At 30.6% G+C, this 72,089-nt stretch overlaps 4 protein-coding genes and 1 long non-coding RNA gene across 7 annotated transcripts; 2 read left to right on the forward strand and 3 right to left on the reverse strand.

Moving 5' to 3' along the window:
* Window positions 1-2,246: 2,246 nt before the first annotated feature.
* LOC122857582 lies at window positions 2,247-10,986 on the reverse strand. The gene is made up of 3 exons (XM_044159826.1): window positions 10,840-10,986; window positions 10,572-10,732; window positions 2,247-10,489 (listed from the first exon to the last, which is right to left on the reverse strand). The coding sequence occupies exons 2-3, from the start codon at window positions 10,671-10,673 to the stop codon at window positions 8,093-8,095; spliced, it is 2,499 nt and encodes an 832-aa protein (XP_044015761.1). The 5' UTR covers window positions 10,674-10,732; window positions 10,840-10,986; the 3' UTR covers window positions 2,247-8,092.
* Window positions 10,987-20,029: 9,043 nt separating this feature from the next.
* On the reverse strand, window positions 20,030-21,378 carry LOC122857600. 2 transcript variants are annotated; one of them, XM_044159858.1, is made up of 4 exons: window positions 21,091-21,376; window positions 20,691-20,869; window positions 20,455-20,617; window positions 20,030-20,360 (listed from the first exon to the last, which is right to left on the reverse strand). In XM_044159858.1, exons 2-4 carry the CDS (start codon window positions 20,856-20,858, stop codon window positions 20,212-20,214), a joined length of 480 nt encoding a protein of 159 aa, XP_044015793.1. In that variant the 5' UTR covers window positions 20,859-20,869; window positions 21,091-21,376; the 3' UTR covers window positions 20,030-20,211. The 2 variants fall into 2 exon arrangements, with proteins under 2 accessions (XP_044015793.1, XP_044015791.1); XM_044159856.1 differs by having other exon boundaries at window positions 20,691-21,378.
* Window positions 21,379-28,635: 7,257 nt separating this feature from the next.
* LOC122857596 (mitochondrial inner membrane protease ATP23 homolog) lies at window positions 28,636-31,931 on the forward strand. 2 transcript variants are annotated; one of them, XM_044159852.1, is made up of 4 exons: window positions 28,636-29,371; window positions 29,445-29,615; window positions 29,697-29,797; window positions 29,872-31,931. In XM_044159852.1, exons 1-4 carry the CDS (start codon window positions 29,128-29,130, stop codon window positions 30,067-30,069), a joined length of 714 nt encoding a protein of 237 aa, XP_044015787.1. In that variant the 5' UTR covers window positions 28,636-29,127; the 3' UTR covers window positions 30,070-31,931. The 2 variants fall into 2 exon arrangements, with proteins under 2 accessions (XP_044015787.1, XP_044015786.1); XM_044159851.1 differs by having other exon boundaries at window positions 28,637-29,371; window positions 29,445-29,797.
* Window positions 31,932-37,529: 5,598 nt separating this feature from the next.
* LOC122856370 lies at window positions 37,530-38,480 on the forward strand. The gene has a single exon (XM_044158049.1). It carries the CDS (start codon window positions 37,530-37,532, stop codon window positions 38,478-38,480), a length of 951 nt encoding a protein of 316 aa, XP_044013984.1.
* Window positions 38,481-53,940: 15,460 nt separating this feature from the next.
* On the reverse strand, window positions 53,941-54,705 carry LOC122857610. Its single transcript, XR_006374241.1, has 3 exons — window positions 54,422-54,705; window positions 54,260-54,334; window positions 53,941-54,160 (listed from the first exon to the last, which is right to left on the reverse strand). It is a non-coding gene; the product is annotated as an uncharacterized LOC122857610 (long non-coding RNA).
* Between the last annotated feature and the right edge of the window lie 17,384 nt (window positions 54,706-72,089).

Consider the following 72,089-nt stretch of genomic DNA (forward strand, 5'->3'; position numbering starts at 1 on the left):
GCCCCCAAAAATTTTGGCCGGTTATACCTTAAATTTTTTGTAATTAATTATTGAAAATAATATTTAACATTGGCTCTTATGGAGATTTCAACCATTTTTTTCGGATAGAAAAAATGATGAAAAAGTCTTGAAAAAAATCACACATATACTAGAAACCGAGTTTTATTAATTGCGCGAAAAATTTTCATACACGGAACAAAATTTACATTTTTTTTTAATATAATAGCATATAGCAATTTTTGCGTTGTGTTACAGTAAGCTGGTACCATAAGAGCATCATATTAAAAATCGAGATGGAACATAGCAATTTTCATTGAAGAACGCCACCTATACTGGCCATGCGACCTTCCGCGGTGTAGCATAGTAATTTTTTAAATGGTCAAACGCAAAATTTGCTTTGTTTATAAACGCTCTAATTATATAAAAAAATTTTTTTGTTTGTTTTTTTTTTTTTTCTACAATAAATACGTAGACATAAAAAACCGTCCAGGCTCAGAACTTGAACCCCATACCTTTCGGTTACAAACCCTACACGGTATCCGTTGCGCCACGATACCGCATGTGAAAATAAAGTTTTATTTGTTTTACATCAACAATCGGAAAATAAGCAAAGTCACGCATGCGCAGTCGACTAAAAAGTGGGGACTGTTGACATTTCTGAGTCCGTCATCAATTTTGCTATGCCACATTGTAATTTTAAATATGTTGCTTTGTATTTGTTAGTGACACTTACAGGAATTCCAAGAAAGCTTTTAAAATTACTATGCTACATTGTAAATTTTCAGAGGATCATTTTAATTTTGTCCACAACAACAGAGTAAAATTTATAAATATACAAAGCCAAAAAAAAAAAAATATTTTTTGCTATGCTGCAATGTAATTTTTAGGCTGGATTATTTTAGATTTTAAATTTGGGTTCTGTAAAAGATTCTTTATGCGTTGTAATTTTTTCATCGGGAAATAGCAAAAAAAAAAACGTGAGAAAATTGCTATGGTACATTTTAATTTTTCAAGACTACAATTGTTTTTTTTCGTTTAAATGATAGTAAATTTTTTGATAATCAAAAGATAGTTCTATGGTAATGTGGCAGCATAGTAAAATTTGGTGAAAATTTTTTTCCGTGTATGTTGATCGGTCAATTAATGAGAAATTAATTATAAACTTTACAAAAATTGGATGTGGCAACGTATGGCATGTTCAAACACACACACATACCCGCAATCCCATATATTGTATACGGGGCGCAGGCGCTTTTCACTTTATTTTTTTACAGTGTAGTCAGATTTCAGTTTTGTCTGTGACGTCAGAAGCGCCCTGCAACACCTGCAATGAATTTGTGCATGACCTCCTTAATTGAGAAAAATTTGTTTACCCTATATGGCAGCCATTATTGCTAATTATTTATAATATCATAATTATATAGTTTAGATTTTTATGATTAATAACGAATTCCAATGAATTTCTAAGTCATTATAGTAATCTTTAAAAAGTCGCTCCATTTATTTATTATTTACGTAAAACTTGTGTGGTCTGGCCCATTTTTTGGATTGCAGCATTGTCGCCTGGTTTCAATTTATGAAATGTGTGGGCAAAAAATAATGCAAAACCAGAAAATATTGTATTTTTACTAGATATTTCTGGAAAGTTAAGTTTTTTCGGTAATAAATGGTCTTGCATGCAAGAAGACTAGAATTTCTATTTCCAGACTTCTTGCTTGTGTGCAAGGCTTGCACGAAAAGCTGGCATAGTGGACACCTCCCTTAAATCCCAAAACCAAATATTTTTCTACACTGGCAAGAGTTATTAGAAAGTAATAAGATCATTTAGATTATATTATTAGAGCTTTTCATTTAATTTATCATTTAATTTGAATAAATCAATAAGTAAACTACATCCATTCCTTAGCCATTTGTCAATAGCTTTTTATTTGTTTGAAAAAATTAATAAATAATGAAATTCTTTCGCAATAACAATTTTCTTGAACATACTTATTAAGTAATGTAATATAAACAATAACCTTTTATTAATAAGTATATATCCGATAGATAAAATAAAATATTTAAAATCACCCGCGTAAACGGTGATTGGCTCTGGTAAGCCTTTATGGTTGAAAATGATTTTTTACCGGCAAAAAATCCGGTTTAAAATTCTAAAAAAATAAAACACCGGTAAATTAACAATCCTAGAATTGGACTATCTTTAATAGTGCTTAACTAATTTTTTTAATGCTCAGTAAAAGTGGATGAAAAAACCATATATTTGATACTTCTATATTGCGCATTAGGCTTGATTTTGTTGAGGTCTCAAACGGTGCAGACAATATCTCTCTGTCTTACTCTTTACAGTTGAGCTTGCTAATGTTAATTTCGGGGTTAAGACCAACACATATAAACATAAAGGCTCGTTACTTCGTATCAACGTTCCACTTATGGGAAAGCATAGGCGATGCGCAATATAGAAGTATTAAATATATAAAAAAACCAGCCCTTAAGGTTGATTCTGGAAATCTGAAATCGCAACAGATTTTTTTTTTTTTTATCTTATGTTTAAATGAAATAATTATCTACATTGTCAATTTTTTTCAATTTTTTTTTGTTCGGTTTTTTTGAGATATTTACTGTCAAAGTTGACAACTTTAACAAGCAAGGTATAGGCGGTATCTCATATTTTTATTAATAACTTTTTCAAAACGCAACAGAAAACGTTAAATTTCTATCAGTTTGTAGTGCTAGAAAAGACAAATTTTTTAATATAAATTTTTAGAATTTCGTCTTCTGCGTTTAAAAAATAAATAACTTTGAAATTCAAAAATTTCGCGAGAAGCGCAGCACACAGACATGAACACAAGCATGGCTTCAGTGTACGATGTAATCTTTGCTCGCTAGTGTGTAGCCACGACACACATACTACTAAAGAATTTGTTTTTTTCATCAGTGGCGCCACAAAAAATTTTAGGACACGGGAATAAAAAATAGCGTTATTGATATACGGGCCCTTCGTGGCATAAATATTGGTTCGGTGATGCGACTGGGAATCAACCTTAACTTTATGCATTTTAATTTTTTTTAAATATTTTCTATGCAACAAATATTTAAACGATAACAGATATTTTTAGGGAATTTTAATTTCCTATTGTTTTCGCTTTTCTTCTGGACCCCCCCCCCCCAACCATGGTAGACACCCCCCCTAAAAAATTTTCTAAGTCCCTTAATCTTAACCAATACAATATATATCGAAAATATGAGTAAATATGAAGAAAAATATAAAAAAGTCACTGAATATAAAGAAAAAAAAGATAAATATTGGAAAATATCAGTAAATATAAAAGAAAAATCACCGAATATAAAGGAAAATATAGGAAAATATCAAAGAAAAATCGGTAAATATAAAAGAAAATATAAAAAAGTGACTAAATACAAAGAAAAAAACGATAAATATAGGAAAATATCAGTAAATATGAAAGAAAATATAGGAAAAGATCAAATGAAAATCACTGAATATAAAGAAAAATACGATAATTATAGGAAAATATTAGGAAAATATTATGGAAAAATCATATTTTTCTACAAGATTTTTCAACAAAAAGATTTTAAAAAAAATTATTAACATGATAAATTATTAAATATTCAAGTTAAACAAAATATATACGATTACTGGAAGATTAGTGAGAAAAATTAATGAATGGTACCCATCAATAAATAATAAAGAAATAATGATACCAGTAGAAGCTAATATAAAATTTGAAGACGATGAGGAAAATGAAAATTAATCATTAATACTGATCATCTGGTTGTGGATCGACGTGGAAGTCTATGTGTCACTCCGCTACAGCCGTGAATCGTCATATACATATGGCACTCTGTCACAATCGTAGATCGTCACGTGGTCATCAGCAACTGTCTACTACCACATGTTCATCTCATCAATATATATATTCATCTCTTTAAATATATAATAATACATATTATTAAGAAAAACTAAAAACTTGTAATTGTAAAACTTATATAATGTAGCCCATAAGTACGAAATGACAAGGGCGTAATACTTAACAAATAAATAAAATAAATAAATAATTAATACCAAAAATTAATTTCGAGTTTAAAAAAATACAAGAAATCGTACATCTACCAATTAATTCATTTGCAGGTAAAATTATTTTAGCGAAAAAAAAAAAAAAAGAAAATTATTCAATAGTAATATTGACATTATTTAGATATCATCGCAATCATAATAGCAATAAATGAAACGGAATTTATATATGCAATGTCAGGACGGTCATTAAAATAAAGAACAATAACATTAGCAGACGACAGTGATTATGAAGTAAAATAAAATTCAAATGAAAAAAAGTTTGATTAAACTAAATAATGATATTAAATTTACCAAAGAAAATATATTTTAGATTGAACTAACCATATGGAATGAAGAGGCAGAAAATTTTGAGGGAAAAAAGGGTGATGTGATAGCATTAGAGGAATTGAAAATAAATGAATATAAAAAAATTAAAAATATAACGACGACTTCAGCAACTAAAACGTTTAATCCTGATTCAACCGAGGGAAAAAAGTAAATAAAATAAATACAATCGAACTCGACAATTTTGTAATAAATATTTAACATTGACAAGCTAAAATCATGGTACAACAAAATGAATAAAAACAGAGAGTTTAAAAGGTTAGAAGAAAGCGATTCTGGACATGAAGATGACCCATTAGAAGGAACAAGCAAAATGAATGAAAACTTAATAATTTTTAGTTGTAACAATAATCATTGTAACGATGGAGAATGAAACAAATTTGTAGTCACGAATTTCGATATATATTGAAAAAGAAAAAAATCAAAATTCCCCCGCAGGGAAGGCACAGTTGCTTCAGCAACTGTATGATCATTTTTTTATAAGCTATCGTCAAATTAATTGTTTCAAGAATAAACAAGAGTGATTGAAAATAAATTCTCATAAAACAAAAACTATATAAGACATACTGTAGAAATGATGAGGGCCGATTGATTTTCAGTACTTTAACTATATTATAACGCCAACGGTAATCAAATCCATAAGTTAACTAACCATTAGTTAAATTTTTTCAATTTTTAGTAATATATACATATAACTATAATTCTGGACGAGAAAACCGGCCCAATCACTTTATATAGTTCATTTGCTAAAAAGACTATTATCTTTAACAACAATTGGAATATATATTTAGACACGTAGCTTAAGGCGTTACCAGTGCTGGTAGAAAACAATGAACTATTGCTGAAATTTTTGTAGTAAATTCTTGAAATAACAATACGCAATCTTGAATTTTTTGTTAATTTTGTTGTAACTACTTATTTTTTAAATAATTGTTAAAGTCGACTACTTTTTTAAAGGTTAATCATAGGGTCTTACGGAGAGCCAAGTTTAGTTGTCCATTACCTGGTTAGCTATTTTGAGAAAAACAATTACAGATTTACCAAAAACTAGAGATTTATAAAAGAAAAAAAAAGGAAATTTTTGATATAAAAATCAATAGGGCTTTGAGACCTTTTTATTTTACAATAAATAAAAATAAATTTTTGTCTTTGTCTAAATACTTGAGTGGAAGTGAGAAACAAGATTTTCTTCTTCTTTTTTATTTCTTTCGCACTCATAGAAATATTATGTTTCTAAACGCTATCCGAAAGAGGTCTCTAGATATGCGCGGGTAACACCTTAAAGTGTCTTACACACTGATAAAAATATTTAGATAGATTTTACCAAAAAGATATGGAAGCTATTTTCCGGAAGCATGTTGGAAAAATTACAAAACCATATTGTAAATATTTTATTGTAATTTTCCAAACGTAGTAACTTTACAAAGAAAAATTGGAAGTTTACAAAACCGTGTTGTAAAATTGAATATTGTAATTTTACAAAATGGAGTTGAAAATTTACAATACCATATTGTAAAACTGATTGTTGGAATTTCCTAAAGCAGAATTAGAAATTTACAACACAATATTGTATAAGTGAATGTTGGAATTTTACAAAGCGGAATTGGATTGTTACGTGCACGTAACATTGGATTGTAGCGTGCACGCTTAGTCTTGAAGGCCCTTTTCCTCTGTTCAGATAATTTTTCTGGGATTTTTCGACCGACAAACGTGCTGGTGCAGTTGATCTGTGTACCAAATCGTATTGTATAATAAAGGATTATTCCGGAATTACTCCGGATTATTCCGGAATTGACTCACTCCGAAAAAGTACGGAGAATTCCGTAGCAATTTCAAAATACTCGAGTTATTAGGTAAAATGAAGGATAATAAACGAATAAAATATTTTTGTCAAAAATTAAATATTGTTGGATCAAAAAAATGATGAATATCACGAATAAATACACTTTTTGAGCTGTCCGGAATTTGAATCGGCCAATTCCAAAGCAATACGGAGTGATTCCGGAATTGAACGGAGGATTTCCGGAGAAATTATTTCCACCAGGGATTACTGTTGCACAAAAATAGCTCTGGGCTCAAATTAATGAGTCATCAACAATTGTTTATAACAATAAGTACTATGCACTGTCTTATAATGAAAAAATAACCATGAAGGATTGATTTTAACGGTTTGTTTGAAAACAGTATGGCTCTCAGAAATTTAATTAAGAATTTTTTGAGCTTTATAAAATTTTTCAACGTCGATTTGTTCAAAAGTTATTCAATGCCTAAACAATTATTGTCAATTCGGTTTTTCATATTTTTTTAGAACGACTCGCGTTTATGCTGCAAACCTTCTTCACCTTGCTCGTTGTTTAAAAAATAAAAAAAAAACTATAAACTATTTTTTTTTTTCACTATATTTTATTACTTATTTTCTTTTTTTTAAAAAAAACTTTTTATAATTTTGGCGTTTTTAAATTAAAAAAAAAAAAAAAACAAAAAAAAAGTATAAATTGAATGTTTTTACATAAATAAAGTGTTATTACTATATAATTTAATAAATATTTGATCTCAGAGCTATATAGGGACCACAAAGTCTTTCGCCGAAGTTTTGAAAATTTTTAATTTTCAAACGGGAACGAATTTGTTACCAAAATTTTGTTTATTTTTGTAATAATTAATTTGATGGTAGCTCATGAATAATGTCTGTTATCATTCAAATATTTGTTGCACAGAAAAATCTTCAAGATAAAATCCATCAAATTAAGACATTTTGTTAATAACACTTATTGGATTGAGGATTATTTGGTGATTGAAATTATATTTATTAAAACGTATGGATTTGCATTATTTGTTGCTCACACATTCACTTTACCGGAATCGGGAAACATAAATAATCGAATCATTATCGAAAATATTGAAGTACAAATGGTAATAAGTATCTTGAAATCAGTATGAAATTAAGATTATAAAAAAAAAATGATTGTCGGTAACAAAGTGTATCGAATAATACATTTTCACGTAAATGCTAGCTATATACAAATTATCAGTTAGTCTTTCAACTCCAGAAATATAGAAAGAGAAATCATAATGTTTAGAATTATATTAATACAATAAATTATATTGAAAACGAAAAGTACAATTTTTATAACGCACCGAGTAAAAAAAAAAATTAGATGTGTGATTAATAATTGATGAAGTCACAAATTTATTCCTTAATATTTATCGCATCTTTTGTACCCTTGATACAATTACTTTTTATAGTTCTTTTGTATTTATTGCATTTCTAGCAAAAGACAATTATATTTCGGTCAATAAGTTAAATAATACTTTGTTATCATTTTAGTTGTTAAATATGAACCAATTTGTTGAATATACTTTTGAACGCACAAAAAGTTGAATCTTCTGAATAACTTTTGAAATTTATTGTAATAGTCAATATATATAAAAAAAAAAGTGTAATTTAAAAAAAAAATTTCGATGAAAAAACTTTTATTGTTAAATTTATATGTGAAAAGATAATAATTATATAATAAACAGTATTTGAAAAAAATTCAATATACAGAGTAATAATAATGTAAGAAAATTGAATATGTAATTAATAAAAAAAATATGTTAAAACAATACGAAAAAATTGTTGTCACTTTGCTTCTTTATTCACAAATTAATGAAAACAATTAACAAAATAATATATTATGTTGTTTCATTCTTTTCATCTTTTTTTTTAGCAGTGAGATGATAAATCATGTCTCTCATTCGACTGAGATCAACCAGTTCTGATGTCATCCTCTCAACACTATCTTCCTTCTCAGCAATTGTCTGTTCATAATTTCTACATGTTCTGAGAAGCCCTTCATTCTCTTGTTTTAGAGCTGCCATACTCTCTTGACTACTTTCAATTTCTCTATTTTTTTCTTGAATTTCTTGATCTCTTTTGGCAAGCCGATCTTGAAGTTTAGTCATAAGTTTATTCAATTCTTTGATTTTATCAGCATTTTCACGTCCTTCATTCATCAAACTCATTTTTTGCATCTCTAGATCTGTATTTCTTTCTTCAAAGAATTTGATTTTATCGACTGCAGCATTAAGTTCTTTTTCTAATTTTGACAACTGTTCAATTATTTTCGATTTATCTTCAACAATTTTCTTCAACCCTTGAATTTCTTTTTTTTGAATTTGATGAATTTTTTTACTTTCAATTTCAGCTTTTTGAAGTTTTTGTGTTAATCTAATTTTTTCATGTTTCAATCCTTCAAGACTTTGTTGATTGTGGAAAAGTAATTGATGCAGTCTACTTGACTCAGCAACAATCTGAGTTAACCTGTGTTGTAAGCCTATTGCATGATTGTCAGCAGCTTCTAAGTTTGCTTGATTTAGTCGTTCCGTTTGTCTCATTGCAGATAATTTGTATTCATAAAGCTCCATGATAGCAGATGTAGTTATGTCTGTGAATTTATTTTCGTTAAAAGCCTCTTTCAATTTATCTAAAATATCATCTAGTTGTTCTTCCTGTGACAAAGAGTAAAGTCGAACTATACTGGTATTAAAAGACGTCTCTTGTTTCAATGTTAGCCCAGATGTTATTCCAGTTTTAGTTTGAACTAGTACTAAAGGCTCCAATTCAACCATGCATTTTGAAACAGCAGATACACATTCTTGGGGAAATCCAACAGATGACATTAATAGAAGAGCTTTTTGTTTAACTTCAGCATCACCCCAGAATACAGCAAGTGCGATTATCATTTGTATTTGTTTATTTTGAATTAATGATGAGTACAGCCTCAACCAGTCTGAATCTTGAACTGCAAGATCAGCAGTAAATGACAATGCATAAATGTACATCGATACAGAAGAATCTTGAAATAAATTCCCAGGCCATTCTAACTCGGAATTTATGTCATTTTCTAAAATGGGTTTCAATAATTTTTTCATAGATTGCTCCGTAAATATTTGTACCACTTGTGCTCGGAAATTTTGAATTTTTATAAGTTCTTGTAGTAGTTGCAATAATTCTGAAATTTTCAAATTTTTTTCGAGGCTTCTCTTTTCTCGAGTTTCTTCCATTACATCATCTTCTGATCCAAGAGCCAGCATTATTATTGACAGGTCAATTTCACTCAAAAGATCAGGTAAATGTTTAGTTCTTCTGCTGTCAACCAAAATATGTTTGATCAATGAAAGTGCTTTGTTTGAGACTCGATCAACTGGAATCCATTTTATTGCAATTTTTAATGAATATTTATACAATGAAATAAATTCTGTCAATTTTAGTTTCATTAAGGATATAAAGAAATCAATAACAAGAGCAGCACATTCTGAATCAGTCATGATATCTAATTGATTCAAAATATTCTTTACGTAATTTGTATAGTTTGTACAGGAAACTAAGGCATTTTTTGTATGTTCATTTTGCCTGATATCATCGAAAAATTCAACAATATGTTGAATAAGTAGTACATTTTTTTCTGATAATGCTGATACCAAAGATCGAAAAGTTATATCTACAAAATCAAATATGAACTTTTCAGGAATATCTTGACTCTCTTGTTCCATAATCATGAGAATTTTGCAACATTGAACTCGAGTATTTACACTTGAGCTTTGAAGCTTGAGTAACATTCTGTGAAATGCTTTTGCATCGATTGTTCTCATTAACGTGTGGATTACAGAAATATTTTTGTAACAAAGATTTATTAAAATTCCTAATGACAATGTTATTATTTCTTCTTCTTTTGATTGCATAATCCATTGAGTTAAAATATTCATCAATGAGGGTATATGTGCTTCTTGCCAATGAATTTTTATTCCATAAGTCAATTCTTGAAGTAATTTTAGGACCTTTATGCGTTTTTCTGTTATTAAATTTGATTCTAATAAACGTGCTAGAACTTGGTAAAATTTGTAAGTGTGTATCAAAGTTTGACGAGCAGCTAAATTCTTAGAGACATGTTGAAGAACGTCCAGCGTACACCATGTCAATGATGTTTTTGATTCAAGGGTTTTTGTCAAGTTATAAAGACTTAAATAAAATTCGGATAATATTATGGAGCCAGGATCAAAAATTGTAAGATCTGCTGATATTTTGATTGCCTAAGAAGATTAATGAACACATTGAAAAAACTAAAAACTTATAAATATTAGTCATGGTTATTTTCGGGTTAAATACACTTACATTAAGATTTCGTTGTAAAACAGATGCTGTTGTTTCACTTGGATTTCTTGAGTACTCGGTTGCAGTAACAATAAAAGATTTTATATTGTGATATTTCTCCATTTTCAAATTGATATTTTGTCGCCAAATGATTGATATTGTTGTGAATAAATTCTATCCTTCTAAAAATAACAAACAAATAGTGATGTCGACTGATACGGTATTTAGTATTTTACCGGTATTAAATACGGTAAAATACGGTATTTGGTATCAAATTGAAATACCATACCAATATGCCTTTTACCGATTTTTTTATGTAAATACCGTAAGATACGAGTAAAATTTTCGATACGGTATTTTTACAACTATATAGGTGAAAATACGGTATTTTCTGTTTTTGGTACCAGCAAAAAAAAATTTTTTTTTTTTTTTTTCATATAATTTCTAGATTATCAACCGTGGCACTGGTCATTAATAGCGGCCATATTTGATATTGTGTTTTATTGTCAAATGTCAATTGCTCAGCTGTTTTTATTATATTGCACATTCCACATTGACATTGACATTATTATTTTAAAAGCCGATATAATAACAAAGAAACTTTTCAAGTGTAATGAAAATTTATTAATATAAATACTTCTTCCAATAATACTAACTTTTTTTATTTAAAAAAACCTTATTTTTTTAAGGACAAATATTTTTTTTTTTTAATATTTTAATTTTGCTATATAATTTATTTACTGAATTTATTTATTGAATTTATTTATCATCCATAACTTCGTATGTATTTATTTTTATTTATACAATAAAATCAAGTTATGTTCATATATTTTTTATTTTTCAATACCATGAGTAACATCTCTATAGTTGTAAATACGGTATTGGTATCGAAAATTTCACTGATACCGTATTTTTACATACAGATTATTGATACGGTATTGAATAGTAAATTACCGTATCAATACCGTATTTTGTACCGTATTTGGTATCAAAAATAAAATACCGGTATTTGCACATCACTACAAACAAAATTTCAATCAGACGAAACAGTTAACTTTTCATTTTTTAATCTATCTATAGAGATATTGGAGTATTTCATAAAAATTGTAGGAGGCAAACTGTGAATCAAAAACTCTAGTTTTTTCCCAGTACTCTGGTTAAAGTAAGTGAAGAACAATTTTTTTATATAATAATAATATTTAACATCATCACTTTAAAAGCTTGTGGCCACTCTAGCATAGTTTTTACTTTTTCGTCCAAGTTCTATGCCATTGCCATAGTACTATGGACGAAAAAGTTCACATAAAACGGCTATAGGGCGGCGTTTTAATCGTTTCTTGAAACTGTTTCAGCAGTCCAATTCACAGGGCATTACAATTTAGGGCTTTTTTTCACCACTCACAGCGCTTGTGAAGCTTTTGTATGTAAAATCTATATAAAAAAAATTTTTACAAGCGCCATCAGCGGCAAAAAAAAGCCCTAAATTGTAAAAAATTTGCCCCGTGAATTGGACTGCAGCTGTACCAATGTGTACCAACTAGTGATGTAAATGACGGTCATTTTTTTTTTTGTGTCACGTCACAAAAAAAAATACCGTTTGTGATCGTCTGTGACCGTCATTTTTTTTTCGTCACATTTTCTCCGTCACAATTGGTATTTTTTTTAAATCTTCAAAATAGTTGTAAAAAAGACCGTCACAAAATAATTCGTCATTTTTTCGTCACATTTTTTCTGTCACAATTGGTTTTTTTTTTTTAAATCTTCAAAATAGTTGTAAAAAAGACCGTCACAAAATATTTCGTCATTTTTTCGTCACAAAATTTATTATTTAAAAAAGCTAGATAAAAAAATTCCTAAAATAAATGCATATTTTTCGTTAAATGTCCAAAATTTAATATTGTTTTTATTTTTCTATATTAATTGCAAATTTATTAAATTGATATTTAATTGCTGAATGCTGTTCAATTATTAAATGGTTAAATTTAATATTTTATGTTAAATGTCTAGCATTTATTATTGTTTTTTTTTTTTTTTTTATATCAAATATAAATTTATTCAATTGAACAATAAATATTTGTTACCAATATGGTGATTATTGGTTAGACTGCTGTGTGTGATAAATAATTAGATATTGAATTAATAATATTAAATATTTATAAATTTTTATTGATAATTATCAATTACAGATAACTGTTTATCAATAATTTATAAGATTTTCAACTCTGTCTGTGTGTGTGCGTCTGTCTCTTTTTTTGATAAAAAAAAAAAAATACGAAAAAATTTAATAGATGGCATACTCGATGTAAAACTGACGGTCAGCCGATAAGTCGTCATAAATTTGGTCACAAAAGTTGGGTCATAAAAATGGTCACGATTTTTGCCCGCGTCACAGATTGTCACAGACGGCGTCACAAAATTTTTTCACATCCCTAGTACCAACCATATATTTAATACTACTATAGGTGTGTTCGTTCACTATTCACACCGAGCGTATGCACGGAGCGTATGCAAGGAAGCGGTAGCGTTTTGCGGTCATTTGAAGAAACTTTAGTAACTAAAATTTACTAAAACATTCGTTATTTTCAGTCATTGTGTTTTTTTTTTTTTAATTTAATAATTTTTTCTCAGACGCAAGAACAAATTACCAATTAATAATAATGAAAGAGAGCGAAAGAACTGGAAAAAACGAATAGCAATAAATAAATAGTAAATTTTAGTTACTACAGTTTCTTCAAATGACCGCAAATGCCTCCTACGCACTCATTCAATTATTAAATAGGCTGAAACACACCTTATATTGCGCATAGGGTATGATTTTGTTCGGATTCATTACGGTGCAGACAATCTCTCTGTCGCAGTCATACTGCTCGACAAAAATCTTTTGCGCATGCCCGAATTATTATTCGAGTGAGAGCTCGAAAACATTCGGCAACGCACACAAATTCATTGTGTATACGTGTGAACCGAACGGATTATTTGGACATGCGCAAAAAATTTTTGTCGAGGAGTATGACTGCAACAGAGAGGGGACGTTCCAAAAATCACTCGGAAACCCGGACCGGCGCAGTAGATGAAAAAATATAGTGATAAAATGAACTTAAAAGTAACTAGAGGTTACTGTAGATATTATAAGCAACAAAAACAGCCATATTGGATATGCCATTTACTTTTGTTACTTATTACAGTTGTGAAAAGTATTTTTATAATTATTATTAATAATTAAACAATAATAATTTATTGTTTTGCGGCTATGAAAATACATGAATAAAAAATCATGTCTACCACAACAAAATATCAAAAATTTTCTATGATCACAATCTTGACCTTCCGGGTTTCCGAATGATTTTTGGAACGTCCCCAGAGATTGTCGGCACCGTAATAAATCCGAACGGCCCACTTATGGGAAAGCATAGGCGATGCGCAATATAGTAGTATTAAACACATAAAAAATAAATAAAAATATAACCTTTCTTATTTGTTGACAATTTGATATTTTGACAGTCAATCATTATATATATGTACTATACATGTGTAAATATATAAACAAAGAAATTTATTAACAACGCTAACCATTGTTGTTGTATTTTTTTAATGTTGGCTGTATAAAAAAAAACTGGTGTGAAGTTAGCGGTTCTATGCTGAAAATGCTGCATGCAGCAGTCCAATTCACAGGGCATTACAATTTAGTGCTTTTTTCCTCTACTGGCGGTGCTTGTAGAGCTTTTGTATGTGAAATCTATATAAAAAAAATTTTACAAGCGCCATCACCGGCAAAAAAAAGCCCTAAATTGTAAAAAATTTGCCCTGTGAATTGGACTGAAGAGTAGATTTGTGAATCATGTCAACTTGACTTCTCTACCATGTACAATTTGAACTCTTATTTATTATTTTAATACATGTACAAGTCAAGATTTTTTTCAGTTTAAGTTGTTGTTATTGTAATCTTATATTTATCTTCTAGAGTGAAACCGGCAGAAGATCATGAGAAACTTTATCCACATGCGCGAATATTGAAGCACACAAAGGCAAATTGTATATCTGTGTGTACAAGAATTGTAGTGTAATAAAAGTGTTCACACACATATACAACTTGCCTTTGTGTGCTTCAATATTCGCGCATGTGCATAAGGTTTCTCATGATTTTCTTCTGCCTTCAGAAATCACGCGGAAGCCCGGAAGTTCAAGACTGTGATCATAGAAAATTTTTAATATTTTGTTGTGTAGACATGATTTTTTTTCCATGAATTTTAATAGGTGCAAATCAGAAAAATATTATTGTTTAATTATTATAAAAATACGTTTCACAACTGTAATAAATAATAAAAGCAAGTGGCATGTATGCAATATGGCTAATTTTGTGGTTTACCATCAACAGTAACCTCGAGTAACTTTTAAGTTTATTTCATTCCTAAATTTTTCTGTCTCTTGCGCCGTTTCCGGGCTTCCGAGATATTTTTGGAACGTACCCCGGTCCGGCCATTCTAAAATATTATACATGGTGCAAGGAGCGAGGTTAGGGGCAGTAACTTTAAGGCAGATTTCCAAAATAGTATCTCCAATATATTCATGTAAACACAAAATATAAAGTATTGTTATTGTTTATATGTCAGTACAACTAACCTAATATTCTTGATATTATTTTTTAAAATAGATAAAATTTATTTATTAAATTGATCAAAATAAATAAACAAAAATCTAGAGGTCGACAGAATCAAATAGGGCAATAGAAAATAATATTCATTAATCAATGTTTATCATAAATAAATAATGACTTGCTGATATTTTATTTACTTTTTTTTTTTTTTTTTTTTTCCAGAACAATCACGATGAAACCTTGGATATTTTTGCTAATTGATTATTAAAAGAAGAAACTATTGTCAATAATAATAATATCTGATATAATTTATATTTTATTCATGAATTGTTCAATATTTTATAACATTAACCTCCCTGGCGGAAATGGTCAGAGCTAAGCCAGAAGAAAACGATATCGCTTTTGTCGCCAAAGCCAGAGCAAAACCAGAGCAAAGCCAGAGATAATAAAAACAGAATATTAACAATATCAAACGTAAATTTGGGCTTTATATGGACATATTATTTAAATTAAATTATTATTGAACTCATTTTTAGCAATAATATTGATGTAAAGAGATAAATATACGTATAACAAGTAATGTAAAAACTGACAAATTTTGACGTTTTGAGGTTGACTTGAATCGGCTAAACACAAAAATCCCTAGCGTGAAGCAATAGCAAATCCAGACCTTTTCCAGAGTAAAGCCAGACTTGTAAAAAAGACATTTATTTATAACAATAGCACTAACTATTAATAAACAAATTAAATCAATAAATTTTAATGACTTTTAGAGACTTTTTTATTAATATAATTAATTTTTCGCGTGAAAAAAAAAAAAAAAACACATTAATCTCTGACAATACAAAAGCCAGAGAAAAGCCAGAGTAAAGCCAGAGTAAAACCAGACAAAAGCCAGAGCAAAGCCAGAGTGAAGCCAGACTTGATGTGTTTTTAATTAATTAATTTTAATGACTTTTAGAGACTTTTTTATTGTTAAAATTAATTTTTCGCTTAAAAAAAAAAAAAAAGCACATCAATCTCTGGCAATACAAAAGCCAGAGGAAAGCCAGAGTAAAGCCAGAGTAAAACCAGACAAAAGCCAGAGCAAAGCCAGAGTAAAGCCAGACTTGATGTGTTTTTTTTTTTTTTCACGCGAAAAATTAATTATATTAATAAAAAAGTCTCTAAAAGTCATGGAAATTTATCAATTTAATATTGTTTATTAATAGTTAGTGCTATTGTTATAAATAAATGTCTTTTTTACAAGTCTGGCTTTACTCTGGAAAAGGTCTGGATTTGCTATTGCTTCACGCTAGGGATTTTTGTGTTTAGCCGATTCAAGTCAACCTCAAAACGTCAAAATTTGTCAGTTTTTACATTACTTGTTATACTTATATTTATCTCTTTACATCAATATTATTGCTAAAAATAAGTTCAATAATAATTTAATTTAAATAATATATCCATATAAAGCCCAAATTTACGTTTGATATCGTTAATATTCTGTTTTTATTATCTCTGGCTTTGCTCTGCTTTTGCTCTGGCTTTGGCGACAAAAGCGATCACGCCAGTTCTTCTAGGGCGCTCACATAATTATGTAGCCTGGTGAACCAATTTAGTAAAAAAGGTAGTTCAAATACAGATATTTATCATTGTTATTGTTTAAAAATTCCATAAATAGTGTCAAATTAAAATCGGGATTATCATTCAGACATATTGAGTTTGAATAATTTTTTTATTTGACAATATTTGATTGTTAAATATCAATGAAATCTACATGTGTTATTTTTTTTATTAGATTTTATCATTCAAGAGCTGAGACAATGTCAACAACACATTTAAAAATTCCAGTACCATTTGTTCAATCAGTTGAAATTGAAAGACATTGAATGTAATTTAAATTTGGTTGACCAAGCGGATGTACGAGATAAGCACAGTATGTTACTCTCCTAAATTGATATAAAATTGGAGCTGGTAAAATGTTATTGTGACCCCTCCTGCAGCCGTATTCACGGGGCAAAATTGTTCTCACTAGGGCTTTTTTTTTCCGCTGATGGCGCTTGACAAAATTTTTTTTATATAGATTTCATATAGAAAGGCTTCACAAACGCCACCATCGGAAAAAAAACGCCCTAATGAGAACATCCTCTGAATACGGGTGCTGGTGATTAAAGCAATAATAATTATATTAAATGTTGTTTTTTTTATATTTTAAATCGCAGTATTATATACCCGTACTATAAGCAATGACAATCCGAGCAAGTGCAAGTGCTCATCACTGAAATATAATGAAACTGGAAGGTGAACTCCTATGCGTAGCCAATGCACGGAGTGTCGCTAGAGATAGCAATATATTGGATGGCTTTCCCTCTCACTCACGCATGCGCACATTAAATCTCGTACAGTCAACGTCAAAACAAACTAGTACTACACGATATAAAAGTTACCAAAAGTTACATTATATTTCAGTACAGTCTCAACCAACTTTAGTTGACGTGACTGTACCGACAAGGACAAAAGCCCATCCATTGAATCTCTCTCTCGGCGACGCTAAGTTCGGCTTCCAGTTTTATTATATTTCAGTGGTGCTCATGCACTGTGCCACTGTGAGTCAATGATGCAGCAGTTATTGGTGAAAGTTCGGCTTCAACTACAGCAGTCCAATTCACAGTGCAAATTTTTTACAATTGCCGGTATTGGCGCTTGTAAAATTTTTTTTATATAGATTTCACATACAAAATAGAGTGGGTATAAGCAGAGTGAAGCCATCGAGGTCCCATTAGTCCGACATTTTGTGCTCGCCGTAGGGAGCGAGTATAAGAGGTTTTCGTCACTTCCGAGCTCACCGTATGGAGTGGGTATAAGAGGGTTCCGTCACTTCCGAGGTAAAAATGATATATGGCTTCACTCTGCTTATACCCACTCTAATACAAAAGCTCCATAAGCGCGGCCAGTGGAAGAAAAGAGCCTTAAATTGTAATGCCCTGTGAATTGGACTGCAGTTATTATCCATGAACTTATTACCAAAGTAACAAACTGGAAATGCTGAAATTTTAAAATGATTTGTTGCAACGACTAAATTAACTTCTCCAATAGTATAAAACTATGTATCATCAGTCAAATACCAACTCCACAACATACACTGTAATAAAATAAACAAAAATTGTTTTCATAATTAACAGGGTTTTTTTATGAATGTAAAAAAATTCTTCAATTACCATTTGTTCAACTAGAAATAATATATTACCAATTTCTTTTTTTACAATAATCAATTAGCAAAAATATCTAAGGTTTCATCGTGATTGTTCTGCACCCGTATTCACAGGGCAAATTTTATACAATTTAGGGCTTTTTTTTGCCACTGATGGCGCTTATAAAATTTTTTTTATATAGATTTTACATATAAAAGTTCCACAAGCGCCACTGTTAGATGAAAAAAGGCTTGTTTTGTCCAAAAATACATGGGTGCATTGCTTTAATAAAAATTTTTTTTTCGTTTTGCAATTTCGCCCTGCACCCGTATTCAGAGGATGTTCTCATTAGGGCTTTTTTTTCCGATGGCGGCGCTTGTGAACTTTTTATATAGATTTTACATGGAAAAGCTTCTTAAGCGCCACCATCGGAAAAACAAAGCCCTAATGAGAACATCCTCTGAATACGGGTGCTGAAATACTGACTAAAAACTAGAAACAGAAACAACGACAAAAGTGATAAATTTCTCTATGCAATATTCCAGGCTTTACAGTTTACGATAATGTGTGGTACGAGCTATGTGACAATAACAAACAATCACAAGAAGTCAATTTTCTATTTATTTCAGTTTGATATAAACATTGAACAGTTATCCATCTAATAATCGGAAGCCAAAAAAAATAATGTCATGTGCCAGTACTGCCACTACAAGAAACAGCTTTTTCTTATAAAATTATGGCCGGTATTACAGGGCGAAATTGCAAAACGAAAAAAAATTTTTTATTAAAGGAATGCACCCCAGCACCCGTATTCACGGGGCAAAATTGTTCTCATTAGGGCTTTTTTTTCCGCTGATGGCGCTTGACAAAATTTTTTTCATATAGATTTCACATAGAAAAGCTCCACAAACGCCACCGTCGGAAAAAAAACGCCCTAATGAGAACATCCTCTGAATACGGGTGCAGGAGGACGAACTTGCCTCAAAAAACCGTATCGCTATGTGGTCGCCGCATAATTGAGGGGCGCTAGTAGTACCCCGGTAACGTGCACGACTGGTATCGCTTTTTTTTTACAATGCGCACAATACAAACATAGTCTGACAAACACTAAAGGCTTGTGGCCACTAGCATAGTTTTTCGACCAAGTTCTATCCCAAGTAACACTGCGTCGTCTAAAAGTACGACAAAAAGATGACGCAAAAGCGCCATCGACGTCTTTTTGGCGCGTCAAAAAGATGACTTATTGGTGTATAAAAAGCTTGACTAATGTCGCACTTTTTTGGACGTTTTGAAGTACTCTTTTTGTCCACACAAAAAGTACGCCTTTTTGTACATAAAAAAAATCTTTTAAACGTCATCTAAATGACATCTTTTTGTAGTAAAAAAAGACCACTATCAACTAAATTTAAGGTGTATAAAAAGATATCTTTCAGTCATCTTTAAGTACTGCTTTTTTTGGTCCGAAATGGGTCTGCTTTTTGAAATCAATGAAAATAGAAAATAAACTATTAAACAAAAATAGGAATAAATTCAGTATATTTATTGTTTCGACTTCATGATCCATTTTTTTACACATTGTTCACAGTTAATATACTGAATTTATACCTATTTTTGTTTAAATACTTAATTTTATAATTGAACAATTTTATTCGAGAAAACTAGATTTTTATCTTTTAACAAGTCAAATTTTTTTTTTAAAGTTGCTTACATTAAATAATATTCTTAATAATATGGCTTTGCTTTTTTTCCTTATGTATTAACATTTTAATTTAGTAATAAATTTATTTTTTAAGAAGTACTTTTTTTCTCTTATCGCTTATTTTTAATTTTTCACTTTGGATTATTCACAACCAAAAAATTGACTTAGAATCCTTACTCAGTAGTTTGACTTGTTTTAATCACGAACTAAATTGGTGGGATTGTTCTTGTTTTCAAGTCGTTTTTTTGCTGCTGCAACACGTTGACTTGACCGACGTATCCAATCCTTCATATGCTCTTGAACGTTATTTTCGCTTGCTTGTGGTTTATTTAACATAATACCACCTGTTAAAACAAAAATCCGATAAATATTAATTAATTGTCTCATTTATTTATTTATTTATTTATTTATTTATTTATAAAATGTGCTATAGATTACTTATTATAAGCTCTCCAATTTTAAGCTTTGAAATAGCCACTGTATCTTTTTTGAGACCTGCCCATGTTACCTCTGCACCAACATTATCAGTCATAACAGTGATCATAGCATGTGCAACGGATTTCTGAAGACTTTTACCTCCTAAATTAGCAATTTTAGTATCCTGAAACAATAAAAATGGACAGCATTGAAAATTTTTCAAATAGATAACTCAATAGTAAAAAAAAATAGCTTACAAATTGTTTTTGACGATCATTCGAGTCAAGTAAACTTTCGTTTAGTATTTGTAAATCTCGAACTGTTTGACACTGCTGGAACTCAAACTTGGCATGACTTTCTACATCAAGATTATTTCGATTATCTCTCAGTATTAATAATATTTCATTGAGTTTGATCCTAATCATTGGACGACAACCTTTGAACATAAAAATACCCAGTTATTAGTTTTACTAAAATATAAAGAGAAAAACGAGTGCAGCAATTTGGCCCATGATTTTCATTATTACTTGGATTTTGTTCATATTGATTCAACGGTTGTAAATTAATAAATATAAGTGAAAATAATAGTATTAATCATAAACGAGATTTAGGTTAGGTTGTGATCCAAGATTAAAATAAATATTTATATATACTTAACTTGAATTTTTATGTTTGTCCTGAGCTCAGATAGAACTACTGTTGTTTCTTCTTTTAATAGATAATGTTTTTATAATTGATGAACGACAATTCGGATAATAATCTATGATAGAAAAAAAATATTGCACAGACGCACATCTGAATGAATATGATCGGATCCGTAGCTTTGTTTATAAAACAGTCTATTTTTTACAGTACTTTTTGACTTTAAGACATGTCTACATGAACAACATAATGTCGACGTTTTATGGACCAATGAGCGTGGGCCAATAATAGCTGACTTTTGGACATCTTTTCGATCGGTTCAAATAGTTGTGCTTGTGCTTTAAAATATGGTTAAAAGTAGTACTTAAAGTTGACGCATTATAGTCGCCACAAGGGTTGTCCTAAACAGGACATCTTTCTGCCATCTATTTGCAATTGCCATAAAGACATCCGAAAACGGACGTCTTAAAGACGTCATTTTGGCAAGAGTGTTACTTGGGATATGCCATAGCACTATGGAAGAAAAAGTTCACATATAACGGCTATAGGGCGGCGTTTTAATCGTTTCTTGAAATTGTTTCAGCTGTACCAACTTGCTTACAAACACATAAAAAATAAATAAGAATATAACCTTTCTTATTTGTTGACAATTTGATATTTTGACAGTCAATCATTATATATATGTACTATACATGTGTAAATATAAACAAAGAAATTTATTAACAACGCTAACCATTGTTGTTGTATTTTTTTAATGTTGGCTGTATTAAAAAAAACTAGTGTGAAGTTAGCGGTTCTATGCTGAAAATGCTGCATGCAGCATTTTTTCAACATAGTCCTCGGCGGCCATTTTCTAGTAAATTTCTAGTTAGATATAGTGACACAAGTGCTATGGCATAGAACTTGTTCGAAAAACTATGCTCGTGGCCACAAGCCTTAAATAGAGCATTATGTAACCATATGTAACACATGATGTTTGTCAGAGTATGTTTGTATTGTGCGCATTGTAAAAAACGAGCCATACAAGTCGCGCACGTTACCGGGGTACCACTAGCGCCCCTCAATTATGCGGTGACCACATAGCGATACGGTTTTCATATACAGGCGAGATAGGGAGTAAGTCCTCCTGTATTTCTAAGGTGTGTTCGTTCACTTTTTACACCGAGCGTACGCACGGAGCGTTATGCAAGGAAGCGCTAGAGTCGTGCGGTCATTTAATGAATCTTTAGCAACTAAAATTTACCGACGCATTCGTTATTTTCAGTCATTGTGTTTATTTTGTTAATTTAATAATTTTTTCTAAGACGCAAGAACAAATTACCAATTATTGATGAATAAAGAGAACGAAAGAGCTAGAAAAAACAAATAACAATAAATAAATAGTAAATTTTAGTTACTAAAGTTTCTTCAAATGACCGCACGACTCTAGCGCTTCCTTGCATACGCTCCGTCGTGGTGGAAGACCTCCACATCCAGGTTGGAAAAATGGAACATTTAAACAAATTTTTAATAAAGAAGGCAAAACATCTGGTGCATATTGTACAATGTGTGAATTGTACAACTTTGTGTACAATAACGTTAAAATAACGGTATACACTTTGATTGTTTATATTAACTTGAACATTTATTAATTAATAATTGTTATTTATTTATAGAAAAAGATTAATAGCAAATAGCAGTGAACACTATGTAAACAGTCAACACAAAGTGACAGCTTGCTTTTCATTGTCAGTCGGTAAAAAAGAAGCTCCGAAAATGGCGTCCTATGTAAATTACATAAATTACAGTAATTTACACGTAATGTATCTCTGATTTTTTTTTATTTTTACCATCATTAACCGCCGAGCCAGAATCAAAAAACACCTCCTTCACAAAAGTAAACTACGATTTCGCCATTTTTTAAAGATCTGATTTTTTTACTGTAAGTAGTAGAGCACAAGATTAGCTTACTTTCCAAATTACATCATGGGATAACGATGGGTTCATTATAAAAAATTTTTTTTTCCATGACAAAATCACTAAAAACAGACAAGATCATATGCCCAAACAACAGGTTTTTTCTTTGTTTTTTATAGGAAATTTCCTCACGATTACAGGAAAAATACGAAAAAAATTCCCACGCATGCGCAAAGTGGTTAAAAATCAAGTTCAATTATCGAAAAAACGGCTATTTATCGGTTATATATCGTAGAGCTATTAAAATAACGATTGATTCTAAAATTCAATAATAGTGATCGATAAAACTCGTCAAGGAAAAAAAAATGTCCTAATAAAAATTTGACATCTCGAATAAATATTGATTGTTTAGCTATAATTACAGCTATAGTAGAAAATCTAACGGCTAAGTAAATCGTATACATGTTTTGAAAAAATATCGATACTTCGAAAACTATTCGAGATATCGAAATTTTTATCATGCCATTTTTTTTTCCTTGACGAGTTTTATCGATCACTATTATTGAATTTTAGAATCAATCGTTATTTTAAAAGCTGTACGATATATAACCGATAAATATCCGTTTTTTCGATAATTGAACTTATTTTTTAACCACTTTGCGCATGCGTGGGAATTTTTTTCGTATTTTTCCTGTAATCGTGAGGAAATTTCCTATAAGAAACAAAAAAAAAACCTGTTGTTTGGGCATATGATCTTGTCTGATTTTAGTGATTTTGTCATGGAAAAAAAAATTTTTCATAATGAACCCATCGTTAACCCATAATGAAATTTGAAAATTAAGCTAATCTTGTGCTCTACTACTTACAGTAAAAAAAATCAGATTTTTGAAAAATGGCGAAATCGTAGTTTACTCATGTGAAGGAGGTGTTTTTTGATTCTGGCTCGGCGGTTAATAATGGTAAAAATAAAAAAAAAATCAGAGGTACATCTGAGTCGATGACTAACCCAAAAAAAATATTCGTTTTCAAATCTGTGAGGGTGAGGGTGAGGGAAAAAACCCTGTGAGCTGACATGGAATGACCCATATATACTAAACTGATATATTAAACTTGAACAATTACTTTCATTTATAAATAAACCAAAAAATTCCTATAATATTAATATGTTCTTTTACATATAAAACTTAACAAATTTATACGATCGAAATATATTAAAAATCTAATCTAGCCTTATTATTATAATTTTATAAATTAAAATTAAAATTATCAACTTATTACAACATGATTGGGTTTGGAAGAAACATTAAAACCACAATTTTTTAAAATGAAAATTATTGTGTCAAATTGTTTAGTTACATTCTTTCCTTAGCTATTTTTGCGGAAATTAATTTATAAAGAAGCTATTGGCAAGTGTTGCTGAAGAAAAGATGTAACTAAATACAATAATTAACAGTGTAGATTGATTCCTCAGGGGTGCGTTTCGTAGAGGACCGCGGTCTACCAAAAATAGGCGTGGTTTATCATGGTGAATTTAATTTCGTTGTAGTGTCAGCACTGCTATGTATTGGAAAACGTAAACAAACATAAGCAAACGTAAACACCGAAAAATATGATTAACGTATTATAGAGAAAAAAATAATTTGGCATCAAAAAAAAAATTGTCAATTATAATAGTAGGTGTATATTGTTGTTATCTCAATTATTTAGCCTGTAAATTGTATTTCTTTTCAAAGTTAATGCTTCAAAACCTATCATAACTCAAATGTAAGGTTAGGACAGCACTTATATTTTTGTTATTTTTCAAGATCTTAAACTGGCTGATGTTGCTGTTCATTTTCAACAAAAACAACAATTACTACCTACATCAGTCAATAGATAATGTGTTTGAAGTGGAATTTTTCTTTTCATTTTGTTAACTGTTATTAACAAATTTATTGTTTTAATAATTTTATTCAGTACAAAATTCAGTAAGCACCACATCCACAACATTAACAATACATACATAGAAAGGTGTAAAAAAAAGTATACATGAGACTGGTTATTTTTTAGGGATTCCTAGGGAGATTTTTAATTTTTATGAATTCACTCTGATTATGGCCAAAAAGGACCGCGGTCCCCCTACGGAACGCACCCCAGCCATTCGACACAGTAATTTTCTTTCATTATAGAAAATATTGCAGAGAAATTAATCTTGACTATTGAATAATTTATTTAGTTACATCTTTTTCTTACATATATATGCCATGAATAATTTATCAAAAAACTATTGGGAAATGTTGCTGAGAAAAGAATGTAAGCAAATAAATTAATTTGCACTTTAAATCAATTTATCAGCAGTATAATTCCTATATTAAACTTAAATTCTTGTGCCAAATCGTTGTGGAATTAATATAGATTATAAAATATTTCATTTGGTTACATCCTTTTCTTAGCAATTAATGGCCCATAATTAATGAATTAAAAAGCTATTGGCATTAAGTTATTCTTCATTAACTAAAGAATGAATGAGGACTACTTATTAATTTATTTAGTTACCTCCTTCTCTTAAATACATTTGCCAATAGCTTTTCAATTTATTAATTATGGCGAATATAGCTAAGGAAAGGACGTAGCCAAAAAAAAATAAATTGTACTTTCCATTGATATCTTTGCTTAATTTCTTCAAATTAATTAGTAATTTTTTATAAAAATCCAGCACCCGTATTCAGAGGATGTTCTCATAAGGGCGTTTTTTTTCCGATGGTGGCGCTTGTGAAGCTTTTCTATGTAAAATCTATATAAAAAGTTCACAAGCGCCGCCATCGGAAAAAAAAGCCCTAATGAGAACATCCTCTGAATACGGGTGCTGAAAGCTGTATATTGATCTATTTAATGTTTGCCAGAGTATGTTTGTATTATGCTCATTGCAAAAAAAATCGATACAAGTCGCGCACGTTACCGGGGTACTACTAGCGCCCCCAATTATGCGGTGACCACATAGCGATACGGTTTTCATATACAGGCGAGATAGGGAGTAAGTCCTCCTGCACCCGCATTCACAGGGCAAATTTTTTACAATTTAAGGCTTTTTTTTGCCGTTGATGGCGCTAGTAAAATTTTTTTTATATAGATTTTACATATAAAAGCTCCACGAGCGTCACCGGTGGATGAAAAAAGCCCTAAATTGTAATGCCCTGTGAAATGGAGTGCAGTATTTCTAGTCTTCTTGGGTAAAAGAAAGGTTTTCAAAATGGCGTCATATGTAAACTACATAGATTACATAAGTTACAGTAATTTACCTGTAATGTATTAAACTAAAAAATCAACGAAAGACCCATCACATAGAGTGTAGATCAGTGTTGGGTAATTCGACGATTTTCGGGGTATCATACAATCATACGTATGATACGTATCATACGTATGATACTACATGAAGTGTATGATAGTTGAAAATGCCCTCTTTTTTTTATAAAATGAAGTAAATGATTTATTAAAATCACTCACACCACTACACACCACTGTACACAGCTGTCAAACTGTTTTTTTTATTCGACAACGATAAATAATAAATAAATTCATCAACGTGTATAAAAAATTTTATGAGAATTAAAACATTATATGAGAAAATAATTCAACAGTTAATATTATGACTACTTTCAAAAAATCAGCTAATGAGTTCGTCTTGAATATATTAAAGTATGCCAATATAGAAAAAGATGTTAATTTGGCAAATAGGTTTCCCAGATCAATATAATACGTTCCTCATAGAAAACGACAGGAAAATATATTTGTGATATTGAGTAATGTTAAATTATCTGTGTGATTATAATTTCGTAATTACTGTATTTATTTTTTTTTTTTCGCAAGCTAATGGAACTTTTTCCTGGCATTGCCTGCACCCGTATTCAGAGGATGTTCTCATTAGGGCGTTTTTTTTCCGATGGTGGCGTTTGTGAAGCCTTTGTATATGAAATCTATATAAAAAAAATTTTGTCAAGCGCCATCAGCGGAAAAAAAAGCCCTAATGAGAACAATTTTGCCCCGTGAATACGGCAGTCCAATTCACAGGGCATTACAATTTAGGGCTTTTTTCCTCTACTGGCGGCACTTGTAGAGCTTTTGTATGTGAAATCTATATAAAAAAAATTTGACAAGCGCCATCACCGGCAAAAAAAAGCCCTAAATTGTAAAAAATTTTCCCTGTGAATTGGACTGCGGGTGCTGGCATTTCATGATGTTCCTCAGAACCTGTCAAAACCCTCCTGCCCCACATATCATGTGATAGTCTATTATCTCATTTTTTTATAATAATTTTTGAGATTATATAAATAAAATATACACAATCATTAGTCGTTGATTGTGTCCAATAAATATTAATAAATTCATGAAATTACATATTATGTTAACATATTGCTTTTGGGCGCAAAATATGTGTACAATGATGGATTAGGCAAAATGGCGTCAGTAAAATAGTTTAAAGAGTAAAATGTAGAGGCGCTTTTAATGTATGATAAATGGCGTATGATGATGGAGATGTATGATACTGTATGATACAGTGTATGATACTGCTGTATGATACACCGGTATCATACCTACCCAACACTGCAGTCCAATTCACAGGGCATTACAATTTAGGGCTTTTTTCCTCCACTGGCGGCGCTTGTAAAGCTTTTGTATATGAAATCTATATACAAAAAATTTTACTAGCGCCATCAACGGCAAAAAATAGCCCTAAATTGTAAAAAATTATTTTATTTTTATTTATACCGTAAAAATTAATCGCAAATAACTTTTACGTTATAAAGAGCACACCGCTACCTTTTATTAGCAAACATAAAAATTATTTTATTTTTATTTATACCGTAAAAATCTGTAAAAAATTTAGGGCTATTTTTTGCCGTTGATGGCGCTAGTAAAATTTTTTTTATATAAAGTGCATTCTTTCGTCAATTTTTTGTTGACACATCATGACCGCGCATTTGCGCAAAAGCTGAAAAAGCACGTAAGTTTTTAATTGTTTGTAAGTGTGTATTTAGGTGCTTTTTTTTGTGTATTTATTTTTTTACACTTTAATGCGCATGATCATGCATATGCGCCTGTCATGCAAACTTGATGAAAGAACAGTGGCGTCGAACAAATAATTCTTGAAAAATAAAAATTGAAACATGGCTGTTCCAGCCCCTCATGTCCTACGCTGTTGCAAACTGACTTTTTGCTGACTGCGCATTCGATTGCGCATGCGTGTAAATAAACAGGAAAAAAAATAAATACACAAAAGAAAGCACCTTTTATTTTTTTTTCTGTTTATTTTTACGCATGCGCAGTTGAATGCGCAGTCAGCAAAAAGTCATTTTCCAACAGCGTAGGGCATGAGGGGCTGGATTAGCCATGTTTCAATTCTTATTTTTTAAAAATTATTTGTTCGACGCCACTGTTCTCTCTTCAAGTTCGCATGACATACGCATGTGCATGATCATGCGCATTAACGTGAAAAAAAATAAATACACAAATGAAAGCACCTACTTTTACTTAATTCCTCGTCTTCTGCGCAAATGCGTGGTCATGATGCGCCAACAAAAAATTGACGAAAGAACGCACCTATAGATTTCATATACAAAAGCTTTACAAGCGCCGCCAGTGGAAGAAAAAAGCCCTAAATTGTAATGTCCTGTGAATTGGACTGCAGTAGAATCATATATTTAATACTACTATATTGCGCATCGCCTATGCTTTCCCATAAGTGGGCTGTTCGGATTCATTACGGTGCAGACAATCTCTCTGTCGCAGTCATACTCCTCGACAAAAATTTTTTGCGCATGTCCGAATATTCTGTTCGGTTCACACGTATACACAATGAATTTGTGTGCGTCGCCGAATGTTTCCGAGCCCCGACTCGAATAATAATTCGGACATGCGCAAAAGATTTTTGTCGAGCAGTATGACTGCGACAGAGAGATTGTCTGCACCGTAATGAATCCGAACAAAATCATACCCTATGCGCAATATAGTAGTATTAAATATATGAGTAGAATCACATGTATGCTATTAGCCCACATTTCCATGGCTTATTTAGTTGACCGTTTTTTAATCTCCTTATGTAAATTAGTGTAAATTTTTCATAGTTTTATATCTGTTTTAGAAAAATAATAATTTATTAAAGCGATCTGTGTTTTAAAAATGTCAACTTTTACGGGCAAGGAACAAGTCGATAGTGAAAAATTAAAGCAAGCTCAGGCAGAAAAATTATCACCAAAAAAAACATATCCAGATGAACATGGTGAACTTTATGGACATGATTTGTACCCAGAACGTCGAGGAAACAAACAAAAAACTATTAAAAACATTGTTTTGATGAAAGATGGGACTGAACATATAGCTAGACTTCACTGCGAGCAACGAGTATTCAACTGTATCAAAAAACGTAAGTTTTTCTAAACAAATGAATTGAGATGAAATCAATTTAACATTCGATCTATACGATATCTATTTTAAAGATCCTTTGGTCAAAATCATGATGAGCGCACTTAAGTCAGCAGGATGCCCGGTAGATCTAAGGCGACACTTGTCATGCGAAGAGTGTGATTCTTCTGTTACGGGAGGATATGATCCCGAGTTAAATCAAATAGTGATATGCCAAAATACAGCAAGAATTGAAGGAATCGTTGGTAGTGTATTGACTCATGAAATGATACACATGTTCGATTATTGTAAAAATAAATTAGACTTCAAGAATATTGATCATTTAGCATGTACAGAAATTCGAGCTGCCAACTTGACTTACTGTAGTTTTATGAGTGCTATGATTGATGGTGATGCTGCACTTTGGGATATGAAAAAAAAACATCAGGTAAATATTTTTAAAAATTAGTATGCTTGCACATCGTCACAACTCCCAATACCATAGTTTTTTTTTATTTTTAGGAGTGTGTAAAGCGAAGAGCAACACTTAGTGTCTTGGCAGCGAGAGGCGTGAGTACAGAAGAAGCTCGAGCTGCGGTTGAACGAGTTTTCGATAAATGTTACAATGATTTAGAACCGATTGGACGTCGAATCAAACGCAACACAGACGATATGAATAAAGCTTTTTTTGACGCTCCATATTATGGCTATGATACGTAATTGATAATTCTGTAATCGATTAACATATCTCTATCATATTTGGAGTGTAAATCAAATGCATCAATTGAAACGATACTTTGAGTTTTTAATTTCATAATTGATCGAACTGATATGGTGAATAAAAATTAATGATAACACCTATGAATAGTGAAAAACTGTCTGAAGACACGGGAATAGCAATTAATTTGCAACCAATTAAGTTTTTTAGTTACTCAGTTAAAATAAAGACTTATAGTGAATCGTAACAACAGTAAAGTAATTTATTTGACAGGAAAACATTTTGTATTAACGTACAACGCTAGTAAACTTGATGGAATGAAGATGTTATGAAATTTTGAGATTAGATAAATGAAATATTAACGCATCTTAATGGGCCCTTAGAATTATAGGTACTAATATTCGTTGTTTTTATATTAATTATTAAAGTCGGCCTGTTTTAGAAAGGTTATACATGGCTCTTATGGGAGCAAGCGTAACAAAATAATTTCGAACATAAACAAATGTGGTTAAATGGAGTTTTTTTTGATACTAATATTATTGTGGCAAATAATATTAGATTTTCTGTAATTATAAAAACTATCCACAAAAAAATGAAATTTTATCAGGTTTTTCACTGTTTATCACCATCAGTCTGACAACATAATGGATGCCCCTGGTGAAAATAATATGGCGGATTATGTCATAAGATGCCATAATCAGTGTTGGGTAAATGGTCGATTTTTGGGTTTAATACTTTCATACCGGTATGAAAGTATGAAACTCAAGAACGCCCCCTATGGCATCAAAATTGTCTACCATACCAGCATAAAACTCTCGAATGTCAAATTTTTTGTTGATATATTAAGGTATAACTTGCCAAAATTTTTGGGGGCGTGTCCTAAATATACTGCCTATGCTTTTACATGGATAGTTTTTGCGTTGCCAACCCCAAATAACTAAAAAAATAGATTTTTCTCGGTGGTTTGTGGCTTATTAATAATACTTTTTGCTAGAGAATCTTATCATTTCGTCTATTTTATTGCATAATAAATCATATTCTTGTAATTTAAACAATTTTAATTAGTTTTTATTTTCTCGTATTACCCCGGCAATAGTGCTTTTTTTGTCAGTTTGCAACACTGATCTTGAGGCCATCTTAATATCTATTTCATGAATGTATGTGTGTGTATGCTGTGTAAAAGCTAAACATGGATGCTAAATTTTGCTAAATTTGCTGTTTAAATTTTCCCGCTTCAATGCGCTGTTGCCAGAGCCTCAATACTTGTTCTCATAAAATTGCTAAAAATCGTGTTTTTAGCTTATATTTTTATTAATTACGTGGGATTTAGTCTTATAAGCCCATTTCATCCTGATATCAAAAAATTCCTTATTTTTTCTTTTATTATCTATTAGTTTTTGGGATAGGTGAGACTAAAACAAGTATTGTTTTGTTAAGTTCGTAGATATTTTCTAACACCTCCTCCCATAAGAGCCCATGTCTAACCTCTCTAAATTATGTCAACTTTGAATAATTATTAAAAAAAAAAAAGTCTTATAACTTAAAAACTGAATTGACAAAAAGATGCATTATTATTTCATTTATCTAAATTATTAATTTCATGAGCCTCAGACTATTTTTCATTTTGGCAAGTTATACCTTAATAGATGTATTACAGAATAAACAAATAATATGAACAATATTTGTTGATTATAAAAACAACAACAGTAATGTATTTCAATTTATTTGAACAGATAATAAGCTATTGACAAATGGCTAAGAAACGGATGTAGCTTCCCTGTTAATTTCTAAAGAATTAATTCAGCCAAAGTAATTAACATCCTTTCCTTAGCTACCATTTTTCCCATAGCTTTTTATTAATTTAAATAAATAAATGGTCAAAGGAAAAATGGTAGCTAAGGAAAGGAAGTTGTCACATGTTAATTCATACGAAATTAATTTTGCCAAAGAAATAAACATGCAGGCAACATCCTTTCCTTAGCTAATATTTTTCCCATAGCTTTTTATTAATTTAACAAAATAAATGGTCATAGAAAAAGTGGTAGCTAAGGAAAGGAAGTTGCCACATGTTAATTTATACGAAATTAATTTTGCCGAAGAAATTAACATGCAGGCAACATCCTTTCCTCAGCTACTATTTTTCCTATGACCATTTATTTATTTAAATAAATAAAGAGCTATGGGAAAAATATTATCCAAGGAATGGATGTTGCCTGCATGTTAATTTCTCTGGCAAAATTAATTTCGTATAAATTAACATGTGACAACTTCCTTTCCTTAGCTGCCATTTTTCCCATAGCTTTTTATTTATTTGAATAAATAAATAATAATAGGAAAAATGGTAGCTATGGAAAGGATGTTGCCTGCATGTTTATTTCTTTGGCAAAATTAATTTCGTATAAATTAACATGTGACAACTTCCTTTCCTTAGCTACCATTTCCCTTATAGCTTTTTATTTATTCAAATTAATAAAAAGCTATGGGAAAAGTATGAGCTAAGGAAAGGATGTTGCCTACGTATTAATTTCTTTGGCTAAATTAATATTTTATGAATTAACATGTAAACAACATTCTGTCCATAGACATTTTTCCAATAGGTTTTTACATAAATAAATAAATAAAAAAATTAAAATTAGCGTGTTGCGAGTACGCGCGGGGGAAGTGAAACTTCTTTCAGAGTAATGTCACGCTGAATATTAATAATAATAATAATAATAATATTAATACTGACAATAATATTCAAATATAAATATTATTAGTTAATAATAATTATTAGTATTTATATTACGAATATTATTATTATAAATTTTATTATTTATATCGTCACATTAATGGAAAAAGGGCGTAAGTGCCATTTGTAGGAATTTTTTTCAGAAAAGGACGATAAATTTTCGGGCTTTGCATCCAATTTTAAGGCTTAAAGAAAAAAAAAAAGTGCGTATGTTCAGGGACTTACGCCTTTCTTCCATTCTCAAAATCATTTTTAATAAAAGATGAAGATTTGTAATTATTTTTATGTTTTTCTTATTGATAATAAATTATGTATAATTATCAGTAAACAATCAATAATTTAAAAAATCCTGCCATTAAATGAATTTCAAATAAAATTGAAAGTATGCCCTTCATCTTTTATCAAAAATTATTTTGATAACGGGAAAAAAGGCGTAAATCCTTGGACATACGCTCTTTATCCTTTATCAAAGGTTGTTACGCCCATTCTCGCTTTTTTTTAAGTATTAAAATTAGATGAAAAACCCGAAAATTTATAAATTTGCACTTACGCCCTTTTTCCTTTAAAATTGACGTTTTTGGCACTTACGCCCTTCATTCTTTAATGCGACGATATAATTGATACTATCGATATTATTACTAATATTATATTGATATTATTGTTAATCATAATATTATTGGAGTTATTATTATTTATAATAATATTATTCATATATAACCATAGTATAAATAAAATAATAATTTCAAAAATATCATCGATAATAATAATATCAATATAATATTAGTAATAATAACAATAATATTATCGATTTATAATAATATCAGTGATATTAATAATATGAATAATAATATTGACATTTGACAATAACATTCATACATAAATATTGATAATTATTAGTATTGATATTCAAAATATTATTATTATAGATATTATTATTGATATTAATACTATTGTGAATAATTGGTAATATTATCAAAATTATTGTTGTTATAATTATCATTTATATATATTTATAATAATTTTATTGTTATTATAATAATGATTCTTTAAACCCGCGAGATAACTATTGCTTGATACGTTCAAATGAATTTTTTTTAAAAATCAATTATTTAAGTATTAAACTCAGTTGAACTGTTTAATAATATTTAAATAAATAAACAAACAAAAAGTCGCACACGCATACACACATAGAAGCTGACGCTCACTGACGTTCCAAGTTTATACGCTATATATAGTGCATGTATAATGCTTGCCGGTATAGCAGAGAGTATAGTAGAAAGTATACGCCAGAGTAAACGCCAGAATAAACGCCAGAGTATACGCGAGCGCGTAACGCTAGCAGGGCCTCGAATTTTTTTGCTACCCTCCGTAAAGAAGTTTCACTTCAAAAACTATGGAAAAAATAACTAAGGAAGGGTGTTGCCACATGTTGATTTATAAAGAATTAATTGAGCCAAAGAAATTAACAGGTAAGCCACATCCTCTCCTTAGACATTTGTCAATAGCTTTTAATATATTCAATAAATTTATTACTACTGACAAAAGTCTGAGAAAAGGATGAAGATTATTACTATTATGCTATAATTAAAGGAATGATATTCTTAAATTTAAATTATGAGCAATTCAAAATGGTGTGTGACGTAATATACGAAAATGCCTACAGATGGCGTTACTAACGTGGTATGAAAGTATGAAACCTCCGCGGTATAATACCGGTATTATACCGAGGTTTACGACCGGTATGATACCGCGGTATTATACAAACCCAACACTGGCCATAATAGGCCATAAAATGACAGGAAAATTATGGCATAATATGCCATAATCTGACATCTTCTGTCGTTATTACTTTTCAGAATTTGTCGGAAAATGCCGGAATTTCTAAGGTTATTTGGACTTCCGACAAATTCCGACAAATTCTTACAAGATTTTTTTTTGGGGATTATGCCATATTATGACATAATGCGCCATTTTTTAACGTCAATTTATGGCATTTTATGTCATAATATGACATAATTTACCAACTTTTTATGGCATTCTATGGCATATTATGGCATATTATGCCATAATATGACATAATCCGCCAACTTTTTATAGCAATTTATGGCACATTGTGTCATAATATGGCATAATCCGCCGCAACTTTTTATGGCATTTTATGGCATCTGGCGAATTTCTGATATTTATTAAACATAAATATTTACGTATTATTCATTTTTACTTCTTTCAAACAATTACGGGAAACATTGATTATTTAAATTTTTGTATTATTATATCGTCATATTTTTTGGATATGAATATGATGGATCCCTATCGTATATATAAGAACTCGTTGTGAGATGACCACATGCGAGAAACTTCAAAAAGCAATGTACAAGAAGAAATGTAAAAAAAATGGAATCACTCAAAAAATTTATTGCGTAATAATTTAATAACAAAGTCACATAATTAAAACAACGACGTGACCGAAAAGAAAATATTATTTACTAAAAAAACTATTATCAAAATGAATTTGCCATTACAAACTTTTTAGATGTCAGAATATGCCATATTCTGACATATTCTTACATGATTTTTGGATACCAGAATATGCGATTTTCTGACAAATGAATTTTGTCGGAATATGTCAGAATATGCCATATTCTGACATGATTTTTGGATGCCAGAATATGCCATTTTCTGGCAAATGAATTTTTGTCGGAATATGTCAGAATATGGCATTTTCTGACATATTCTTACATATTCTTACATGATTTTTGGATGCCATAATATGTCATTTTCTGGCAAATGAATTTTGTCGGAATATGTCAGAATATGCCATTTATCGTGGTATTTATCGGTTATATATCGTATAGTTATTGAAATAACGATTAATTCTCAAATTTAATAATGGCAATCAATAGAGCTCGTCGAGCAAAAAAAAATGTCTTTAAAAAAATTATGATATCTCAAATAGTTTTCGAGTTATAATGATTTAAATATTTTGATATAGTGATTTTTTTTTTCTTTTCAAATATACTAATGGCAAACGATAAGACTCTAATAAGAAATTTTTATTTGGGCTTTTTTTTTAGCTTGGTGAGTTTTATCGATTGCCTTTATTAAAATAAAAAAAAAAAAAATATATAATATATCGAAATTTTAAACATGTTATAACTCGAAAACTATTCGAGATATCGAAGTTTTTATGTAGACTTTTTTTTCTACTTGACGAGTCTTATCATTTGCCATTAGTATATTTGAAAAAAAAAAAAAAAAAAAATCACTATATCAAAATATTTAAATTATTATAACTCGAAAACTATTTGAGATATCGAAATTTTTTTAAAGACATTTTTTTCTGCTCGACGAGCTCTGTTGATTGCCATTATTAGATTTGAAAATTCATCGTTATTTCAATAACTATACGATATATAACCGATAAATAGCCATTTTTTTCATATTTCAACTCCATTTTTAACCACTTTGCGCATTCGAAGGATTTTTTACGTATTTTTCCCGTAAAACATGTTGTCTCGGATATCGGAATATCCCCAAACATTTAAAACTAATTGCTTAATAAGTTCTACGGCACGATGCTTATGTCTACTCTACTGGTAACGTGCGTGACTTGTTTCGTTTTTGTTTTACAATGCGCACAACAAACATACTATGGAAAACACTAAATGGAGCACTATACAACTGTCAGAATTTCCATAGAAACTACTAATTAATTTAAAGAAATTAATGAAGATTACTGATTAATTTTTTTGTCTACTTTGATTCCCTAGCTATATTTCCTATAATTAATAAAATAAAAATTTATTGGCAAATGTTGCTATAGAGAGGATGTAGCCAAATGAATTGATGAGTAATCTTCCATCAATTTCTTCACTTAATTTCTTTAAAATATCGTTAAATGATTATTCTCAATCTCCGCCGTCCTTCATTTCGGCAATTGAAAAATCGTTTACTACCGCCTCTCACTCGCTGAGACACCATTTGACTTCATTAGACGTGGATGACGACCAATGACGACAAATGAGTATTCTCAATCTCTGCCGTCCTTCATTTCGGCAATTTAAAAATCGTTTACTACCGCCACTCACTCGCTGAGACACCATTTTGAATTCATTAGACGTGAATGACGACCAATGACGACAAATGAGTATTCTCAATCTCCACCGTCCTTCATTTCGGCAATTGAAAAATCGTTTACTACCGCCTCTCACTCGCTGAGACACCATTTTGACTTCATTAGACGTCAATGACGACCAATGACGACAAATGAGTATTCTCAATCTCCGCCGACCTTCATTTTGGCAATTGAAAAATCGTTTACTACCGCCTCTTACTCGCTGAGACACCATTTGACTTCATAAGTCGTGAATGACGACCAATGACGACAAATGAGTATTCTCAATCTCCGCCGACCTTCATTTCGGCACCCGTATTCAGAGGATGTTCTCATTAGGGCGTTTTTTTTCCGATGGTAGCGTTTGTGAAGCTTTTCTATATGAAATCTATATAAAAAAAATTTTGTTTAGCGCCATCAGCGGAAAAAAAAAGCCCTAATGAGAACAATTTTGCCCCGTGAATACGGGTGCGGCAATTGAAAAATCGTTTACTACTGCCTCTCACTCGCTGAGACACTATTAGTCGCAATTAGTAAAATCAAAATAATTATTGGAGTAACAGTGAATAGGTGTCTACTATCAAATAAAAGGTTGGTTACGCCAACATAACCTCACCATGCCGTCACAGGCCGGTGATGGTAAACAAAACACTGAAAATATGGAGTACAATGAGATTGATCCAAATGAAGATACACAGTCTATGTTACGTAATTTGACTAACGAGAGTAAAGGTATTTATTCTAGTAAAAGACAAAGATCACCTGAAATAACTAACAACACTGATAATGGTAAAAAAGTTAAAAATGTACAAAGTGAACCGACAACCTCGTCAAGTAAATCTGAAAATACAAAAGCTGATATATGGAAATACAGTCAACATGACAAAGGTCCATATATTTTTTTTATTAAAAAGAAAGAAAGAACTGAAAAACCAATTTCTATATTAGAAATATGTCGTTTGATGAAAACACTGTGTCTTCAATACAAGGCAATTAGTAACGAGAATAATAAATGGACTTGGAAAGTTACCTTTGATTCTAAATACACAGCAAATTTGTTACTGACTGACCAACGAGTTGCTGAGAAAGGCTATCGAGCATTTATAACCCAAGAATTGTTATTTAGAAAAATTGTCATACGAGACATACCAACTGACATTACTAAAGATGAACTTAAAAAAGATTTAATGATTGATAATGGCAGAATTGAAATTCAAGATATTTATCGTCTACAAAGAAAAAATCAAAAAAAAGAACTAGTACCAACTGAATCAGTATGTGTTACGATAAGAAGTCGTGAACTTCCTCGTGACATTAACATGTGGAGAGCCAAACTGAGCTTTCAACCATACATTCAAAGTATCAGACAATGTTTTAAATGTGGTAAGCTATATTATTCAATTAAATTTTGTACAGCACCAGAAGCAAAATGTTTAAACTGTGGTAAACAAGTACATGGTACATGCCAAAATGTGTCAAATTGTATCAATTGTGGTGGTCCACATAAAACATTAGATAACTCATGTGTAAAGGTTCAAGAATCCAAAGAAATTAATAAAATTCGTTAGAAGCAAAAAAGATGTTAAAAAAATATCAAAATGTTCAAGATACACCAATGAAAACTAACGAAAATTTTCCTTTTCTTAAAGAAAAAACAAATCCAAATATAAGTACTAACTATAAACCAGCTTTTAGCAGTCAAACAGAATCACAATGGAGTAAATCTTTAAATATAAATATGACAAATAACACTCTAAATGAATCAGACAACACAAATAATAAAGACAAAATTTATGTACAAGAACAAATGAAAGAACTTATACAAGCAATGAAAATTGTACCAAATGCTGAAACTTTTATGTCAAGATTATGGAAAACAGTAACTCAACATATTAAATTAGAAGAGCTGCTGCAAACAGAAAATAAAACAAATACTCAAGATAATATAATAAATGAAACACCAATAAATCCACCAACATACCAAAAGACCATTCCATCAAGTGAATTACTTGGCCCAAAGAAGATACAGCAACAAGTTCAACAAATAAACCAAGAATAACGAAAGATAAAATTATCAAGTCATATAACAATAAATCTAAAAACAATGGCAGTAATACACAACAATAAACAAGTGAGGATTCTTCAATGGAATTGCCAAAGCTTGATGAAAAAATTACCCGAAATTCAACGTCGTTCTGATAATTTTGATATTATGTTGTTGTCTGAAACTTGGCTTAAAAATAAAGATAAAATTTATGTTAAAGGATTTGATATTATAAGAAAAGATAGAACACAAGCAAGAGGAGGAGGTGTTGCCATATTAGTGAGAAATGGAATTAAATATCAAAGAGTATATAATTTAAATGATTGTGATGGTGATATTGAGTTGTGTACAATTGAGATATTTATTGATAATGATAAATTAATTATAATGTCTTGTTATAGAGCACCTGATAAAAATATCAATCAAAATAGCTGGAAAAAATTTCTTTCTTAATTTGACAATAAAAAAATCCTCGTTGTTGGTGATTTAAATGCCCATCACCACCTATGGGGAGATGACAATATAGACACACAAGGAACAAGAATATTCAATGCTATTGAAGATACAAATTTGTACATTTTAAATCAAGGAAAAAAAACATTTAAATCTCGTCAATATTATACAGAATCAGCAATTGATATTGCCATGATTGAATGTTCATCAATCACGTCTTTTAATTAGGATGTCAATGATGAGACATGGGGCAGTGACCATTATCCAATTTTTATTAATATAAATGAAAAAATAGAAGGAAAAATCATAAATAGAGCTGCTGAAAGACTACATAATGCAAAGACTGATTGGGAAGTAGTGGAAGAAAAATTTAAAAAGAAAAAAAATGATTTAAATGATCTTATATTTAATACATCAATACCTATGCAAGTTAAATATACTACCTTAACATCTGCTATTGTTGACTGTTTCAACACACCAAGAAGATCAAATAAAAATATCAATAACAATAACACCAATAATTTATATAAAAAAAATAATAATAAACCCAACAATGGTGCACCATGGTGGGATAATAATTGTGAAAAACTGATAAGGTTACGTAGAGCAAGTTTTAAACGTCTGAAAGAATACCCAAATGAAGAAAATTATAAAATATATCGAGAGGTTGAACAAATAACATCATCAGGTCTTAAAAAAATTAAAGTTTTAAAAAAAACTGAATTTTTAGACTCGTTAACTATGCATACCAATCCAAAGTATATTTGGAGCAAAATGAAGGCATTTAAAATCCAATGGAACAAAAAAGATTGTCCAAATGAATACAACGAAAGTATGAGCAATATTGTCAACTCTGCTATTGACTCATTATGTCCTTCAACAACAAGACCTGCTCCAATAGTTATTAATGAACATAATCAAATGGATCCATTTTTAGATCATGAATTTACAATAGATGAACTTGATTATGCAATTTCTAACACAAGAACTGATTCTGCACCTGGTGAGGATAAAATTGATTATAAAATTATTAAAAAAATTAAAAATGATTCCACATGTGATTGTGGTACCTCTGAAGAGAATTTAAACCACATATTTTTTCAATGTAATAATTACGTAAATCAAAGAAAATAAAAAATTTCCGCCTTTTCAAATTGAGGCAATTCTATCCAACATGAATGAGACTGATATTATCAACGTGGCCAGTTTTATCAACAGCATTAAAAAATGTATTTAAAAAAAAAAAAAAAAAAAAAAAAGATAAATCAATCGAAATTAGATTTTAGCTTAATAATAATTGTAAAAAAAAAAAAAAAAAAAAAAAAAAATAAAAGAGATAAATGTATTTAATAAGTTATTTTGTTTAAAAAAAAAAAAAAAAGAGAGAAAAATGTTTCTATATTTTTTGTTGCAATTAATGTAATTATTTAAAAAAAAAAAAAAAAAAAACTGAATAGAATAAGCTGTATATATGTAAAAGTGTATATCTATGTAACTACTGTGGGTGTATAGACGATAGTCTGATCCCTTTTCTTTTTTTTTATTAATAAAAAAAAAAAAAAAAAAAAAAATTCACAGAGGTACGTTCCAAAACCTCGTTCGATTCGGTATATCAAGATAGAAACAGAAAGAACGACAAAAGTGATGAAATTCTCTATGTAATTTCCCAGATTTTCAGATTGTTATTGTAATTGTAATTGATTAATCAAAATTACACGTTCCAAATAGCCAACACTTCATAAGCAACAACTGTATAAATTAATTTATGATTCTATTTGATAGTAAGTTGGGCAAGATTCCGATATCGAAGACAACATGCTTTTTTGTCAGTTTCTTATAGGAAATTTCCTCAGGATTACGGGAAAAATACGGAAAAAATTCCTACGAATGCGCAAAGTGGTTAAAAATGGAGTTGAAATATGAAAAAAACGGCTATTTATCGGTTATATATCGTATAGTTATTGAAATAACGATTAATTCTCAAATTTAATAATGGCAATCAATAGAGCTCGTCGAGCAAAAAAAAATGTCTTTAAAAAAATTATGATATCTCAAATAGTTTTCGAGTTATAATGATTTAAATATTTTGATATAGTGATTTTTTTTTTCTTTTCAAATATACTAATGGCAAACGATAAGACTCTAATAAGAAATTTTTATTTGGGCTTTTTTTTTAGCTTGGTGAGTTTTATCGATTGCCTTTATTAAAATAAAAAAAAAAAAAATATATAATATATCGAAATTTTAAACATGTTATAACTCGAAAACTATTCGAGATATCGAAGTTTTTATGTAGACTTTTTTTTTCTACTTGACGAGTCTTATCATTTGCCATTAGTATATTTGAAAAAAAAAAAAAAAAAAAATCACTATATCAAAATATTTAAATTATTATAACTCGAAAACTATTTGAGATATCGAAATTTTTTTAAAGACATTTTTTTCTGCTCGACGAGCTCTGTTGATTGCCATTATTAGATTTGAAAATTCATCGTTATTTCAATAACTATACGATATATAACCGATAAATAGCCATTTTTTTCATATTTCAACTCCATTTTTAACCACTTTGCGCATTCGAAGGATTTTTTACGTATTTTTCCCGTAAAACATGTTGTCTCGGATATCGGAATATCCCCAAACATTTAAAACTAATTGCTTAATAAGTTCTACGGCACGATGCTTATGTCTACTCTACTGGTAACGTGCGTGACTTGTTTGTTTTGTTTTATTATGCGTTACAACAAACATACTATGGAAAACACTAAATGGAGCACTATACAACTGTCAGAATTTCCATAGAAACTACTAATTAATTTAAAGAAATTAATGAAGATTACTGATTAATTTTTTTGTCTACTTTGATTCCCTAGCTATATTTCCTATAATTAATAAAATAAAAATTTATTGGCAAATGTTGCTATAGAGAGGATGTAGCCAAATGAATTGATGAGTAATCTTCCATCAATTTCTTCACTTAATTTCTTTAAAATATTTAGTAATTTTCATGAAAATTCTGCCAGCTGTATAATAATCCATTTAGTGTTTGCCAGAGTATGTTTGTATTATGCACATTGTAAAACAAAGCGATATAGGTCGTGCACGTTACCAGGGTACTCGTAATACTAGTATGCTTGTTAGAATAAACATTTGTAGCTGTACGAGTCACGCACGTTACCGGTGGAGTGGGTATAAGCGGAGTGGTGCCACACTGCCACCGAGGTTTTAAACTTTTTTACTTAGTCCGGCATTTTCTGTAGAGCTGTAAATTAGCCGGTTATTTGTTTTTTCAACGGTTAATAACCGGTTTACAACCAAACGGTGGTGGGGCATCGACGCGCATGCGCAAAATTTAAAGATTCATGATAGGTAAAAATTCAGAGACTTATTTCAACGTTTAATATAATTCATTATTAATAATAAAAACAATAAATTATTATAAATAGTTAAATTGTTATAATGAAATATATAATACTTGAGTTATCCATGTAAAAGTCAAGTTGGAAAAAAAAAATTTTAATGATACATACTGAAAATAAAAATAAATATAAAATATAATAATGATTGGAAATAATAATATTAGCAAGATCTACAGATTCCATATATTATTTTTATGAGTAACAATGAATGGAAGAAAAATTAAGACTAATAATATTTTCAATATTATACAATAATATTGTAACAAGTAGAATAATATAAATTTAAAAATATACCATATTTTAACTTTTTTTATATTTTTTTATACCATGAACTTGTTGAAAACTAATAAAGCTTTTTATTTTTATTTTGACATCAGTTTGTCAATATATTGCACTAGCAATTTGTCCAAAAAAAAAAAAAAAAAGGATAAAAATAGAAACGAAAAACAAAAAACAAAAAAAGAAGCAATTTTCACATAAGAAAAAAAAAAGGACAAACTGGCTTTTTATGGTTTTTGAAAAAATTTATCAGTCTACCAGCATTTGAAACATATTTTTTTCCACAATATTTACAACTCATTAATTTTATATATTGATTTGATTTTAATATGAATGTGGTTTAATATAGATATGTGAAGAGGCAAAAGACTTCAGCAGTCCAATTCACAGGGCATTACAATTTAGGGCTTTTTTTCACCACTCACGGCACTTGTGAAGCTTTTGTATGTAAAATCTATATAAAAAAAATTTTTACAAGCGCCATCAGCGGCAAAAAAAAGCCCCAAATTGTAAAAAATTTGCCCTGTGAATTGGACTGCAGATAAAGTGTCAAATATTATATTTTTTTTTTATTAATTGTTTTCGATGTCGTCAATTAGAACCGTTATATATAATTCAAAAACAAAAATTTTTGGTAACGGATTCATTCTATTGAAAATTGAAAAATTTCAAAACTCCGGCGAAAGTGTGGCTCCTCTCGATTATTACAAACTCCTTACAGTTGTATTTTCTTTATAATTTCGAATTATGAGATTATTCAATGATATTTTTTTTGATATTGTTTAATATTTAATAATATGCTAAAGTACTTTACGTAAACAGGAATATATATATATGTTGTATAGTAAAATAACATTATCTCAATCAACATACATATAAGCTTAGACAAAGAAAAAAGTTAAAATCGTTGAAACTGTTTGTTAGAAAAAAAAAAACCTATCAAAATTAGTGTATGATATTTATTAAAGGTTATGTTTCTTAGAAAAAAAAAAATATTCTCAATTTTCAAGTTTTTGTATACAAATGTTTTTTTTTTAATGTTTACGAGACCTATTTTAATGATCGGAGATGTGTGATGGCAGAAATGCGGGATTAACTCATGTGCTTTAAACTTTTTCACAAAGAAAAATTCTTAAAAATAAAAATCTGTAATTGTTTATATTTTGGATAACCTTCGAACAAATTAACATAAAAAAGTTTTATTCAGCTCAAGAAATTTGATATTGAATTCTGGAGAGCCACCCTGCCTTGATAAAAACCGCTGAAGTCACTCATTCATAACTATTTTTTAACTGTAACATAAGTGATAATAGTGATTGTTATAAACAATTGCTGATATCTAATTGAGGGTCCGGATACAGTAACACGCTCCGCGCTCGAAGACAAGAAAAAGCGACGTTGTTTGAGTGAAAAATTAAAATTGAAAAATAAAAAAAATAAAAAATACAGTCATCTATAAAATTGAAAAATCAACATATTTTTAATATTATAATTTTTTTTTTTATAATAATTAGTTAATGAGATAAAAAATAAAAAACAAATTTTTTTTTTGACAAAAATACTTTTTTTAAATCATATAACTCAAGACAACTTCTTTAAAAATTGATACATTAATATGAAAATTCAACTGTAGCTATATTATAGGCTAGCGATTGCAACATTATCATCAGAAAACTCATTTATTAATATTGTTTGATTTTTATTATACGATTGTTTAATGTCGTTAAAAAAGTCAATTTGTCTAACTTTGAATGAAAAAAGAGTCGGAGAAATTTAAAAATTGAGTAACTTGTCAGTGGCAATATTGTTCAGTAGTATATCAAGAAATTTTATACAATCTTTTGGAATATTTTTATTAATTATTCACTGAGTTATTAATTTAAGGGCGAACGGCCCCCATTGAAGGAAATTATAAACTTCTTTTTTTATTGTGTTTTTAGATAGTTAAAATTATGATGAATCTATTAAAACAAATTTCTACGTTCCTTACAGACTTAGTTTAAGAGTTATAATGTTTATAAAAAAAAAAATTTAACATGGGCTCTTATGGAGTAATGAAAAAATGACCCTCCAAAACAGTAGTTATTGCAAAAAAAAGTATAGACCGGAATTATTTTGTATAGTGTTTTTTTGTGAATATACGTAAATGAAATTATTTAGAACAGATTCACAGTTTTAGTTTTGTCAGTTACTATCTTATTGTTTATAAAAAATAGCAATGAAAAAAAAAAAACGCTAATTTTATCATTTTTTTTTTCTTGTCAACAAAAATATGGCAACTACGCATTGGATTCGTGTTATAAATTTGATGGTATATTATCGACTGCGTCTCTAAAACGCGTGTCTTCTTTGATCAAGCATTGCCAAATCTCTCTTGTTGTGTAGGTGTGAATTTTTTTTTAATTGTGTGGGTAAAAAAAATCAAAAGTTTTCACGTCACCGACTGGTTTTGGTACAGGCAAAAAATAGAGCTCAGGGACAAAACTTTTGGTTGATATGATACGTACCGTTCTCCCTTAACAACAAATTAAGAGCCACCGTTAACGCTATAGGGATCTGTCCTATGGGCAGGGCTTGGTCGCTCACGCACACATTTATTGTGTAAAAGCTTATCTGTGAGGCAATATGGCGCATTCCAGACCGTTTTACTATAGTATGCTATCGTCAACAAACTATGGGTGCATTCCTTTAATAAAAAACTTTTTTTCGTTTTGCAATTTCGCCCTGTAATACCGGCCAAAATATTATAGGAAAAAGCTGTTTCTTGTAGTGGCAGTACTGGCACATGACATTATTTTTTTTGGCTTCCAGTTATTAGATGGATAACTGTTCAATGTTTATATCAAACTGAAATAAATAGAAAATTGACTTGTTGTGATTGTTTGTTATTGTCACATAGGTCGTACCACACATTATCGTAAACTGTAAAGCCTGGAATATTGCATAGAGAAATTTATCACTTTTGTCGTTGTTTCTGTTTCTAGTTTTTAGTCGGTGTTACAGGGCGAAATTGCAAAACGAAAAAAAAATTTTTATTAAAGGAATGCACCCAATATCATATAAAATTTTTTCATGTAGTTTCAATGGTCTGGAAATAGTTCACTGTGCGCCACCAGATGCCATGGTGAATAGGTCAGATCCCTATACATGCGTGATTGTCCGCCCCCTCTCTCGCGAACGTCTGTTCGGGTGGACCGCACAAGTCCTAAAAATTTCCAGTGGGATAAAGATTGAGTTAAAAAAATATTTTGTCTTTCTGCTGAAAATAAGAATAAATATTTATTAAATCGTATAAAATTATAGAATTAAAATAGTGTGGTTACAATATTTATTTGTCATCAATAATATATAGATTAGTTAAAAAAATGGTTTCCATAAGGCGGGTGAATAAATATTTTCGAATGATTTTTAATTACAAAGTCTTATTTGTTGATAAAATTTTATTTAAAATTAAAAAATAATAGAATATGAACTGGCAAAATTGATTTTTATGTCGATAAATTTATAAATAGTAAATATAAGAGCTTGAATACATTTTATTTTAAAAAACTTTGTTTAAATAAACGAAAATGCAAAAGTGTGAAAAGTATCGGATTTATTTTGTTGGGTATGCATATATGATGGTTTTTTTTGTTATCGGAAAAAAATCGATATTACCGACTGCTAAAATCCGTTCTCTGTCAAGCAATCATATGGCATCCCCACTCTGGGGCTTATTATATGTATTCACGAAAATTACTCAAAATAATAGTTACAAATGTCTGATGAATTAATTTAGATTTTAGCACAATCTATTTCGCTATATTAATTGCTTAGCCATTTGCTAAAATAAATTATAATCGTATGAAAGGTTTAGAATTGGAAATTTAAAATCTAATAAGCCCCAGAGTGGGGATGCCATATGATTGTTTGACAGAGAACGGATTTTAGCAGTCGGTAAATTTGTATGAAACTTCTTGATATACTGCTGAACAATATTGCCACAGACAAAATACTCAATTTTCGAATTTCTCCGACTCTTTTTTCATTCAAAGTTTGACAAATTGAATTTTTCATCGGCACAACACAATAAATAAAAAAAATTAAACAATAATAATAAATAAGTTTTTTAATGTTACTGTTGCCATCGCTAGCCTATAATAAAGCTACAGTCATATTTTTAAGACAATTTATTAATTTTGAAAGAAGTTGTCACGAGTTATACGTTTAAAAAAAAGTATTTTTTCAAAAAAAAAAAAATTTCGTTTTTATTTTTTATCTCATTAACTAATATTTATATAAAAAAAATTATTAAACTGAAAATCTATATTTTCCAACTTTATAGATGGCTGTATTTTTTTTTTACAACTTTAATTCTCAACTCAAACAACGTCGCTTTTGCTTGTCTTCGAGCGCGGAGCGTGATACTGTATCCGGACCCTCAATTGACAAGTGATAAGAGCAAATTTTATCAAGAGAATGTGGCTCTCAGTACTGAATAGACAAACAATTTGAGACTCAAGTCAAGCTTGTAAGTTGAACTTTTAAAGAGTTATGCAAAATATAAAAAAACAGAAATTTGTTTTTTGTTTATCAACAATCTTCTAACAACATTCAAAACAATTTTCGACTTTTTATTGTAAATTCTGTCATTTATAATATCCTGGAAAAAAATCGCGTCCATGATTTGTTTTTAGTTTTCTTAATATTTGACTGCAAAAATTATACGGTGATTAGATTTTGTTCATAATAATTTAGCTACCAATTGAAATTACTTTAAGTTGGTTTTTGATTTGAGACTTTTCATAGACGAATAATTTGGTCCTAATACGATCCTTCTACTTTTATTACTTTGCAAAATATGATCATTTTTTTCAAAAAGTGTATGAATGCAATACGTAATCACAATTCCACTACTTGTCGGATTGAAGTATATTTATTACATTAGTCAATGGGTGCATTACTTTAATAAAAAATTTTTTTTCGTTTTGCAATTTCGCTCTGTAATACCGGCCAAAATTTTATAGGAAAAAGCTGTTTCTTGTAGTGGCAGTACTGGCACATGACATTTTTTTTTTTGGCTTCCAATTATTAGATGTCAATCAAAAATCAATGTTTCTATCAAACTGAAATAAATAGAAAATTGACTTGTTGTGATTGTTTGTTATTGTCACATAGCTCGTACCACACATTATCGTAAACTGTAAAGCCTGGAATATTGCATAGAGAAATTTATCACTTTTGTCGTTGTTTCTGTTTCTAGTTTTTAGTCGGTATTACAGGGCGAAATTGCAAAACGAAAAAAAAATTTTTATTAAAGGAATGCACCCATACACTTACTGTAATCTATCATTTTTTATATTAAAATCACTTGGTTTATATTAATTTCCACCCCTGTTTGTCTTTTCTTTCATGGTGTCACTTTCTTTATGACGCAACACTTATCAACAATAACAAGACGGCATAATGGACGCCATATTCAATGCAGAGGTCTCTGAATGTTTCCGTAAAACATTTGTCACTTCCAAGAGAAAAATAAGGGATATAGCACTACGTGTATTTTGATGAGGGCTTATTTTTTGTAATCAGCAAATTTTTTACAATTTAGGGCTTTTTTTTGCCGGTGATGGCACTTGTAAAATTTTTTTTATATAGATTTCATATACACAAGCTCCGCAAGCGCTGCCTGTGGAGGAAAAAAGCTCTAAATTGTAATGCCCTGTGAATTGGACTGCGGGAACATAGGTGAGATGTTCATTTGGCTTGAAGACGCGCCGAAAGAATCATGTTGGTACGATTGATGTGATAGCACGATATGAAAAGTCCCTGAAAAAACAATGATCAGATTTTGAAAATAACTTAACCTTACCACGCGGAAAGTTTGAACGGTTTCAACATATGTTTTTGGAAAAATTTAGATCTATCGAAGTATTTATGGATAGCAATTAATTTGTCTTAACTGATGAATGTTATAAAATCTTCAACAAAGTATCAAGAGCATTAGAAATTTTCGATAATAAACCGAAGTTATAATTTTTTTATTATACTCATTAATAGATAAACATTTTTAGTAGTGTATCAACCAGAGTTCTAGACCAGAGGGCGGTCGAAAAAAGGTAGATCGGCGAGGGGACAGGGGACTGCAACTCGGTCGGTAAAACACGGATGATAAAGAAATTTGTTATTTGAATTCCCAGTTGTTGATAATGCAGAGATGGTAAAGAAATTTGTCATTTGATGGTGTGAAATCCTCAATTGTCATACGTCGGTAATACAGATTTGGAAAAATTTTGTCATTTTAACGTGCGATTTCTCATGTCTTATGTCTTATGTCCCATATACCATTTGATGGTGTAAATTCCCAATTGTCATGTGTCGGTAATACAGACTTGACCGGAAAAAATTAAATTTTATCATTTTAACATGCGATTTATCATGTCCCATGTCCTGGGGCATAGCTCAAGTCTCAAGTCCCATGTCTTATGTCCCATATACATTGTAACGAGATTTGGCAGATCTCGCGCTCCCGAAAATAATTAGAGGTCTGGTCTGAGTGGTTTTATCGACTAAGACGCTAATTAATACCACCGGTTTGTGAGTGGCCTCGGTAGTGACATCCATTTTCGCCTGAATGTCAGTGTTGACTTGGTAGACATCCACCACGAGTGGATAATCCGGATTCCTACCCTGGCTACGACAGATTCGTATCCCCTACTTCGACACTCCCACCGGAGAGTCGCATCGAGGTGTGCGCACAGATGGTCGTATGGAGTGGGTCAAACGGGAGTGGGGATAGAGAGTCCATAAAACTGGTGATCGCTGGCATCTCACTGCCAGTCGTCGGCCGGCTCTCGGAGCTGGCTGATGGCACCGGGACTGGTGACAGTCCGTGGTTGGCTTCCGATGAAGCTAGCCGACTCCTTGGTGGAGTTGGCTGGTGACTTGGTGATGTCGACATGCTCCTATGGAGGAGCTAGTTAATATCATTGGTGAAGCTGGCATGACTCCTTGGTGGAGGTAGCCGACTTAGACGATGACGTCGACTGGGTCCTAGGTTGGAACTAGTTGATGTCACTGATGAGTCCAACCAAGCTCCCGATGCGTGGTGCATGCTCTCGGGGGTGATTTACGATGTCGCTATGCTGTATAGGTAGGACGTTGTATATCACTCGCTCTCTCGCTCTAGTGTGGTTACTTACTGTCAGGGTAACCTATAATCGAGTAGTCAGATGCATGGAGTGGTCCGGCGTAAGACCAGCGTGGCTGCGGATGGACTTTATGTTCGACTGCTTGATGCACTAGAGTGAGTAGGCAATAGGAGGATATTTGGTAAAGCCGGTGAGGTACGAATATCCTCGTTCTCGTATTGACTTAGGTTGTTCGAGTGAGTTAAACCAAGGTTAATGTTCACGGTAATAACCACCGCCGCGGGGTGAGGTTATTACGCTCCCGGCCAATACTAAAAACAATATACATTTTAGTAATGGTGCCAGAGTGACGTTTTGGAACTAATATGGTGGACCGCGCCCCTCTACCATTTTCTTACTGAACTAGTCGCTACCGAAATGGCCGTCGGCGGCCATTGCTCCCGAAACTACCCCACGGTCCGTTGGTTGCCGTTATACACCAGCTGGCTCCCTCCTGGCGGTAAGAGAGGAGGATGGTGAGAAATCCTCGTTGACTCCATAGTAACTGAGGCTTCTACTTTATCGGTGGAAAAATCAGTTACAAAATGGCTCCCAACGTGGGGCCTGCCATGGCAGGTTTCGAAGCGACACTCACGGCAAAATGGGGAGTCTGGTACGGTAGTCCCGACTTTTGCCGCATCAGGGCTCGGCGTTAGTGCGCTCCATTCTCATTGGTCATGTGAACCCCTCGCGTGATTGGTGGGGAAGACGGAGTTGCGCAGACGATCGATATTTGTTGTAGCAAATTGGAGGGGCGAAATATCTAGCTCCCACGCGTATATAAGGAGCTGCTTCGAGTGAAGAAGCTCATTCCTTGTCCGGTTACGACGAGGGATACTGCTCTTTGAGACCAAGCTTGTGTGATAGCTAATTTCTGAAAGCAAGGCTATGGAGAACATGGGTGATCTTAAGCCACTGGAGTTGGTAGAGACCAACTCGCTCTCGACTGGGGAGTCTGATCCAGCAATGGAATGGACTCCGACAGAGGAACCTGGTGCTGGTGTGCCCGAAGGGAATCCTCTGTCAATCCAGGAACCAAGTCCATCGGTTGGTCAGCCGGGGGAACCTTTGTTGAAAGGATCCACTGAGCCGACCTTCGAGGAGGTGATGAAGGACGTCCAACACTGGACTAACTTCGAGTTGGTGGACCCATTATCACCACCTAAGATGGCAGATCCAGCAATGGATCCAGGAGTGGCAATTCCATTCGCTCCCGTGGAGGCAGCAGTACAGGGGAAGATGGACGAAACACCATCGGCCGCTGAACCGCCGACTCCAATCGGAGAGGTTGCTAAGCCTCTTGCTCCCGAGGTTGAGAAGGGTCAACCTAGCCAAAAGGCTAAATCTACACCTTCCGAGTCTGCTGATGAGACGGTCTTTCTCAAGTCTTTCTCAACTATCGCACATCCCTAGTATACATGGAGGTCTACAAGGAAGGTAATCTCTCGAATTTTACTGCGGAAGCTCACAGCAGTCCAATTCACAGGGCAAATTTTATACAATTTAGGGCTTTTTTTTGCCGGTGATGGCGCTTGTAAAATTTTTTTTTATATAGATTTCAGATACAAAAGCTCTACAAGCGCCGCCAGTGGAGGAAAAAAGCCTTAAATTGTAATCTCCTGTGAATTGGACTGCAGAATGGAGCAAGTCAGTACCTTTTTTTGCCGGTGATGACGCTTGTGCTCCCACGGCCCCATGTCACATGTTATGTTTGTTTACTTTTTTTATGATATGATATGTTTTATGATATGTGGTAATGCGACAAGTCAAAATATAATTATTTAAAAATTAATGTGACGATTTAAATTATGATCATAATATAATGTAGCTAAGGAATTAATGTTGCCAAAAAATATTTATTCCAAGCAAATATCTTTTTTCAAAACATAATTCTTTGGCAACATTAATTCTTTAGCTACATCTTTTCCTTAGCTACTGCTTTTCCTTGGACATTTTTATTTTTTTTAAATAAAATACATGTAAATTTATTTTATAAATAAATCACATGTAAATTTATTTTATAAAAATACGAATGTCCAAGGAAAAGATGTAGCTAAGGAAAAGATGTTTTTTACATGTTTATTTTTTTTAGCTGAATTAATTTTTTATAAAATAATATGTGCCTACATTCTTTTCTTAGACTTTTTTTCTATAGCTTATTATTTATTTAAATTAATCAATTACCTAAATATAGTTATTACAATCATCAAAAGAAAATTCAATTTAGCGGGTAAGAAAGAATCGCGACAGATAACGTAGAAATAAACCGATTTATCATCTCAATAAAATATGGCGGGCTATACTTATACTCACTAGACTCAGTCTAGGGTCCCTTGTGGCAAATAAGCCAACATAAAAATACATGTAGTGCTATACCCAAGAAGACTAGAAACCTAGTCTCTAGTCTTCTTGGCTATACCCCTGGGCTTCTATCGAAAAAAAGGTTAATAAGTATAATATGTTAAGTATGTAAGCAAAGAAGGTATAATAAGGTAAATAGAGTTTACACGGAAAAAAAATTCGATGAAATTTTACTATGCTGCCACATTACCAAAGAACTATCTTTTGACTATTAAAAAATTTACTATCATTTTAACGAAAAAAACAATTGTAGTCTTTGTAGCGAGATAGAAATATTTGATGTCTCCCACCACACTGACAGGTCATGTGACATAGTCAGTGAGGTGTTTTAGTTATGTATATATGTGTGGGTACGAGAGAACGTCTTGTCGCTTGAGACTCCGCTCTCTTCGCTTCTAGTCCGGCCGCCAAGCTAAACGGTGCGTCCGAACTATACTTATAAAATTGTATTGGTGATGGGGCTATGCCACCTCACAACCAGTAAAATAGATATATATTATCTTGTTAAATTACCATATCAAACAGTCTCATTATTAAATAAATTGTCTCATCATTTCTAATATTTAAATATAAATTTCGTGTCTCTCTTTTAAATTATTGTTTGAAATTGAATTAAATGTAAAATAGTAAAGTGAGGAAAATAATACCTTACATCTTGAAAAATTAAAATGTACCATAGCAATTTTCTTACGTTTTTTTTTTGCTATTTCCCGATGAAAAAATTACAACCCATAAAGAAATTTTTTAGTCGAAATTTTTTACGTATTTTTTAGTCGACTGTACGGAAGCCCTGGAGTGCCATCGTGTGTGCTGTGTTACCAACCGTCGTGTGTTAATAACACAGCAGCATTTTATTGATTTTCGTGTGCTGTGTAAATGACACACAGCATTTTTGTTCATTTTTGTGTGCTGTGCAACTGACACAGCACACACGTTTTTTTATGGGTATATAAACGCAGCCAAACATAGGGTTCCATTTACAACAGATGTAAACAAGTATTTATTTGGATTTTAGAGCTGTTTGGCATTGTTTCATGTTTGGAGTATCGATAATGGATGTTTGTTGTTTTTAAATTTTAAATAACAAACGATGCTTTAATCAGCCAGGATCATTATATGATTTAATAACTATAAATTCAATTTTTTCAGCTTAACATGCCCTCGACCATTATTTTTATACAGGTATATTTTTTTTTATCGTAAAATTATTAAATAAAAAATTGCAATATTTTGGAATATATAGTTTTAAAAATAACTATTATAAAAAAAATTACAATATCAAATTAAACCATTCAGTAGAAAAATATTATATAATAATAGTAAAAATTTTCTTTATTATCATTGTACTAAATAAACAAGTGCAATATAATTCAAAGCATTATAAAGTATCACGAGTATCATTCGGTACATTTCTAAGCTCTGACTTAAGATGTTTGTAAAACCAAGATTGAGTACCATCATCATGTAATTTTCATTGTCATCTAAAATATATTAGAGCAGTATAGTTTTAGATTTGATTGTTGGACCTGTATATAAAAAAGCATTGGCGTTAGACAAAAGTGCATTAACCGGTGCAATATCGATATTTCTTTTTTTATTTAAAGGTATTCCAAATGTTTTCTCACCATCTGTCACTTGAGCAACCAATTTTTGATCTTGATTCGCCATGACAATTGAAAAAATAAAAAAATACTGATAATCTAAAATCGAAATCATTTAGATTATTTCTCTATGACAAAATAAATAAATATATTGTAGTAAATCGTAAATATAAACTATTTACTCACAACATAATATTAACAACAATGGATGATGGTTATTTGCAGCAAGTTGAATGAACAAAACCAATTACTAATTATTAAGTAGCAAATAATAGGTAATTTTAATTAAGTAAAAATATTATTCAAATATTGTTTTAATTAATAATATGACAACGTAAAATTCAAGCTTGTCAGCTAATGAAAAGTACTTGTTTACATCTTCTGTATATATAAATACTGATAAATACAGCCCCATGTTTGGCTGCGCTTATATGCCCTAAAAAAACGTAAAAATCGCAATATTTTTAAAAATCAACAAAAATGCTGTGAAAATCAATAAAATGCTGCTGTGTTATTAACACACAACGGTTGGTAACACAGCACACGCGATGGCACTCCAGGGCTTCCGTACGACTGCGCAGGCGTGACTTTTGCTTGTTGATGTGAAACAAATAAATTTTTATTTTCACAGGTGTGTTCTAGTTTTCACACGTTCGCGACTTGCAGCGAGCGAGCGAAAGCGTATTAGAGCGTTTGAAGTCATTTGTCATTTGAAGAAACTTTAGTAACTAAAATTTACTAAAACATTCGTTATTTTCAGTAATTGTGTTTATTTTGTTAATTTAATAATTTTTTCTCAGACGCAAGAACAAATTACCAATTAATAATAATGAAAGAGAGCGAAAGAACTGGAAAAAACGAATAGCAATAAATAAATAGTAAATTTTAGTTACTACAGTTGCTTCAAATGACCACAAAACGCTAGCGCTTCTTTGCATACGCTCGGTGTGAAAAGTGAACGAACACACCTTACATGCGTTATCGTGGCGCATCGGATACTGCGTCGGGTTGGTAACCGAAAGGTATGGGGTTCAAGTCCTGAGCCTGGACAGTTTTTTATGTCTACGTATTTAATGTAGAAAAAAGAAAAAAAAAGAAAAACATTTCTTTATAATATTTTTTTTGAGCGTTTATCAACAAAGCAAATTTTGCGTTTGACCATTTTAAAATACAGTTATATATACATTTATACAATTTTATATACCTTTATACACTTGTATAAAATTTTATAAAAGTAATAGTTATTGATTTTTATATAAAACAATTGTCCCTAGCGGATGGCTCGACTCTCCAATGTAGCACTCAGTCGACAGCGATTTGACAGACATTCGACAGCATATATAAAACGTAATTCACAGGCACCGGATACTAAAAATGAGTTGGAAAAATATGAAATAAATATAAAATTATAATGAGAATAACTTAAACTGACTGAAACCTTGACTAGTACATGTATTTAATATTAAATAAGAGATTAAACTATACACGGTAGAAAGGTTAGATTGGGAGCGTTCCGTGGCTATCCAGTTCGTACGAACTTCAAAATGGCGGAGTTTGGAAATATTTTGATCCTTTGTTGTGGTAGATCTGATTTTTTTCTTTTCAAAATATCTGATCAAATTTGACGTTAGCCAATTTATTCGACAGATTTAAAATAATTAAATAGAAACTCTGTCAACTTAAACCTGAAAAAATACTAATACTTAATATTTTAAGTTAGTATAAATCTCTGGCCTTCTCATTTTTTTTCATTTTTTTCGTCGCCATTTTGGAGTTCGTACGGACTGGATAGCCACGGAACGCACCCCATGACAAGATTCGCATTTCTATTGGAGTCAGAAAGCTGTCGAGCCTCAGCAGTCCAATTCACAGGGCAAATTTTTTACAATTTAGGGCTATTTTTTGCCGCTGATGGCGCTTGTAAAATTTTTTTTATATAGATTTTATATACAAAAGCTTCACAGCGCTGTGAGTGGTGAAAAAAAGCCCTAAATTGTAATGCCCTGTGAATTGGACTGCTGACCATTCATCGGTAATTGACTCGGTCATTATTACCGAGATATTTTGTTACTAAATCGACAGGTTTTTGACACCGAATTGAGAGCTGTCTAATTTATTCATTTTTCATTGTTTTAAATTGTGTAAACAGTATAATAGACTTTATTAATGATAGATTAGTATTTTTCTATAAAAAAATAAATTTTTGTTAGCCAACTCATTTGACTTTGTTGTTTTTTTATTGAATTTATTAAAGCTAGCACAAATTAATTGCAATAATTCATTATCAGCAAAGTACATCCACTGAACAATTTAACTAGAATAGAAGCCATCAGAATATTTCAATTTATCACCAGCTAAATAAAATGTTATTGCATTTGCATTTAATAATTCAACATTATTTCCAGTCAATTTAATTGTACTATCTGTTGTATTTTTGATATCCATTTTTTTAACACCAATTTTGCAGCAATTTGTGCGCGATATTTTTTAATACTTAATTCTGTATAAATGATTGTAAGTAGCAAAATAATGGAATGATTCATTCAAACTAAATAAAAAAAATAAAAAAAATGTAAACATCGAAAATTATAATTTTTTAATAATTATATACTTTGATTTTTGACATTATCTTGTATTCATGAGAGTGCCAAAAATGTAAACAAACATAACATGTGACATGGGGACTACGGAGCACAAACGCCATCCCTTAGCGGAACACTCAACAACAGCTTAATAGCGACTTGTTAATGAAATGGGCGCTTACTCAATACCAGATTAACAGCAAGTCAATAGCAAAAAGAATTATGGATTACAAAGGCTCTGCATTATACTAAACATATTAAATTGATCTACATAAATTAAGAAAAAAATTAACAATGTTTCTATCACATTTTTATAGTGATTCGATGACATTTCTCAATAATCATAGCGAAGAATGATGTTAAATTTTTTTAGGTTATGTCCGAGCTGTCATTCGTTGTTATCTGAGTTTTGGTAATTTATAGAAACTTACCGCGAGAATAAAATGACATGAAACATCCACTCAATAGCTAGTCAATAGCTAGTTAATAGCAAAAAAAAAGTCCAAAATACGTCATTTATCATTGTTATTGTGTATTCTTGTTTAATTGTTTACTATATTGTTTTTTTTAAAGTTTTCAACAACAATACATAAAATTAAAAAAAAAAAAAAAAATTTTTTTCGTATAAATTCGTCCAACATCTAGTCAATAGCAGATCAATAACAAATTCGTAACAATGCAATAGCTAGTCAATAGCTAGTTAATAGCAAAAAAAAAAAGTCAAAAATACGTTATTTATCATTGTTATTGTGTATCGTTGTTGTTTAATTGTTTATTATATTGTTTTTTTTTTAAGTTTTTGACAACAATACATAAAATAGAAAAAAAAAAAAATTTTTTTTTCGTATAAATTCGTCCAGCATCTAGTTAATAGCAAGTCAACAGCAGATCAATAGCAAATTCGTAGCAACTCAATAGCTAGTCAATAGCTATAGTTAATAATAGCAAAAAAAAAAAGTCAAAAATACGTTATTTATCATTGTTATTGTGTATTGTTGTTAATTAATTGTTTATAATATTGTTTTTTCAAAAGTTTTCAACAATAATACAAAATAACAATGATAAATAACGTATTTTTGACTTTTTTTTTTATTTTCGTGTGCATGTTTTATGTCATTTTATTCTCGCGCAGCGTTGCCAACTCTGAAAACAGCAATATGGTATGAAGTAGGGGAAAATATGGTAAAATGGACACCATTATGGTATAGAAGGAAATTTTAAATTTTTTATTGAAATAAATTAAATGAAACCATGCAGTTAATTTTTTTTTATCATTATTTATTTATTTAGTCATATTTACTTATTTTTAATAATATATTTATTTATTATTAATGACATTTTTCATATTAATTTTTTTTAATTTTTATCATATAAATTTTAGTACTCTTTAATGTAAAATATATTTTTAATTAAAAAACAATATATATTGTTTAATTTTTTTTTTTATTAAAATTTTTAGTTTGTATCAAACAAAACTCCCATTAACTCATCATCATCATCATCAATATAATTTTCTTTTTCTTTAATATTTGGTTTATCATACAAAGTACTTGTAGTCATACGTGGAAGCATTTCTTTGGATAGCTTAAATTTAATGCAATTTCCATTGGAAAGAACATGTTGACTAGCTAATAATATTCCACGCATTGTTGGTACAGCTAATTTATTTCTTATTTTTGTTTTAGCCAAGTTAATTTTACTGAAAGTTCTCTCACTATCAGCATTTGAGTGTGGGAGTGCTATAATATTTAACACACACTCAGATAAATTTTTATACAAATATTCATCACCATCATTTTTTCATATATGTAATACTACTATATTGCTAACATCCTATCTTCCCAATAAGTGGAGCTTTTCTGGAGGCAAGAGCGTCGACGATATGTCCTTCTCTTTTCAGAGCAGTAAAAAATGAGAAAGAGTAGGGAGCGTAGGGAGGGTTCGGATTAACTCGACAACTCACCAATACTATTTTTACTTTCTTACGTATATTAAATAAATAAAATAAAATATTTTAAAATAATTGAAATAACTAAATGAAAAAAAAAAAAAATGAATGAAAAAAATTATTTTACTTTATTCAATATTTATTATTCAAATAATATAATTATTCGTACATTTAAATATATTTGTATACATATGTATACAATATACATATACATATGGGGCATTCTGAGTCAATTCAGCTGGTCATCTGCCTGACCCTCACGGATTGAGTTGAAAATTTTTTTATATCTTGTTTTTGGCTTCTTATGCAGCCTGAATTTTTTCGAAAATTTTGTGACGTATTTTAGCCAAAAAGTAGAGTGTTTTAATGTTAATTCTCTTCTTTCATAAAAAAAGCCCCAATTTAAATACATGAAATTTTTTCCATAAAATGAGGTACTCAATCCACGTATATTCAATTAAAAATTAGAGTGGGCAAAGACGTTTTTATGCTTTTTTTTTTTTTTTTTCAATTTTTTTTTTTCAAAATATTTTGAAAAAAAAAAAAAAATTAAATTTTTAAATACAAAAAAATAAAACAAAATTAAAACATATCTTGGTAAAATTTCATTTTCGGCATATTTTTAAACTAAAAAGTGGAAAATTTCACGAACATTTCGTCAAAAATTGAAATTTTTCACTTTTTAGTTCTAAAGTACGCCGAAAATGAAATTTTACCAAGATATGTTTTAATTTTGTTTTATTTTTTTGTATTTAAAAATTTAATTTTTTTTTTTTTTTTTCAAAATATTTTGAAAAAAAAAAAAAAAAGCATAAAAACATCTCGGCCCACTCTAATTTTTAATCGAACACACGTGGATTGAGTACCTTATTTTATGAAAAAAATTTCATGTATTTAAATTGGGGCTTTTTTTATGAAAGAAGAGAATTAACATTAGAACACTCTACTTTACCGGCTAAAATACGTCACAAAATTTTCGAAAAAATTCAGGCTGCATAAGAAGCCAAAAACAACATATAAAAAAATTTTCAACTCAATCCGAGAGGGTCAGGCAGATGACCAGCTGAATTGACTCAGAATGCCCCATATGTATACATTGCGTTGGTGAGTTGTCGAGTTAATCCGAACCCTCCCTACGCTCCCTACTCTTTCTCATTTTTTACTGTTCTGAAAAAAGAAGGAAATATCGTCGACGCTCTTGCCTTTAGAGACACAAAGTGGCGATATTAGCAATATAGTAGTATTACATATATGCATTTTTTATGCTCAATACATATACCCAAAAAGCATCACACATTACAACATTTTTTATTAACTTCCTGTGTAAGTGTGTGCTAGTATTGGGGACCAATCAAGAGATCTCTCTAGTCTTCTTGATTGATAGCAAGGAGGAAGTATGTCTACCAATATGAAAAAAAAACGTTACTGTTTGTAATTAAAAAAAAAAAATTTCGATTTTTTGGTGAAAAAACTAAATTATGGTATATGGTAAAGTCGTTATGGTATATGGTATGGAAGATCAAAATATGGTAAACATACCATAATTATGGTATGGTTGGCAACGCTGTAATACTCGCGGTAAGTTTCTATAAATTACCAAAACTCAGATAACAACAAATGACAGCTCGGACATAACCTAAAAAAATTTAACATCATTCTTCGCTATGATTGTTGAGAAATGACATCGAATCACGCTATAATAATGTGATAGAAACATTGTTAATTTTTTCCTTAATTTATGTAGATCAATTTAATATGTTTAGTATAATGCAGAGCCTTTGTAATCCATAATTTTTTTTGCTATTGACTTGCTGTTAATCTGCTATTGAGTAAGCGCCCATTTCATTAATGACTCTTCCGCTAGGGGCGGCAAAAAAAGGTACTGACTTGCTCCATTCCGTGAGCTTCACCAACAGCCTATGCTTTAACATAGCTGGATAGCTATTCTCGACATAATTATCCCCTGTACCGGGGATAACATGAAAATGCTCGAAAGCGATGTAGTCGTTTGATGGAAATCATTGAAAAAGATACAAATAAAGCCATAAATTAAGGTGAATTTCCACAAAATAGTTATCCCTGTCGCTGGGGATAACTGAGGGGATAATTATGTCGAGAATAGCTATCCTGGTAGTTTTTCGAACTGACTTACTCCGAAATTGAGACTTCAGTGCACTTCAGCACCCGTATTCAGAGGATGTTCTCATTAGGGCTTTTTTTTCCGATGGCGGCGCTTGTGAACTTTTTATATAGATTTTACATAGAAAAGCTTCACAAGCGCCACCATCGGAAAAAAAACGCCCTAATGAGAACATCCTCTGAATACGGGTGCAGTGACAGCCAGTGATGGGCAGTGATGGGTAAATGGTCGATTTTCGAGGTTTCATACACTTACAGTAAGATACTGTAAGAAACTGTAAGATACCTCTGACGCCATTTTGAACATTCTTAGGTGTGTTCGTTCACTTTTCACACCGAGCCATGGAGGTGTATAAGGAGGGTAATCTCTCGAAATTTACTGAAGCTCACAGAATGGAGCAAGTCAGTACGTTTTGCCAGTGATTTCGCTTTTTCAACAGTTCTATGGTCACATGTTATTTTTGTTTATATTTTTTCATGATAATGTGACAAGTCAAAAGATAATTATTTATTAATTGTTATTAATTAATGTGACGATTTAAACTATGATCATAATATAATAAATTGATAAAACTATCAATAAGTCTGCATTTAAAAGTAAGTTAGTTCTTATTTTTTTTATAATAAGATATAAGTATATATATAAGTATATGTCAATCCTTTTGTTTATGTAGCTTTAATGTTAAAAATATTCGAATATTATTAATTACAGTTATAACTAATATTTAAAATTATTTTATTATCACTGGTGTTCTTTTTAGCACGAAAAATGGTACAAAATGTATTGCGAATGTCAAAACATTAAAGGCAAATAAAAATGGTATTTCGGTTTCTGTACCAAAGGTAATATTTTAATGAAATATATATTTATATACCTACATATATATATTATTTTTCATACTAATTTGTATTTTCTTAACAATTTAAGGATCTAAACTTTTGATGTTTAAATCAAATTAAAAGCTAAGGAATTCTGAGTATATCAAGTTTGGTTTGTGAAAACATTTTCATCAAGTGATATAATATCATGTTTACTCAAAAATTATTCAGAAACGTGATATATCGTAGTAAAACGATTGAAACCTAACTATATCTTCAGACGTCTGTTCATCTTCAGATAATACAATATTCAAGGGTGATAACGTGATAATAAAATTTTCATGAAGTACCAAATGAATCTATCGTTGATGCATCAATTAATCCTTATGTTCTTGCAATTAAACCTGGTGTTAATGTACCAGATGAGCATGAATTTTATGACCAATGCAATGTAATGTCTGAACAAAATGACTCTGATGTCATGTAGATGAGCTAAGTACCAATGCAATGTAATGTTCATGTACCAACTAAATCATCATTACATATGATACATGCGTCAACTCGACTGTAGACCATAATGATTCATTCGAACTAAATATCGCTAAACACCGGTATTTTTAATTTTTAATGATCATATACTGATGTGTCACATTGTCATGTATTATGATATTGCCAAAAATGTAAACAAAAATACCATGTGACCATAGAATAATCATCACCGGCAAAGGTACTGACTTGCTCCATTCCGTGAGCTTAACAGCCTATGCTTTAACATGAGATTATTATACATCCATGCACCGATGTATGCACGGAGCATGCAAGTGAAGCGCTAGCGTTTCGCGGTCATTTGAAGAACTTAGCAACTAAAAATTAACTATTTATTTATTGCTATTCGTTCAGTTCTTTCGCTCTTCATTATTATTAATTGGTGATTTGTTCTTGCGTCTGAGAAAAATATTAAATTAACAAAATAAACACAATGACTGAAAATAACGAATGTTTTAGTAAATTTTAGTTACTAAAGTTTCTTAAATGGCAAATAGCTTCCTTTGCAATAGCCTGTGTAGCTGAATAGTGAACGAACACACCTCTTATTGACTGTCGACTCGACAATTAGTTCTTATTGCTCGATATGTATTGGTCCATGTAATTTATTTGTTATATAAATATAAATAATATCAAGGAAAACCATTTTTAAGGAATTAATGTTGCTTGAAACATAATTTTTTGGCAACATTAATTTCTTAGCTCCATCCTTTCCTTAGCTACTGCTTTTCCTCGGACATTTTCTATTTATTAAACAAATAATATACATGTCATTTTATTTTTAAAAGATGGAAATGTCCAAGAAAAAGCAGTAGCTAAGGGAAAGATGTAGTTAAGGAATTAATGTTGCCAAAAAATTATATTTTAAGGAATTAATGATTTTTGGAGTATCATACAATCATACGTATGATACTACATAAAGTGTATGATAGTTGAAACTGCCCTCTTTTTTTATAAAATGAACTAAATGATTTATTGAACTCTCACTCACACCACTGTACACAGCTGTCAAACTGTTTTTTTCTTATTACACGATAAATAATAAATAAATTCATTAACGTGTATAAAAAATATTATTAGAATTAAAACATTATACGAGATAATAATTTAACAGTTAATATTATGACTTTAAAAAATTAGCTAAGGAGTTTGCCTGGAATATATTAAAGTATGCCAATATGATGAAAGAAGTCAACTTGGCAAATAGGTCTCCCGGATTAATATAATACGTTCCTCATAAACAACGATAGGGAAAATATATTTGAGATATTGAGTGCTGTTAAATTATCCGTGTGATTATAATCTCATAATTGCTGCCCAGATAACCACATACCAGTAATCTACTGGTAGCTACCGGTAATTTTCATTGGAAATCTACCAGTAAGACCTACCAGTAATCTACTGGTAGATAACTGGTAGGAACTAACGGTAATTCCTACGAGTAACCTACCAGTAGATTACTGGTAGGACCTACTGGTAGATTACTGGTAAGTCTTTCCGGTATCTCCTACCAGTAATTTACCGGTAGAATACTGGTAAGATTTACCAGTAGGTCCTACCAGCATTCTACTGGTAGGTTACTCGTAGGAATTACCGGTAGTTCCTACCAGTTATCTACCAGTAGATTACTGGTAGTTTCTGCCAGTCAATTAATTCGCAGTTTGAAAACTAAAGATTTAGCTATTGATTGTATCATTAGTTGTAGCCTGATTGTTCGTGCTCAATTTTCACTTTTACGGCCATTATGGCGCTGCGATGCGCTTGTTGTTTGAAGAACTACAAAGGCACAAAATCTCAATACAGGTGCCTATCTATATCATCACTGTAAATAAACAATATTTATTGGGGCATTAATACAGTGATGATATAGATAGGCACCTGTATTGAGATTTTGTGCCTTTGTAGTTCTTCAAACAACCGTACGTCGCTAGCGCCATAAGTGAGCCGTAAGTGAAACGGAACTGAGCCGAGACGACCATCGAACACAGCTAATATATGCTCGGTGACACAAAATAAATTCAGAGCATGATGATTGAACAGGAAATAAATGTAGAAACATATATAGTTTTGTGATGAATATATAATTTTATAAATAAATTTTTTGAATAAAATCTACATGAATAAATATATTGTATATTTTGATGAAAATTTTATAAAATGGATTAAATATAATATAATTAATAGAACAGGAAAATTAATTATTATTTGTAATGTTTTTTTTTTTTTTAAATGTCGATCTATGCTGCTCCGGCTGTTTTAGTTTTTTCAGCCCTACGATTTTTGGTACTTTTGAATGCACATTGCATGAATTTGTTGAACTCTTCATCTGTTGGCTGACGTTGTCTAAAAATACGTGGAACAGCTTCTGAAAAACCAAAGAAGGGTGCTCAAATATTATTTTATTTATTATTAATACATATGTGATATTTTTTTTTAAAACCAACACCCCCCAGGGAAAGCAGTAGCTAAAGAATTAATTTGGCCAGAAAAATTATGTTTTAAGCAACATTAATTGAGGGTCCGGATGCAATAACCAGTCGAGCGCTCGAAGACAAGAAAACGCTATGTTTCGGTGGGTGGAAAATAAGAAAAATTAAAATTGATAAATCAGAAAAATAAAAAATACAGTCGTTAATAGAATTGAAAAATACATATTTTTTGTCAAATAAATTTTTTTGAATAATAATTAGTTAACGTGATAAGAAATAAAAACAAAATTTTTTTTTTTGAAAAAAATACTTTTTTTTAATCATATAACTCGTGACAACTTCTTTAAAAATTAATAAATCGACTTGAATTTTTGACTGTAGCTTCATTATAAGCTGCCGATTACAACAGTATGAGCAAAAAACTCATTTATTTATATTGTTTAATTTTTATTATATGATTGTTTAACGTCGAGGAAAAATTCAATCTGTCTAACTTTGAATGAAAAAAGAGTCGAAGAAATTTAAAAACTGAGTAACTTGTCAGTGGCAATATTGTTGAGCAGTATATCAAGAAGTTTTATACGAATTTTTAGATATTTTTAGTAATTATTTACCAAGTTATTAATTTAACAACAAATTGCGAGTTGCCGTTAGGACTATATATGCGTGGTCTTCGGCCCCTTCTCTCGTGAACGCCTAAGCTCGCGCGTCTGTTTATCCATATAAATACAAGCAGTATGCGCGCTATTTGTTGTTAAATTAATAACTCGGTAAATAATTAATAAAAATATCTAAAAATTCGTATAAAACTTCTTGATATACTGCTCAACAATATTGCCACTGACAAGTTACTCAGTTTTTAAATTTCTTCGACTCTTTTTTCATTCAAAGTTAGACAGATTGAATTTTTCCTCGACGTTAAACAATCATATAATAAAAATTAAACAATATAAATAAATGAGTTTTTTGCTCATACTGTTGTAATCGGCAGCTTATAATGAAGCTACAGTCAAAAATTCAAGTCGATTTATTAATTTTTAAAGAAGTTGTCACGAGTTATATGATTAAAAAAAAGTATTTTTTTCAAAAAAAAAAATTTTGTTTTTATTTTTTATCACGTTAACTAATTATTATTCAAAAAAATTTATTTGACAAAAAATATGTATTTTTCAATTCTATTAACGACTGTATTTTTTATTTTTCTGATTTATCAATTTTAATTTTTCTTATTTTCCACCCACCGAAACATAGCGTTTTCTTGTCTTCGAGCGCTCGACTGGTTATTGCATCCGGACCCTCAATTTCTTAGCTACATCTTCTCCTTAGTAATTCATTTATCGGTGAATAAAACACATGGAGTTTATTATTAATAAATAAAATACATGGGATTTTTTTATTTATTAATTTTATTATTTATCAAATTCCATGTGTTTTATTTACAGATAAATGGATTACTAAGAAGATGTAGCTGAAAAAATTAATGTTGCTTAAAAGATAATTTTTCTGGCCACATTAATTTTTAGTTGTTATATTTTTATTTTATTACTGCTTTTCCTTGGAAATTTGTATTTTTAAAAAAATAAATTTACATGTATTTTATTTATAAAATAAATAAAAAATGTCCAAGGAAAAGCAGTAGCTAAGGAAAAGATGTAGCTAAGGAATTAATGTGACTAAGGGATTATTTCCTTGAAGAATTATGTTTCGAGGAAATAATTCCTTAGTCATATTAATTCCTTATAAATAAAATACATGGCTGCCAAAGAATTATGTTTCAAGGAAATAATTCCTTACTCACATTAATTCCTTAGCTACTGCTTTTCCTTGGACATTTTTTATTTATTTTATAAATAAAATACATGTAAATTTATTTTACAAAAATACAAATGTCCAAGGAAAAGCAGTAGCTAAGGAAAAGATGTAGCTAAGGAATTGAGGCTGCCAAAGAATTATGTTTCGAGGAAATAATTCCTTACTCACATTAATTCCTTAGCTACTGCTTTTCCTTGGACATTTTTTATTTATTTTATAAATAAAATACATGTAAATTTATTTTACAAAAATACAAATGTCCAAGAAAAAGCAGTAGCTAAGGTAAAGATGTAGCTGAGGAATTAAGGGTGCCAAAGTATTATGTTTCAAGGAAATAATTCCTTAGTCACATTAATTCCTTAGCTACATCTTTCCCATAGCTACTGGTTTTCCTTGGACATTTTTTATTTATTTCATAAATAAAATACATGTAAAATTATTTTTTAAAAATACAAATTTCCAAGGAAAAGCAGTAGCTAAGGAAAAGATGTAGCTAAGAAATTGAGGCTGCCAAAGAATTATGTTTCAAGGAAATAATTCCTTAGTCACATTAATTCCTTAGCTACTGCTTTTCCTTGGACATTTTCTATTTAGTTTATAAATAAAATACATGTAAATTTATTTTCCAAAAATACAAATGTCCAAGGAAAAGCAGTAGCTAAGGAAAAGATGTAGCTAAGGAATTGAGGCTGCCAAAGAATTATGTTTCGAGGAAATAATCCCTTAGTCATATCAATTCTTTGGCAGCCTCATTTCTTTAGCTACATCTTTTCCTTAGCTACTGCTTTTCTTTGGAAATTTGTATTTTTAAACAATAAATTTACATGTATTTTATTTATAAAATAAATAAAAAGTGTCCAAGGAAAAGCAGTAGCTAAGGAAAAGATGTAGCTAAGGAATTAATGTGACTAAGGAATTGTTTCCGTGAAACATAATTCTTTGGCAGCCTTAATTACTTAGCTACATCCTTAGCTAAGGAATTAAGGTTGCCAAGAAATTATTTTTTAAGCAATTAATGTTGCCTAAAACATAATTTTTTGGCAACCTTAATTTTTTAGCTACATCTTTTCGTTAGCTACTGCTTGTTCTTGCGATTTTTATTTTTGTAATGACTAAAAAATATAATATTTCATTTTTCGAAAATAAAATCCCCAATGAAAAGATGTAGCTAAGGGAAAAATGTAGCTCAGGAATCAATGTGGCTAGAAAAATTATGTTTCAAGCAACATTAATTCCTCAGCTACATCTTCTTCTGGGACATTTTTCTTTTAAAAAAAATAAATTTTTTTAGCTGCATTTATACTTTAGCTGTATGCCGTAAAATATTAATTTATTCATATTTATTCATATTCTTATTATAATTTGCAAAGTAGAATATAATTTATAATTAATTAATATTATTACAAGCAAGCGTGATATTTATTACGGCAAATACTCTAATGCTGAGGCTTTCAGGTTCATTAAAATGATTTACCAGTAATCTACCAGTAGACTACTGGTAGTTGATACCAGTAATTTTTTACCGGAAATTTACTGGTAGATTACTGGTAGTTCCTACCAGTAATTTTTTACTGGAATTCTACTGGTAGGTTACTGGTAGTTCCTACTGGTAGTATTTACCAGTAGAATTCCAGTAATATACAGCAAGCTAATGAAACTATCTTTTTTCCTGGCATTTCATGATGTTCCTTAGAACCTGTCAAAACCCTCCTTGCCTACATATCATGTCTATTATCTCATTTTTTTTTTGTGATTTTTGGGATTATTCAAATAAAATACACACAATCATTTTTCGTTAGTTGATTTATAAATAAATATTAATAAATTATTGAGATTACATATTATGTTGGATATTGACATGAACGTTTTTGGGCGCCAAATATGTGTACAATGGCGGATAGGCAAAATGGCGTCAGTAAAATAGTTTAAGAAGTGAAATGTAGAGGCGCTCTTAATGTATGATACATGCCGCAGTCCAATTCACAGGGCATTACAATTTAGGGCTTTTTTCCTCTACTGGCGCTTGTAGAGCTTTTGTATGTGAAATCTATATAAAAAAAATTTGACAAGCGCCATCACCGGCAAAAAAAAGCCCTAAATTGTAAAAAATTTGCCCTGTGAATTGGACTACCGTATGATAATGGAGATGTATCATACTGTATGATACAGTATATGATACTGCTGTATGATACACCGGTATCATACCTACCCAACACTGGTGACAGCTTATGCTTTAACACAGTAAAAAAGCAAAGCTTACACTCCTTATTCACCTCCATGATAGAAGATTACCATGAAGAATAGAGAACAGGAGGACGAACTTAAATGGGGCTATCGAGCCAAAAACGCTACAAAAACCAACAAAGTGAATTAGTTCTATTTTGGCCGGTAGATAGCTCTGCTGCGAGGTTTGGACCACTTTCAGTTGTAGTAGTTACGTACGTGTGATAATATATGAAACAGTATCTTCACATGTGTAGGTGCAATGTTTATGTTTATTTATCATTGTTGATCATATCAATGTGTGAAGTTAATGTTTTTTTTAATAAACAATATATTTGATAACTTTTAACAATTATATTTTAAATTTTAATTACTAGTATCATATACCGGCACGATCAACATATTTTTCTCACTAGATATTTTAAAATTTTAATTCAACATGCTATTTTAAAAAACTGTGCATGTTAGGTTATGCTGACAGTAGTGTTAAATAATTTATCAATAATATTTATGTTTCAATGTAATAATAAGGGAATTATTATTAATAAAGTATTTTCAAATAAATAAATACTGTCAATAATAAACATTGATAAACAACGACACACACACTCAGCAGCTTACAGCTGTCAGTTGGGTGGTCCAAGAGCGCTATTTCGCCCTCTTGGTATACATTTTAAAACTAATTCACGAGTCGATTTTTATACACATTTTTAGCTTACGGAGTTCGTCCTCCTGTTCTCTATTCTTTACGGAGATTACCAGAGATTACCCTCCTTGTAGACCTCCATCGGTGTATATGATCGATGTGAACTCCAACGTAACACAGAAAAAATGAGCTCTCTTGACATGAATTACATTTAGCATGGAGGTTTGACATGAAGTTTTTCAAGTGCCGCCATCGAAAAAAAAGGCCCTAAAGTGTATAATGTATTTTGCCCTGTGAATTGGACTGCTGCAATAGTCTCGCAAGGCTTTTAAAGGCTGATTTCCACCAAAATTCTAGTAATTATCTACTGTCCTAGTGATGAAAGATCTTGCTGCAAAGTGCAAGATCTTGCAAGCATTTCTATAGCGTGGAGACACCGCTTAAAGACCATATATTTAATACTACTATATTGCGCATCGCCTATGCTTTCCCATAAGTGGAACGCTGCAGTCCAATTCACAGGGCAAATTTTTCACAATTTAGGGCTTTTTTTCGCCGCTGATGGCGCCTGTAAAAATTTTTTTTATATAGATTTCATATAGAAAAGCTTCACAAACGCCACCATCGGAAAAAAAAACGCCCTAATGAGAACATCCTCTGGGCTCAAACTCACGACAAGCAACATTTTGCTTGTAAAATGGACTGAGCATGCGCAACAAGTTGGGCAGTGTCGAACTTGTAAACATGGCCGTCCTAATTCTCATAAAACTAGTTATATATTCCTAGATGACGTGATTTTTATAGTAATTTGGCTTGTAGCGCATGCTCAGATCCCTCAGAATTATGTCGGCCATGTTTACAAGCGAAATGTTGCTTGTTGTGAGTTTGAGCCCTGTGAATACGGGTGCTGGGGTGCATTCCTTTAATAAAAAATTTTTTTTCGTTTTGCAATTTCGCCCTGTAATACCGACTAAAAACTAGAAACAGAAACAACGACAAAAGTGATAAATTTCTCTATGCAATATTCCAGGCTTTACAGTTTACGATAATGTGTGGTACGAGCTATGTGACAATAACAAACAATCACAACAAGTCAATTTTCTATTTATTTCAGTTTGATATAAACATTCAACAGTTATCCATCTAATAATTGGAAGCCAAAAAAAATAATGTCATGAGCCAGTACTGCCACTACAAGAAACAGCTCTTTCCTATAAAATTTTGGCCGGTATTACAGGACAAAATTGCAAAACGAAAAAAAATTTTTTATTAAAGGAATGCACCCCTGCAGTTAATTCACAGGGCAAATTTTTTACAATTTAGAGCTTTTTTTTGCCGGTGATGGCGCTTGTAAAATTTTTTTTATGTAGATTTCACATACAAAAGCACCACAAGCGCTGCCAGTGAAGGAAAAAAGCCCTAAATTGTATTGCCTTGTGAATTGTACTGCTGTATATTTCTACCATGATTAAAACGCCGCCCTATAGCCGTCATATGTGAACTATTCCTGCCATATCGCCAGCACCCGTATTCAGCAGTCCAATTCACAGGGCATTACAATTTAGGGCTTTTTTTCACCACTCACGGCGCTTGTGAAGCTTTTGTATGTAAAATATATATAAAAAAAATCTTTACAAGCGCCATTAGCGGCAAAAAAAAGCCCTAAATTGTAAAAAATTTGCCCTGTGAATTGGACTGCAGGTATATCCATTTCTCGGACGAAAATAAAAATCTACTGCGCAGACTATCGGTGGCCATCTTGTTTGCATGTGTGTAAATCTGTGTGTCCGTCATATTATTATTATTGTACTGTTAATTATTTATGTATGGCATGCTTAAAAGTGACATTAATCATGAATAAAAACTTTAAAAATATTATTTGATAGTTCGTATTTATAGATGTTGCAACATAATTAGAAATTGATCTTTTACTTTTTCACAAAAAACAATTAGAAAAAATAAAAGAAATTTTTACATATTTAGTTAACAAACTAGAAGTTTAGCTATATAAAGAACAATATAAATATTGCACTGGATGCAATACAATGTTTGGTACATTGAGTTTTTAATGAGCAAATTATAGAATAAAAAAAAAAAAAAAAGAAAAATAAGTTAAAAAAAATATGTAACAAAGCTTAATATGTATTTTATTTTTTTTATAATTAATCATTTGTTTATGTATTTTTATTATTTTAATCTTCTATTAAGATCATCTTTAATATGTACACACACACACACACACACAGTTCAAAGAAAATAGACGACATGGGGTGCATTCCTTTAATAAAAATTTTTTTTTCGTTTTGCAATTTCGCCCTGTAATACCGGCCAAAATTTTATAGGAAAAAGCTGTTTCTTGTAGTGGCAGTACAGGCACATGACATTATTTTTTTTGGCTTCCAATTATTAGATGGATAACTGTTCAATGTTAATATCAAACTGAAATAAATGAAAAATTGACTTGTTGTGATTGTTTGTTATTGTCACATAGCTCGTACCACACATTATCGTAAACTGTAAAGCCTGGAATATTGCATAGAGAAAAGCTGTGTTCGATGGTCGTCTCGGCTCAGTTCCGTCTAACTTACGGCTCACTTATGGCGCTAGCGACGTACGGTTGTTTGAGGAACTACAAAGGCACAAAATCTCAATACAGGTGCTTATCTATATCATCACTGTATCAATGCTTCAATAAATATTGTTTATTTAC

Source organism: Aphidius gifuensis, linkage group LG5 (assembly GCF_014905175.1).
Source record: "Aphidius gifuensis isolate YNYX2018 linkage group LG5, ASM1490517v1, whole genome shotgun sequence".
Lineage (NCBI taxonomy): Eukaryota > Metazoa > Arthropoda > Insecta > Hymenoptera > Braconidae > Aphidius > Aphidius gifuensis.

Bases quoted from the DNA above. Each gene is read 5' to 3' on its own strand.
- LOC122857596 (XM_044159851.1), top strand. From the start codon at position 29,128: ATGTCAACTTTTACGGGCAAGGAACAAGTCGATAGTGAAAAATTAAAG. The intron at 29,372-29,444 runs GTAAGTTTTTCT...TCTATTTTAAAG, and splicing joins ATTCAACTGTATCAAAAAAC to ATCCTTTGGTCAAAATCATG. The intron at 29,798-29,871 runs GTAAATATTTTT...TTTTATTTTTAG, and splicing joins ATATGAAAAAAAAACATCAG to GAGTGTGTAAAGCGAAGAGC.
- LOC122856370 (XM_044158049.1), top strand. From the start codon at position 37,530: ATGCCGTCACAGGCCGGTGATGGTAAACAAAACACTGAAAATATGGAG.
- LOC122857582 (XM_044159826.1), bottom strand. From the start codon at position 10,673: ATGGAGAAATATCACAATATAAAATCTTTTATTGTTACTGCAACCGAG. The intron at 10,490-10,571 runs GTAAGTGTATTT...TAATCTTCTTAG, and splicing joins TTTTACAACGAAATCTTAAT to GCAATCAAAATATCAGCAGA.
- LOC122857600 (XM_044159856.1), bottom strand. From the start codon at position 20,879: ATGTTCAAAGGTTGTCGTCCAATGATTAGGATCAAACTCAATGAAATA. The intron at 20,618-20,690 runs GTAAGCTATTTT...TTATTGTTTCAG, and splicing joins ATGATCGTCAAAAACAATTT to GATACTAAAATTGCTAATTT. The intron at 20,361-20,454 runs GTAATCTATAGC...TTGTTTTAACAG, and splicing joins AATTGGAGAGCTTATAATAA to GTGGTATTATGTTAAATAAA.